Source organism: Rutidosis leptorrhynchoides, unplaced genomic scaffold (assembly GCF_046630445.1).
Source record: "Rutidosis leptorrhynchoides isolate AG116_Rl617_1_P2 unplaced genomic scaffold, CSIRO_AGI_Rlap_v1 contig436, whole genome shotgun sequence".
NCBI lineage: Eukaryota > Viridiplantae > Streptophyta > Magnoliopsida > Asterales > Asteraceae > Rutidosis > Rutidosis leptorrhynchoides.
Genome location: NW_027266668.1, coordinates 1 through 68,385, shown reverse-complemented (window position 1 = coordinate 68,385; position 68,385 = coordinate 1). Strand labels below are relative to the sequence as shown.

The following is a 68,385-nucleotide window of genomic DNA, read 5'->3' as shown; positions in this document are numbered from 1 at the left end:
CAATTCGGTTCGTCTAAAATTAAGTTAATTCATGATTCTTCTCCCCAAATTCGATCGATTCATCCTTCTTCAAATCATCATAAGGCGGAATCACCCCGACACGACAACCCTCATTTGTCCACCATTAAAACGAAGCGCGAAGGATGCTTCCAAACCTATCGAGACATTGCATGAAAATGTTCGTAACGAAGAAAGCTCTTCATACAAGAAAGGGGGCAAATGATAGGGAAGGGACTTTCGGAAAGATCGAGTCCGAGAGTGAGTCACACGGATCGGCATGGAGAGGCTCGTTTAATGATAGAGCCTGACCTTCCTGGTCGGCTTCGAGACCCTTAGACAGAGACCGATAGAGACACTGTCTCGGCACGGTCTATCGGCCTCCCTCTTTTGACCATCTCGACCTGCACTCGAGGGCAAAGTGGTAACTTCCGGATAAACCCTAGTGACTCCCTATAAATAGCCTGTGACATGACAGTTGTCACATCATCTGATTGTCCGCAACCCTAGCTCACTAGCTCGGTTCCGTACACTCTCTCTATCACTAAAGACACATTACACAAGTATACACCAATCGACTCCTCTCGGCTCCGAGACTAGTGTCCACGCCTAGAGACATAGCATAACTATCGGCCTCTAGGTGAGCCTTGCTGGCTTGGATAGGCGGTAGACGTTCAACCACTCTCTTCAGAATCCTCCTCCTTTTAAATCAAGAACAGCTACAACCATAAAAAACGCGTGCTCCTCACCACTCTCTATAATCCTTCCGTGGACGAATCAACTTGAATCCACATTGTATGCGACTCTAATAGGATTTGCTTGCAGGTCCCTCGTCCATCCACGACATTTTCTAAAATTTGAAAGCAAAGTTAATAATAATAAATGGACTCCTTTTTGATTTAGAAGCAATTTTTATCTTCTATATATAATTTTGTATTGACTTGGTGTAGGATCCACAAACTAAGGAATCTGTGAACAAAAATGTAGAAGATTATTCAATACATGTATAATTAAAATTTAAATATAAGAAGACTATGTACGGGATCCAATAGTAAAGCATATTCTCAATGTTTTATTAACATATACTCCACAAAACTTTAATTATTTATATTTCACATGATCCATATTGATTTGATTTTTAATTTACAAATAGAATTGAAATGTCATTTTCATTCGACATGAATCATAATTTTATATTAATTTAACATGAAGCGGTTCAATGAGTTCTGGCTCAAAATCGGCTCTGGTCTTTCAAGCTCTATATATAGCTCTATAGTTCCCTTTAATTCATTCAACAACCAATTCAAACACAATAGTCAAAGAACTTATTAACTTAAAAATGTCTACTTCTACTTCATTTCAAGAGTTCGATGTGAAAACATTCTCAAGGAAATTGCTACTACACCAAAATCCTCTTCTCAATCATGACCAGCCAGAAGCAGTTGCTCCGTCCCCCGGCCATAATCCCGATCAGCTACGGCGGCTTCGACCAGCATATTATAATGATCATGGCAGTCCTTTTGAGTGCAGTAATCTGCTCTATCACTTTCCATTTCGTCATAAAGTTTATATTAATCTGTTCGATGAGATTCGTAGCCTCCTCCGGGCCAACGCCTAATCAATCGGCAAGAAAATAGATACCGGAGTTGAGAAAAAGGCTTTGAAGAATTTCTTAATTGTAAAATACTCGGCGGAGCTAGAAGGAATGAGCTCAGCATGCTTATATGTATATCGGAATTCGTGGGCGGAGAGAAAATAAGGATTTTGCCTAAATGCAACCATGGATTTCATGTTAAGTGTATTGATAAGTGGCTTGGGTCTCATTCTTCATGCCCTACTTGTAGGCATAGTCTAATTAAGACTGATTCCAAAAAAGAAGTTGTAATTACTTGCCTTGCAAGTCCCTCGGCAGAATCTGAGCATGTGCCTTCAGACGCAAGTATTGTCAACGTTGAACCTGATGAAGATACGATACGGTAAAAGAAAAAGGATTTAGTACTTAAATCCAAATTCAGAGAGTTTAGATAAGTAGTAGCCTAGTAGGACTATACTTCCTCCAAACGTAGCTATAGCTAATAGTAAATTCTTATCAATTGTGGAAAGCTAATGTAACATTCTTTCATAGTATACGTTTTTACCTTGTAGTGATTATAATTTGGTAGTTCGATTCAAATTATGAAAGACGAAAACAATTCACAAAAAATTTCATCGAATTGTGCATGTAGACAGATCGATCTCGCACGAAAAGTAAAATGTTATTTTACAAAATGAAAATTATTTTATATGGGTGAATTGAATGCTAGTAAATTGGGGATCGGTTCGACAAAATAGGATTAAAATGACTAGAGTCGCCACTCACTCTATTAAGACGGAATGAGATCACCTGTACTTATCATAAATAAAGAATTAATCCCAAAATAAAATAAAACACTCAAAATAAAATAAAATATTAGAGTTCATAAGGTTAGTTATACGTAGGGAAGGTGCTACTATAATACCCGTCAAATATGACGGTGGCCAAATTCAAGTTGCTTTTTTTTGTAAAACGTTAACGAGGATTAAATTTAAACTGTATGTCTACTATACTATAAATGGAAGGAATAAACTACACATAAAATAACTAATCATCAGGAAATAAGACAAGCCCACTAAGCCCACTCTAAACTAAAGTCCGATAGAAAAGAAAATAAAGTAAAAAAACACCTAACTAAGCCGAAAAAAGAAAAATGAATCCGGCAGTCCTAAACTAACACATACACACCGCCACACTCTTCTTCCTTTTTCTCTTCACAGCTCTCTTTCATCGCCGATTCACCACCGCCATCGACGACGACGCCAAGATCTCTATCTCCGACTACCGTAGTCTCTCTGACCTCTCCTTTACTCGCTCCGACTATCGTTTCCCTCTCTCTCTTTTCAATTTTGGCTCTCGGCCTCTCATCTCTCTCTCGCCGGAGACCACGACTTCTCCACCTCCGACCACTACAAGCTCACCTCTCCTTCCTTCTTTTTCCGATCAAGACCCAGAACAGAGATTACCACACAAAATAAATGATTTCATTTATGTCTACTTTTTGCTATCAATTTCCATTCTAATTAACTAAAGATCTGAAGCTAATTTTTTATATATATATAAATAATTGCCGGTTAAACATGGTCATGTAGAAGCTAGGTCGACAGCCACACAATTACAAGGAGATCTACATTTTTTTTATATTTAATTCTGTTAATTAATTACTCTTTAATGGTATATCCTAAGATTATTCAACTTTACTTTTTTTCTTTCATAAATAATTAATATTTCTGAATTTACTATTAAAAGTGTAAGAGTGGGTGGGTCCAAACCATGAAGATATATACTTAACAATTAACAACCTGGCTGGGCGAGATTAAGCCAACAATTTCAAGATATGGATCCAACAACCAGCAAGTTTCAATTGCCCTCAATATATCTTACTGTCTCTGTCCCCCAAATTATCTGCATTATTATATTATGAGTGTTTGATTAATAAAAATTGGATTTCCAACTTTAGTGCATGGGACACCTTTTGCAAATTACTACTATGGCCGTCGTTAATTACTACTTATATTTTTAAGACAGACGGAGGTTGGTGGGATATTAATTAATATATATTTGCAAAACTTTTAGTCTTGTACTATTTTTATTTTATTTTTATTTTTGAGGCATAGCTTAATAATTAACGTATGTTTCCCACTCTATTTGAAGTTATATGTTTCCTTCTCAAAGGAGCAAAAATGCAAAATAGATATGTGAGTAACATCGTACAAAAAAACACTTTCAATGTAAATCAAACTAATAGAACATCTGATTTTACAACTAGAATCACATAATTATCAGATAACTACACCTAAAATTCAAAATAAATGTAAATTATTGAAGATAATTACGTTGTTTACAATTGAGCATTCGTCCTTCTCAAGTCCATTTTTCTCTTCATATGATGCAACCGATAACACAGCCTACCATGCGAGATTAGTTCGGCTTAATTACAGATGCTCCATTTAACATATGCTTTTGGCTGAAACACAAAAGTTTTCATTTGGCTACGATCACTGGAAAATATCATAAAGAAAACTCTAAATCTTGATCGAGATTTTACAATATTGGAAAAATATACCTCAAATGAAGATAATTAACCCTCTAATACAATTTTCCTTGTCACTAACCGGAGCATCACCTTTCAAGAACAATCATGGCGCGGCCATTCGTCTAATTGTAGATTAACCATACAACCCTACAACGAAATTAAAATACCAAAATAAGTAACATATATAAGAGTATAGACAAAGTTAAGAAAGGATGGAAATTAAGATGGTAAAAGGGGAACGATTTTAGATGTGTAATTTCTAGTAGAGATAGAAACACATGCATGTTTAATTAAATTTAACTTTTATAAAAGACAGCGGATAATCAGACATAATAATCTATACAGCCAATAAATATTTAACACTCCCTTAAATAGAAAAGGGTGGAAGATCCATTTAAAGGGTCCCAAGTAAAATTTTGCAAGATAAACGACCTTTAGAAAATGTGAAGATATTTCATCTAAAAAAGAAAATGTGAAGATAGATACCCCACAACTTTCTGCCACCATGAATCCAATTAACACTATCTAATAGGTTGGGGATACATATACCCTTTTCTTTGAAGCTTTTTATACCTTCAATGCACTAAGAAACCATCAAAAATTTGTAGGTGAAGCACACAGACAGAGATGTTAATTGAAGTCCTTGAGTTCATGTACCTGGTTCAAACCATTCCCATCAATAATTTTCATAGTGTAGTATATAATAAGTTCGATAAATAAACAAGAAAGCGTAATATGCGAAAGAGAGTATTCCTTCCGTCCCAAATTAAATGATAATCTAAAAGATTTTATACAAATTAAAAAAATATTTACATAAATTTATTTTCAGACATATTTTCAATCATAGAGATTAAAATATTCTTATAATTATAATTATTTATATTGAAAAATCAATTGAATAAATCTTTGCAAGCCAAACAAAGAGCAGCAGCTAGTTGTTGACCAATTATACCCTCATATACCATCAATGTGTAGACATAGAAATTTTGACAATTAATAAAGTGTTGTCACGTGGATCCAAACCCTAAGTGTTTAGGATTAGACATATGTATATATACAAGGACTCGTGTATCATATGGTTTACTTGCCATATAAACATATATCCTATGATACATGTATATCCCATGGTGCAATTGCTATAAGATGGATACGCAACTTGTAATAGCTCATATACTCCATGGTGTATTGCCTATAAATATGTGATGGGTCATATAGTGCACTGCCTTCAAAGGCATGATGGATCATATACCCATGGTGTATTCAACATATGTTGGATACGATGCATCGTTGAATGGCTCGGCCCATCCCAAAGTGAAAAGCCCATCATGGCATAGATCTATATGATAATCGACCTAAGGGTATGGATAGCATAAGGTATTTGAGTTAGGATAGGATAAAGTCTATCAAGAACAGGTGGAGACGTGCATGAAGATGAAGACATAAGAGTTTAAAGCTTGGTCACTAAGTCAAAGAGATATACCACATCCTATAGGACACTACCTCCAAGACTATATATAAGGGGGTAGGGGGTCTAAAGCAAAAAAACACACAACATATTGCTTATACGCAAACACACACAAACATCCCTACACCCAAGCTCGTATGCACACATGCCTACTTGCTACACATCCTTCATCATCGTGCTCATACCACCTGAGCTTCGAAGGTGATCACACCTACACCATCGTGCTCACACCACCTGAGCTTCGAAGGTAAACACACACGTCATCGTTCTTACACCGATATTTGCGGAAGGGTCAACGTTAATCAAGAGATCACTATTAGGGCTTGTAATCTACATACCTTTTGTTAAGATTAATAAATATTTATTAGTTTCTTTACATTATTTGTTGTTCCAATTTATTTGCTAACCCTAGCGTTGCAGCATCTAATTTCGCATTCTACAAATTGGCGACCACGGAGGGAGCCGTATACTCTTCATCTTTCGTTGATCTTACTATTGCTAATATGGAAAAGATCTATGACCTAAGAGCCAACACAAGGTGTGACCCAATCCCGATCGTCCCTGGCTCTACTACCCGAATTGCTCGACCATCGACCATACCTAAACCCGTAAAGGGAGTCCTTTCCAAAAAGGCAACGACAAAATAAATTTATGATAGGTCTAATGCCTATGACCCAACGCCTACGACTGCTAATAAGCCAAAGGCTAAGGAGATCAGTACACGATCCATTTTTGCCCCTCCTACCTTTAGTGGTCATAAAAGGAGGTACATTTCTCATTCTAAGAAAGACACCCTCAATAACTTATCACTCTCTAAACACGCATTTGAGGGCGAACCTAACACCCATGCTTCTCAATTAAGGGAGGTTTTAACATCCCTCTGATTATTCAAGGAAGGATGTGTTGTCAAACAATAATCAAAGCATGCCCACGCTAGCCCTTGTTAGCCAAGGCCAAAGCTTGCCCACACCAACCCTTGGCCAAAGTCAAGGCATGCCTATGCTATCCTTTGTTGGCCAAAGTCAAAGCTTGTCATGTAATGATGAGGATGGACCTATCGATCTTGATCTGCTACCACTTAATGATATATCATACTTCTCTAACATAGAGTCCATACAAAGTGCACCACCACGAATGTATACAAGCCCCCACCTAGGAGGGTACGTCGTTGTTGATGTGATGATGGCAGAGACTAACACCATGGAGGAACAGATGGCTACCATAGTCGCCTTCATGAAAACCATTGAAGACAGGCTTATAAGCCTAGAGCTAAAGCAAAACACCGAAAATACAGAAACTACAAGTAACACCACAGCAGTGGGTGCCAATGTTACAAATGCCTCACCGGGAGTTGCAAGTAACACCACAATAGTGGGTATAAATGTTACTAACGCCCCTACACCACCGGTTCAAGCCGATCCTATGGTAGGAATCACCACTCTCAATGATAATGATGATATGCTGAGAAAATTGGTGGATCAAATCATCCAAGAACGAGAGGGTCTAGCTTCTGGGACATCGATGGGTTATGTCAAGTTGTACACGGCAAGGATAGAATCTCTTCCATTCCCTCCAAACTACCAACCTCCAAAATTCAATCAATTTGATGGAAAAGGTAGGCCAGATCAACATGTTATCCACTTTGTTGAGACATTAACAACGCAGGGACTTGGGGGGACACCCTCGTAAAGCAATTTGTATGCTCTCTCAAGAGTAGTACTTTCAACTGGTATATAAAGCTCAAGCCCGGATCGATTGATTCATGGGAACAAATGCAATCAGCCTTCCTTGCAAAATTTAATGACTTCAAGAGGTCTATCTCTAAAGTTGAGCTTGCATCCACCTTTCAAAGGGATAATGAATCCGTTCAATCCTATGTGCAGAGGTAGAAAATCTTGAGCTTGGATTGTGATGAACAAATCTCAGACACAAGAAGCAATTGAAATGTGTAAGAAGGGGATGGTATGGAACCTTAAATATCTTCTACAAGTGATAAAGCTCTAATCCTTCCAAGAGCTAATCAACAAGGCTCATGAAATTGAAACATCTAAAGTAGAGGAGAATACTAGAAGGAAAGCAAGGGAAAACCAATCCTAAATGACCAAAAGCTATTCGTCCAAACTTGAGATGAAGCAGTCAATGCCCATCACGATTATGCCTTATCATCGTGCAAAGGAGAAAACGTTGGCTGATCAAATGGACAGACCTCGACCCAATGATGAAGACACACCTCGACCCACCTTTGAGGAAAGACAACAAAAGGAATACCCATTTGCCGAGAGCGATGTGGAGTTCATGCTACGAGGATGCTTACAAGGAGGGGTTATTACAGTCCCAAAATCCAAATGACCAGATTAGGCGGGGAATGATAAAGATCCCAAATATTGTATGTATTATCGCCTCCTCGGGCACCCCACGAGCAAATGCTTCGTCCTAGAGGATAAGCTTGAGGAACTTGTCAACAATAGGGATTTTAGGATTGATGACAATGAGTCGGAATCGATTAATTGTGCAATGGTGAAGGACATGTCAGACATGAATGACACCATAATCCTTCAATTTAGTACACATGGGCCTATCAAAGTTAGGCCATCATCCATTCATTTGCCATTTATTGTACTTCCTAAACGAGGCAGAGATGGACACGTTCCCCTTGAAGAACCTCTTGATGAGAGCAAATGGTCGTTGGTCCCATAAACGGTAGGTTCCGCAAAAGGTACTACCCTGGAAGCAATCACAACCTCCCAAATTGACATCCCTGACCCAAAAGTTAGGGACATTACGAACTACGTAAATGACTTGATTCCTTTTACACGAAGGATACTTAGGCAGCTCAAACCAAAATTTGAGTTCAGTCATACCAATACCTCTCATCATAAATTCTATCTATCACACCCGCCATGGCTTCATGAAGGTCCAAAAAATTAATCTTCATAAAAACCATTAAGCATCACCTCTGACCCAAAAATCAGGGGGTATCATGAACTATGCAAAGGACTTGATTCTCCCCAAAAGGAGGTACGTAGGTAGCTCAAACTCAAATTTGAGTTCAATCACTCCATACCCATACGATAATGGTGCTATATGTACAATATTATTAATATCATATTCAATTACATATTGCCACCATGCATATATTGGCAAAAGTTGTATATATATATGCATATATACATAATTTAAAATGCATAAAAACTAACTTCAAACCAACAGAAGACCATAAATAAAAATAATGATTGGCTAAGCTACAATATACATGTCTATAAGAAGGGTACCATATTTGCAAAGGATTATTACATATCCCATTTGCAAATCCAAAAATTGGTATAAACCTCCACATCTCGTATCCCCACATGTGTTGTACTCCCCTATGTCATACCCCCATGTGTTGATCATAAAACTCTCCATGATAAGATATCGATCAAGTACCATTATATGTCGAAACCTCCATATGTCAAACCCTCATTTGTTAAACCCCTTATGTGTTGAACCTTCCACTATGTCGTACTCTCTATGGGTCTTACCCTACATGTATTATGCCTACATGAATTGATCACATAAAAGGCCAAAGTATACCATGGGTTGACCATACAAAAGGTCAAAGTATATCATGGGTCGATGTATAAAAAAAGTCAAAGCATCCTAAGGATGGACATATAGAAGTCAAGGCATACTAAGGGTCGACATATAAAAAGTCGAAGCATACTATGATCGATATATAGAAGTCAAAGCTTATTATGGGTCGATTTAAAAAAAAGCCAAAGTATAATATGGGTCGAATGATCGATGGTATATATACACACTATGCCATGGACCGATCGATCAAGAGGACCGATGGTACATACACTACACCAATGATCGATGGTTCGAAGCATGCCATCGACGATGATACACAATATGCTATCTCCGATCATATGTGCCAAAGACAAATCGATATGAAGGATCGATGGGTTGAAAGGGTGATGGCATATAAAATATGCTATCGACCGTACATATGTGCCAATGATCGATCGATAAAAGGGTCAATGGGTTGAAATGGCGGTGGCATATAAAATATGCTATTGACCGACCATTTATGTGTCAATGATCGATCGATAAAAAGGTCGATGGGTTGAAAAGGTAGTAGCATATAAAATATGCCATCGACTGATCACATATTAACGGCGTGACATGGGTTCCAAAGAAGCAATGGTACATACACTATGTCAAGGATCGATCGGTCAAAGGGATCGACGGTATATAAAAACAAACTATCGATCGACCATATGTATGCCATGGGTCACAAATGATCGATCGATCATATATATATGCCATGAGTCACAAATGACCGGTCGGTCATATATATGCCATGGGTCACAAATGACCGATCGATCGATCATATATATTCCATGGATCACAAAGGACCGATCAATTAAAAGGGATCGATGGTATATAATAAAAAAAAATTGTCATCGATCGATCATATATATATCATGGGTCATAAAGGACCGATCGATCAAAAGGGTCGATGGTGTGTAAAAACATGCTATCGATCGATCATATATATATGTCATGGGTCACAAAGGACCGATCGATAAAAAAGATCGATGGTATATACACATTATAACAAGGATTTGATCGATTAAAGGACCGATGGGTCAAAACATGTCATCAACCGATCATATATATATGTGAAAGGGTTGGATTGACTATATAAAAGCAAAACTATGCTATAGATCGACCACTCATAAATCAATGCACGATGGATCGATCATATAAAAAGCCAAAACTATAGTATCGACCGGTCGACCATATAAAAAGGATAAAAATTCGAAACCCCTAAAGGATAGTCACGGTATCTTCGATCGAAGAGAAGACATATAAAGTGTCTAAAGCCCTAAGGGTTGCCATGATAAAAATTCGGTCCCTATGGGTTGTCACATAAAGTGTCCACAATGGTTAAAATTAGATCCCTATAGGTTGGCACATAAAGTGTTCAAATCCCAAGGGATGTTTGGTAAATGCTTAGTGTCCCAAGGAATGCATGCTAAATTCTTTGTGTCTTAAGGGACGACATGAAAAATTCTTAGTCCCAAGGGATGCAAGCTAAATTCTTAGTGTCCCAATGATGCATGCTAAATTATTTATGTCTCAAGGGACGACATGAAAAATTCTCAGTCCCAAGGGATGCATCCTAAAATCTTAGCGTCCCAAGGATGCATCCTAAAATCTTAGCGTCCCAAGGGATGCATCCTAAAATCTTAAAGTCTCAAGGGATGCATCCTAAAATCTTAACGTTCTAAGGGATGCATCTTAAAAACTTAAAGTCCCAAAGGATGCATGCTAAAATCTTAGCATGCGAAGGGACGCATCCTAAAACTAAACGTCCCAAGGGATGCATCCTAAAATCTTAACGTTATAAGGGATGCATCCTAAAAAATTAAAGTCCCAAGGGAAGAATCCTAAAATCTTAACGTCCTAAGAGATGCATGATAAATTAGCAACCCTCGAGAGACGACATATAAAATATCCATGAATCTCAAGGAACGGGATATGAATTTGATAAAACCCCCAAGAGACACCATGTGAGGAAAAAACATATAACCCTAAAAAATTGGCATAGGTAAAGAAAAAAGGTCGAAACCTCAAGGATTGAAATATGTAATTATATATATATATATATTCAAAGCCCTCGAAGGTTGGCATTCAAATATCTAACCCAAAATGGATCGATCAATAAATAAATATATACATATATATTTGATCAAATATAATTATACACACAAAAAAACAATGGATCACTCGTTAAAATAGATATCTCCATACTCCGCGGTAAGAGTTAAAACTACATGGACGATATAATAATATAAAAGCGTCAACACCCTCCTAACATTGAGATAGTGAAATTGCTAAATAGAGACTCATGTTCATATCCTATCAAGGATTTAGGCAAAATAAATTCCTCCTAAGCATTGAGAATTAAAACTGTTGTAACCTTTTATGCCTAATAACATAAATCATACGTACATAAAAAAAATAGAGCAAAATAAATAAGGTAGATTATATATATATATCAACCTTTGCTACAAACACAATGGTCAAGTTATTCACCGAGAAGCTATGCTCATTCTGATGGAAAAAAAAAACACCACGAAGGTCTCTCAAAGCTTCTTCATGGAAATCCTAACAAGTCAAATTGAAATTCCATCTAAGGTTCCGAAGAAATAAACAAGTTTCGAGACTTCGCCGCTACGGCACATCATCGACTTATGCCCGCGACAAAATCTCGGAAGGGGGCATTTGTAGACATATAAATTTTGACAACTAATAAAACGTTTCCACGTGGATCCAAACCCTAAGTGTTTAGGATTAGACATATGTATATGCACAAGGGCTCGTATACCATATGGTTTACTTGCCATATATACATATATCCTATGATACATGTATATCCCATGGTGCAATTGCTATAGGATGGGTACACAACTTATAATAGCTCATATACCCCATGGTGCATTGTCTATAAATGTATAATGGGTCATATACCTCATGGTGCACTGCCTATAAAGGCATGATGGATCATATACTCATGGTGTGTTCAACATATGTTGGATACGATGCATTGTTGAATGGCTCGGCCCATCCCAAAGTGAAAAGCCCATCATGGCATAGGTCTATATGATAACCGACCTAATGGTATGGATAGCATAAGGTACTTGAGTTAGGATAAGATAGAGTCTATCAAGAACAGGTGGAGACGTGCATGAAGATGAAGACATAAGAGTTTAAAGCTTGGCCACTAAGTCAAAGGAATATACCACATCCTATAGGACACTACCTCCAAGACTATATATAGGGGGTAGGGGGTCTGAAGCAAAAAAACACACAACATATTGCTCATACGCAAACACCCACAAACACCTTTATACCCAAGCTCGTACGCACACACGCCTACTTGCTACACATCCTTCATCATCGTGTTCATACCACCTGAGCTTCGAAGGTGATCACTATTAGGACTTGTAATCAACATACTTTTTGTTGAGAATAATAAATATTTATTAGTTTCTTTATATTATTTGTTGTTTCGATTTATTTGCTAACCCTAACATTACGACATCTAATTTCGCATTCTACAGTATGTATTTAAATATTTACTCCATACGTGCATGAATAATCGACACAAGTGATTAACTCTTTACGTCCATGACCAAAAAATCCTATGGGTTTTCAAGAGGCTGACAGTATTAACTAACTATCATCTTTCGAGTTAACACCTATTTGCCTATGGTTTGAGAATGCGTTATAAGTGGAAATTTGTTAGGGGAGAAAAATCTTGAGGGTAATTATATCTATCTGTTCAGAGATGTTTTGATAGGAATTTTTTAACAGATCATCATTTAAATATGCGTATTTTTAATTGATATGTATACATTTTTTATAAATTGACCATTCATTAGAAAAGGAGAATTTTAACCTTACACACGTGATAACTAAATATGATATATATGTCTAAAGTTCCCACGAATAATTTTTCATTATCTCTAACTATTTACAACAGTACTTCCCTTTAAAAGTAGTTGGGAAGCACTTTATGTTTATATCACCAAGAAAGGAAAAATAATTGAAGCAACAAAACCGACAGGACAATATTAATCCTATTACAAATAAAGTACTTGCTTACAAACTGGAAATGGAGGGATAAATAAAACAGAACTCTTAAAAATTTGTTATTATAATAGACGATTAGTTAAATGAATCATTTTCTCTACTTTCCAATTCATTAAGACGGTTAATATGGGAAACAAAGGAGACAAAACAAATGCAATGTTCCGCAACTAGCTAGAAGACGATTATTGTATTGCGAAATATTCTTAGCATCGTTCTTCATTTCGACTAGAAGGATGGATATAAGTTTATGACTAGTCTTGAATTTAAAATTTAGGCCCCTCCTCGTAAGTCAAGTTTAAGTGATCGATTATTATCATGAAAACTTTTACAACAAGCACAGAAAGTACATGTATAGTTAATAAGAAGTACTACCTACCGTATTTTGGGATGGAGGGAGTATATTATAAGGGAGTATATTATAAATTCTTTTACGGACTTGGAAAACGACCATATCAATACAATACCTTTTGAGTGTGATAATCTTTGATCAAATCTATCCATGATCGTACAAAGGGTCCTACAAACCAAAAGTTACCAACCAGGTCCCAGCACACATCTATTTGCAGACTAGCTAGTATAAACAAAACTAAAGGCCGCCCCTTTTAGCCTAGCCAATCCTGAATTCACTTTTTATCATGGGCAACTCACAAAATCTATATATATAGGAAATCAATCCTTTTATATATGAAGACATATAGAAATATGGTATTGAAGGTACGGTCTTTCTAGAGCTAGACTAATAATACCAACTTTTCTTAACTTATCACCACAATCAATTACCATCAATTTGACTATTTTATAATTAAACCCGAGATTCGCTACCAATCCGATAATGAATCTTACTTCCCATTGCTAGCCACAAAGAAGCTAATTAATTAGACTAAAATTAGATTAAGATCAGATTACTTGGACAAATATGGAGGTTCAGATAACAATACATGCGAAATCTAATCCAATCATCTAGCTTTTGATGGGGAGGGCGCCAACTGTTAACTGTACTGAATATAGGACAAACAATATTATAGGTAGATGAGATTAAATTGAAAAGTACGTTCTACATATGTACTATACTTAGTGATGATTACCCTTTTCCTAGAATATCTTTTCATTGGTGCTCTTCCAGGAAAACATAGATGTAACAGGCTGAGATTACCATGTGAATTGTATAGAGTACCCTCAAAGTGACAGTGAAATGAAAATATCAGTTAGTGAGTGCAAGCTTTTGGTGAGCAAGAAAATGAAATTTTGAATCTTGATTGAGCATGGCAACTTAACAATACCATATACCAACTGAAGGTCAAATGTTACTGCAAATAAAAAGAAAGTAAAAAAACATTCTCATTATTTATCCTGGGTAAAACTTATTCTGTCCGTCTCCTAATACATGTTCTTTTAGCTTTTTTACATACATTCAAAATGAGATGTATATTTACTCAATATTAATGAATATCTACATTTTTTTTTTGAATGTATTTAAAAAAACTAAAAAAGCAAATATTAGCTGACGGAGAGAGTATAAGCGAAAGCGAGCATAATTCATAAATTTATACACCATGGAAAATAGCACAAGTGTCAGATTAATACTGCTAATTTTTATCGCACCAAAGTATCATAATTAAGTTCATTTAAGTATATATGATTAGAGGTGCTTAAGGACAGACCCTACATCTGGGTGTGCTGAATAAGGTTTACTCAACCATATTGAACTTAGGTTGAGTCTGACTCAAAAAATGTTTGGAACTTATGCCAGTTTAATTAGTACCTCAAAACAAAACTAGACTAATAACATTAAAATAGGCTATCATGTCAACCAAAAAGCTCACTTAAATAATATCAAGAAACAGTGAAACACAACTACAAATTAAACTCCCTTGGAGTTTCCTTCGAGGTGGTTCATGGTTGGTGGGTTCCATGGAGCAACTTGGAGACATGGCTCATGAAAATCAATCGCCACGTTTTACTTGATCACTTTCTGTGCTGCGAAAAAGTGGGAAGGCCCCATTGGAAAGCTTAAGTTGAAGCTACAGGAACCTCCTCAGTGGGGGAAGCATACTGCATATATATAAAAAATATATATATATATATATATATTTACAAAGATTAGCCTCAATATAGGCAGCTAAAACTAAAACCCTCCGAATATTCTCAACTATGATTATATATATATATATATATATATATACTCAATGTAACAATAATAGTAGTACAAGTAGTGACATTACTTTAATACTCAAAAGGTAAATTGACCTCTATATGTCTTTACCTATATATATAATTTCCATGTGCGGCCTCCTCCAAGAAATTCTATCTATCTATAAGTCCAAAAATCTCTCTCAAAAAATGTCTACTGCTATTCCCACATCAACTGAAACACTTGTAGATATTCTTGGACACTTCTATTCAAGAAAATTGTTAACTAATTACCAATCTCCAACAACAACAACAATATCCCCTCCAAGTAGTACTCATGATTCATCAGAATACAATCCAGGTGACAACACCTTTGATGCAAATGTCGTTATGGTCCTCTCTGTTCTCCTCTGTGCACTAATTTTCTCCCTTGGATTGAATTCTATCATAAGATGTGCACTTGGGTGCTCAAGATTTATATCCTCGTCAGATTCAAATAGCAACAACAGCAACAACAACAACAACTCGGTTCGCTTAGCAAATACTGGTGTCCAGAAAAAAGCCTTGAAAACATTTCCGATAGTAAACTATTCACCTGAGCTTCCAGGATTGGACACAGAGTGTGTCATATGTCTGTCGGAGTTCTCACTCGGTGAACGAGTACGGCTCCTTCCAAAATGTCACCATGGATTCCATATACGATGTATAGATAAGTGGCTGAGCACACACTCCTCTTGTCCTACGTGTAGGCACTGCCTAATTGAGACCTGTTATAAGATTGTGGGAAGCTCATCATCAGAAGTAACTCCTCCACCAACTGTACAAGAAACCATTGTAAATATTATAGCACCACTAGAACCAGAAGGTTTAATTCGTGTTTATAGGAGTTAGTACTGTTTACATAATAGTCAAGAATTTGTATATATAGTTGGGAATTATGATTAATTTATAAACATCAAGTTTGAAATTTTATTTTATATAATTTGACTGCTCCAGAATAGATGCTTAGTTAGTAGGATTCAGTATTCACCAGAAGTTGAGCTGACTAATCGAAGAAAGATGTATCTAGTCAAAGACTCATAATGGCCAACTCAAATTGGACAAACCACTATAAGAAATTAATTAAGTATAGTTTAATGAGAAAAACAATAAGATTAGTCAACTAAAAAAATAAGTGTTCATTTAGTGCAAGTACCATAGAACCAGAGCAATGCTTTTTAATTTCAAATGAATTTGGACATTATAATACTCGATTATTATGAGCACTAATAATACTACTACAGTTAAACACGATATTGTTTCATATGATGTTATTAAAAGAAAGAAAGAAATCAAATCAAATCAAATTAAAGTGTTGTCTCTATTTCTCCACCACCCAGCTTTGACAAAAACCACAGAAATTCACACTTAACTACACAAGATCACCACCATTGCCAGAAGAATTGAAACTAGTTACAAAGGCAGTGTAAAAGAAATACTAATAAAACACTTTCTGTGAAGCCAAATAAATAAACGTCTGTTAAAACAGTCAAGTGCTCTCTCAACTGGGAAAAAAAAAAGCAATGAAATTTGAGTTGCAAGGAACAAAATTATGTCCATCCAGTGCATATAATAAAAGCAGTTGTTGGAAGCTGAGAGTGAAACCACTTGGTGCATCCAAATAAAATGAAATTGTACTAAAAGGGAAAATTTGTATGGGAGCAGTCAGTCGTGAAATTAAGTCTCATACAATGTGCTAAGTAACAGCACTAACACACCAGCCAAAATCTGATTAATTGCAATAATGCAAACAAGAGTTGAGCGCACTGAAGTTCAACAGATAAAAGAAGTTGACAAAAATAAATAAATAAATGCAATTAGTTTTAAAGAAAATCAAATTGTTATCAGGTCAAACTAAAGATTTCGTCCTTGATCTTGGAGTTTCTTTTTGGTTGTTATTACACCTTAGTTGATTCTTAAGCTATGCCTTAATTATATTGCCACCATGTCCCAAGAGACTGCAGACCGAAAACTGGGGAAACAAATCCTCAAAAATTGACACGAGAATAACTACTACTGTGTCCATGAGAAGGTCCTCTATATTTCTGCACCAATGATCCATAAATTCTCTGCAAAGTATAAATAAGTCCTAGTAAATAAGATGGTTATCATAATAAGTTTCATATAATAATGCTAATTGTAGAAAAAAGTACCTGGGTTTTCTGTGGTACGGTAGCCCATAACTCTAAGTTTGGAATAATCTAGAACAAGAAGAAGAAGAAAGCGAGACAAGAGCCGATTAGATAGTCAAAACACCAAATTTGTAAAAGACTTTACTGTATTCCAAATCATCTTGCACGGATAAAATCAGGTGAAACACAGACATAATTTCACAAACTAAAGTTTCCCATAGAAAAATAAGTAAGAATAAATGATATGGGTTCAGATGATAACATACATCTATACCACGAATTCCAAGGACAAAAAAACCGGTAAACAGTTCCAATCAGCAAATAGCCTCCAAAGCCGCATAAAATGCTGAAACACACAGTGTAATTATAAGTGAGCTGCGGATCTTTAAAACTCATACACCAACACAGTGCAATAAGTAAGTCATTGGTAACTAAATACAACAACAATATATCGCAATCCATACATGGTTATGAAGGTACCAAACCATCCCCATACTCTGCCATGAACTGATATGATTGTGGCACAACCAGAAGGATGCCATAGCTCTGTAGCCTGTAAGAAAAATAGCTAGGTGATCAGATCATCAGATAAAATAATTGCATGCTACACATTAGAAATGCGCACTCATAACCAATGAAATAGCATTTTAAATCCCTCCTTTTTCTCCTCCAAATTTTGAGCAAGTTAATGGCATTTTGAGCCAAGACTCGAAACCCAGAACTTTATATATAAAGGAAAACTAGGTAATTAACAAGATCCAAGTGTCATGCTATAGGAGAAAAAAATAAATTAAGGTATTATGAGTAACAGAAACACTGACATAATCACATTTTCCCAGTTGCTCCAATGTTTGTGGTGCCTGTTCATACAGTTATAAATGAAGATCAAATGTATTTCTCTTTACTTAAAGAAGTCATGAACCAAACAAGGATCAGGAACTTTCCAAAGAAAAACTTACCCGAACTCCATTTGAATCACACAGGACAGACACAGAGATGGAACAGTTAAGCTTTGGGCTATTATTTGACATCTTAATAGTGACGCCTTTGTGAGGATTTTTTTTATCTGCAATGTTCATCGAGAAAAAACATTAATAGTCTTAAATTAGCGCGTGAAGAATGTAGAACCTGCTATCATCTTCAGTGATGCCATCAACAAGAGGTAAACACTATAGTCTATACTATATGGTCTCAACCTAATTCATATAATTGCTCTACAAGTAGTACCATGTGTTCTACAAATACGAAGGTTGGTCCAAAACATACTAAATATGAACTTACCAAGGACGTTAACATCTGTGTACGAAAGATACCCTAGAGTAGTGCAGACCGGGTAACCTGAAAATAACACAACCAATTAAAAGCATAATTCATCACCTAAAGAAGCATTATGTGCCTGATCCATTCCCTTCAATGCAGACATAAAGAAAGCACGCCAGTAAGCGATCTCAACGCCTTTACCAATTTGATTATCACATGTTGAAACTACAATGAAAAATCTATTTAATTACCCACCTCCAACATTCTTAGCCACGAGTGCACTACATTCCATCCCACAATGTAATGGACCTCCACAATCCTTTAAGAACAATCAACACAATGATTTACGTTAAATGAATACATGGTTTCTTCTTTTGCTTATAAGCAGCTCATAACAGAATGCAGCCTCAAATAATTTGAAACACTCACCGAGCAACCCACACATTCAGGGGGGTCATGATTAAAAATCATTCCATCACAAAGCTGCCAAAAAATGTCAAAGAGCAGCATTCAATATCTAGCCAAGTTAAACACTATAATAAGGTACTGTAAAGAAATGCAGATCAAACATGCTTGAACATCTCCCCGCCAATCTTCTTTCAAATCAACGAAATGCCCTAAATTCTGAAATCTACAAACCAGCTTATTGCTTAAGCCACTTGTGAGTGAGTCTGGTGTGTTAATGTCTGTTTTTGTTCACTTAGAAGTTACAACAATAGTGGTTAAGCAGAAAAGCATAAGTACTAATAGATTTCAACTGGGAAAAAAAAAATCAAAATTTAGTAAACAAAGAAGTAACCTGGTGAGCCAACCTGAAACCAAAGCACAGTCTCATTCACTGCCACCTTATAAAACCTGCAGTTGAAAAAGCACCATCAGAGATATTTGTAAACTGAATGATGATTTTAACTGAAAATCCAACTAATTATAGTGTAACATCTAGAGCAATGGTTGACAGCATTCTTGTAAGCTGCACATTTGATTTCAGTTAATGAAGCTCAATGGGTTCATTAACATTGAAAATCTGAAACTGCAATACAGAACAATCGAGAAGGAAGGGAGACTCCCCTCCCAATATGTTAACACCAATGAAATGCTTAAATAACAGTAATTCCTATTTGATCGATTCATACAAAGTTGCAGGATCAAAAGAAACAGGACAAGTCAACCTAGCGTTAATCTCAAGCTTGCGGTTGTCAACTAAATGAAATTTTTCTCTTCTAGCTGCTGTAAAGAGCTACATAGATAGATTAACTTAAAAGTACCAAGCCAAGCAAAATCTAACAAGAGTAAGCACAAAATCTCCACTAAACTAAAAATTTTAATGAACAAAATGAACATTTCAAGATATCAATACAAACAAAGTCAGAAGACTCAAAATATCCGAAATGGAGAAAGATAAATGCCAGAGAGAGTACCCGTCTTCGCTGAGGATGCCATGAGGGAACTTGGGGAGGGGAGAAGCCAAGCTGAAATTGTAGAGCTTGTTGCGTTCAATGAAGCTGAGTTGGCAGACGGCAGAAATCGAGTTAACTCGGAGCAAAAACGTAGTTATAAAGAGATGAATCGCATGCACAGGCCTCAATTTCAAGGACGAATCGCCAATTCCTCCGCCTGTAATTGACATTGCTCGCTCAATTTTTTGGTCATAAACTGAGCTTCATGATTTAATTGTTCGGATTTTAATTAAAAAAAAAAATGAAACGTGAATGGAAGGACGGATCTTAACGGACTGGAGCAAAACTTGTGTAATTGAACCTAACGGAGCAAACTGTGCTTTAACGGAGTGCAATCCCTAATTTCAAATGCAATTACCAGCGACTTCAATCTTCATCTTCTCCTCTTCGATTCACAGTGACCTTCGGCGTCGCTGTTTGTGGTCGAAAGTGGAAAATGAGATGGTCAGGAAGCTTGGTGGTTCATCGGCGGAGGGAGGTGACGGGCTGAGCAACAAGAGAGCGGCGGAGCTTGGTGATGGTGGTTCAATTTGATGGCAGAGAGAGAGAAGGTCGGTGAAGGTGGAAGAGGGATGTAGATCAGAAGTGGTGGAGGCCTGCGAGCCGAGGAGCGTCGATCTGTGGTGGTGGCGCGCGACGAGACTTCGGCGACGGGAGGAGAGGAGATGGCAGAGATGACTCGACGACTGGCCGAGAGGGGACGGGATCTGGTGTGGTGTTGAGGTGGCACAGATCGGGAATATACGAGAGAGGTGGCGGAGGTTGTGGTTGACGAGCCTGGTGGTGGCGGATGATCTGGTGGAGGCCTTCGCCGGCACGTTTTTTTAATATTGGGATTTGACTTTTGAGTTGATTTAATGTTGATTGGAAATAATAATTCTATTCTGGAATAATTATAATTCCACTGTTGATTGGAAATAGTAAGAACTAGTGTTGGGGTTCGGATACACGGATGATATAAATTTCATGTTAACATACTATTATATTATTTTTTTTATTTAAATATATAACATTTTTATTTTTTTAATTTAATTATAAAATTAATATATTTAATCATTATTATTATTTAAATATATTAAATTTGTAATGAATTTAAAAATGGTAAGTGTCGATTATTTATATACCTAGAAGGTATAATAGAAGGTATAATATAAATTATTGAAATTTAATGGAAAAATTATTGATATAATAAAATAAAATATATAAATTTTGATAGTAAAGAATTGATTTTTTCCTCCAATAAATATTAAATTATTTGAATATTTATAGTTTTGAACTTTAAATTTAATATCATAATAATATACGATATCTCCTTCATATTAATTACAAAAAAAATCTTTTTATTTATTAAGATGTCATAATTAATCAATTTAGTTAAATCTTTACGTTCCTAAATTTCAAATCAAAATCACCAGCCACCGCGCTCCACCATCACTCGTTATCATTATTTATCACCGTCACTTGCCACCAATTACACCACAACCAATCACCACCATCTATCCGTCATCATCTTGACTATCAATAGCCACCAACACTACCATCCTAATTATGTCATCACCACGGATCCCCATCACTAATATCGCCGCTCACATCACCACCACAGGCCATTATCGTTATAAAAGATATTTTATAATCAAAAGATATTTTTTTTAATTTTAATTAAATTTTTTAAAATTAATTATGTATATTATGATAAAAAAGAGAACATGTTTAATTAGTTGATGAAAATTCCTCTCACATGTAGGTTTTTTTTTGCCTATGCAAAAAGTATGGGGGAGTCGGTAAATTCACGCCAATTTTTAGCCTATTCACGCTAGTTTCAAATTGTTTATTTATGAGGACAGTTTTATCCTTTCAATTTTTCATTATGTTATTAACCTGTCCTTAATTTCAATCTATAATTTAAAATAATCTTCACAATAAATACCCAGCCGCTCATTACCATCAACCCCCTTGCCATTGTCAGACAATCACCTTGTTGCCGCCGCTGCATCAGACGAATGTAAAGCCAACGGCTGCTGCAAAATGCCCAAAATTTGAGTAGAAAATATGAAAATACCCGGATTCCTTAAATTTTAATATCAAAACTAAAGCTCTTTCAATCATGCTATTCATGGAAAATCCAAACTTTCATGAGCACACAAAATTCATAGAGCACATAAATAATTAAGGTTGATGAAAAAATCATGTTAACCCAATAAAATTAAAATCAGACCGAATTCAAGATCAAATTTTTATGGGTCAACTTCACTTTTCACACTAAATTCAATTTTGCCCTTTTGTTGTCTTGTTGGGTTTGATTCCTGTTGAATTGTACTTTCTTATTGAATTTTGTAATTGAGAATTTTGATGTGATGAATTAAAATTTGAAAGCAGAGTATCTCAAAATTGTGGTGGCGATGTGTTTGAGCAAAGAAGATTTCAACTTTCAAGTAATCTAGGAGAAGATGCTTGTTTATTCTAATCTTATGGACATGACGTTTAATTTATTTATCTTTCTTACGAATCTCCAAACTATTTATTGTTGGAGAAGAAAAACACAGAGATACTTGGTTATGTTTCTCTCATCGCTTCTTTTCTTCGAAATCTAAGAAGTATCAGGAACCGAAAAAGTTTTAGAGAGGAAGAAAAAACGGTTGTGTAGAATATTATTTATAAAAGGGTAAAACTGTCCACATAACCACATAGTTTGCAACTAGCGTGAATTGACTAAAAACCGGTGAATTTACTGCCACTCAAAGTATGGGTGTTATAAATATAATATACATAATTTTATTTGTAGAGCATCTCGCGACCCTGTCTTAAAAAGAATTAATAGAGTCATGTCTTGATTTTGGACTCCTTAATTTGTTAACGTAATATAACAGAATCTGATACTTTTCAAACTCATTATATTTTGGGTCAATCTAATCGACTCAATCAATTTGACAACGTTAGATTTAATAATAAAATATCAATATAAATTATATTTTTTTTAACTATCAGAATAGAATAAATATCACTAATATAATAAATTATTATTTCGTTGATCATTACAATGAATATAATAAGTATTAATAGGGATGTGCATGGTCTGGTTTGGTTCGATTTGAGTATCAAATCAAACTGAACCATATTGAAAACGGTTTGAGATTTTTCAAGCCAAATTGAACTGTTTTTTCTTTTCCAAATCAAACCAAACCAAACTAATATAAAACGGTTTAGTTCAGTTTGGTTCGGTTCAAACTAAATTTTAAAATATAAAATCTAATAATCTGTATTTATTAAATAAAGTTAACAAAATAAGCTATTAATGCACAGTTAACATCCATACATTTATATAATGAAAGTGAAACTAACATCAAAATAAATAAATAGTTTAGAAAAAAACCTATTATACAATCTTTACAACAAGAGCTAAAATCAATAAAGCATAATAAAATATTTTGGATACACAACATAAGAAAATGGTCTTTTAGTACTGTTTGAATAATAAAAATGATATGAATTAATTAATAAGCCTAATAAATTAATGGACTAGAAATTTTGATTGTTTATTCTAGTCTTATTCGGTTTTAATCGGTTTGAACTAAACCAAAACATTTGAAACCAAACTAAACTATTATTAAAACGGTTCGGTTCAGTTAAACCGAAATACAAATTTTTTTTCTTTGAAACCAAACTAAACCGGACCAGACCGTTCGGTTTGGTTTGGATTTTGGGTTTGAACTATATAATGCACACCCCTAGATATTAAGTTTAGACCCCTTAATTTTTTTATCCAATCCAACCTATAATTATCAGACCTATTATAATTTGGGGCGACCAAATCCAATCCACTCAATTCCACGACATCTATTTTTTAATACGAAAAATCAATATAAAATTATATTCTTTTTTAACTACGCTGGTTAATGCAACCATTGTCGCATATACAATAGTGTTAATCTGTTGACCATTACTAACACATCTGAGCCTTCATTTTAGATCGTTAAGATTTATTTTACCCGATCCAACCCATTTTATTCAAACTCATTACCAACCTAATTTATCCAATTCAACTTTCGATACGAAAATATCTTCTTCTTTTTTTAGATTTCGATATGAAAATATCATTATAAATTATATTTTTTGTTAACTCATAGTTAATATATTAGTAGAACCGACATTACTTCGATAATGAATCATGTGTCCATTAACCATCACTAATGGATCAAAATTTTAATATTTTTAACCCAGTAATAATATAACCATCTTCTCGAACTATATTGAGCATCTCAGCAGTAAAAATTTAATTAAAGCATATCTAATGTTCAGACTCAAAGTTCTCGTGCTTAAACCATGCAGGGTTATTCTTGAATCATATGAACCGGTAAGTTCTCGTGCTTAAACCATGTATTGACTGCATTGCATGATTTACTGAATCATATGAGCCGGTAAATACCGAATAATTTTCATAAAAACTACGATAAGATTATTAGTCTTTTAAAATTACGTTAAGAATATGGTAACACAATAAAATTTTTACTTACGGGGTGCATAACCACACTTTATTTTTCTATTCAATCATTTTGAAAAGTTATTATCATAAATAGATATTTTATTCCATTAATTAAAAAAATTTAACGGGGTTGATCTTTTTGGGTTGTAATTATCATAAATAAAGAATTTTTCGAACTATAATTTGGGTGTTTTGAACGGGGTTGACCTTAAATATACATCATGTAATCTTTTATGGAAGGGCAAATTATGAATAATTTGGAAAGTCGATTTCTTAGCTGTAACTTTTTTTCTCACAATATTAAATAATATTGACCAATATTTAGTGATACGTAAACTATATATATTTACTTTATGCATAATTTCCATATCGAGATCCTTTCGATCAAAATATACTTTTCCTTGATTGGGATTAATTTTTTTTTAAAATGATATATATCTTGATAAAAAAGATATTACAAACACGTTGTCAAAGAAAGAATTACCCCAAATTTACAAGAATGTAATTAGAATGTACATATTAGAGAATTGAGATATAAACGTCATTATAATCTGCCCTTACTTATCGCATAATAACACTTAATTTTTCTATTCAATATGATTTTGGTGACTAATTATCATAAATATATAATTTTTTCGATTAATTTTTCTGTTTGAACGGGATTGACCTTCTTAAGGTGCAATTAATGTCATGTCACATGGCGTTCAAAGGGGCTGCCACTTATCACTATTGCATAGAGCTTTGGTAGACTATCGTATTTTAATATATATGAAGATGAAGATTATTATTTACGATATTTTGTTTGTTTAGAATTTGTTTAGAATATTACTTGTGGATTGGAATGTATGTTTTTTTTCCTAAATTGTGTCATGTACTAATTGATTAAGACGCGGCACTTAAAAATTCAAAGAAAATAATCTTTAAAGTTATGTAATATGTCAACAATCTAAAACTTAAGATAATATTAATTCAAAAAAAAATCTTAAGATAATATGTTTCTCCAAAACAAAAGGATCTAAAGCATAATTCTAAGAAAATAACAATCATAATTGTGAAAGTATCTTAATACTTGCTAATATGGATTAGCTTACACTCGCTATTAATCTCAAAAAAATAAAAAACCACTATTTCGCGATTGATGGAAAGGGCATTGATGGAAATTCGGATAAACTTTTTTTCTCTTTTTTAATATTTTTTCTATTATTGTAAGGGTATAATTCTTCACTTCATCGTCCGTTATCATCAGCATATCTGAAATAGTAAAAAAGGTATAAGAAATATGAAATATTAAAAAGGTATAAACAAATGTGAAATATTAAAAATTTTGATAAAATGAAGATTAAAAAAAATTAGAGTTAGTTATGTTTGGTAATACCTTCCCTATCAAATGAATATTTTTTCGCTTCATGAGCAACATCATGACCCAAATAGTACCATGTTTGGTTCCGTATTTCGGCTTTTCAGATATGTTATGGATCAATAAATATGCAAAAAAATCTCTCAAGGACTCGAGTTTCATCCGGAGATAAAATTCTTTTATTATTTTATCTACATACTATTGATCATAGTGCATCTCCATGAGACAAATTCATAAAGTAAAAAATTTAAATCAATTATATGGATTCAAATTGAAATACGTATTACTTAAAAAAATAAAAAAATTATACCTTACTCTGGAGTCCGTTAAAAGGTGAAAGTTTTTTTAAGAGAATGTTATTTATATATTATTATAAATTGAATGATAAAAATGAAAACAGATATAATCTTGTAATTATAGCTCGAAGAAAGGCTAACACATGCATGCATGTAGGCAATTATATTACAATAAAACACACATATGTATAGTATAAAATAATCTTACTTAATATGATATGTGTGGTACTAAAATAATCTTAAGTAAATGTAGTGTGAAAAGTTATTTTGAACTTTTTGTTGGTGGTGTAGATTTTATGTCAATCAATAAAAAATATTCGGACACCATATACAGAAAATCACTCACAATTATAGGTATTTAAAATAATATATATAATATAAAATTCTTTAGAATGTCTATGAAGGTTTGATAGTGCAGTAAAATATAAATGCTAATCGGTATTCATTTCGAACTTGTGTACTGTAGTATTATTTTTTTAAAAGTTATAATGCAGTATATGATCATATGTTTTAGATACTATAGTGCTAATTGCTAAGTATCTGATAATACATTTTAGATAAGAATACCGGTTAATTTTAAATAAATTAATAACATTCTTATACATATAACTCATCTGCAACATAATATTGACCATAATCATCATCATCATGATGGGCAATATTTTTTTTTAGAATATTATCTGTGAGTTGGAATGGTTGTTTTCCCTCCGGACTAAGAAAGAAAGCTTATATAGTTATTAGTCACACCAGAAAGAGTTTTTCGAATGTAAAATATATAGTTATATATATAAACGAGGGTCCAACTCTAAGAGTCAATTTGACATATTAACTCCTAATCTTCATTTTTCATTTTTATTAAATTAATGGCTGAGATTCACTCATAATAAATCATTTGAATTCAAGTGTTTACTCTCGACTAAAAGTATAAAGTTGATATTGACACTCAAAACTTGATATTGCCATCTTATTTCCTTCTTCTCTGCAAATCGACAGTCTTGAGAGAGAGACGAGCATACCAATACGATGTAGGGACTGATTTTCCATGATGTCGGTGATTTACATGAAATTGACGGAAACAAACAAATGTAAAAAATCCCTAACTCGAAAGAATTAGGGATTTTGTTCCAAAAAAGGAATTGATGGACTTCAAACTTAAAGAACTGATAAATCGAAAGTAATTGACGGTTCTAATTGAGGACCTTCAATAGCAATAAGATATCCAACGCTCCTATCCTATGTCCTCGATTTGATATTTTCTTCTTATCTGAATTGATCGTCATTTGGATTCCTAGGTTGTTAGAATTTGGGGTTAATTTAGTAGTTCATTCGCTGCTGAATTAGGTTTGAATTATGTTTTGATTAGTGTTAGATAGGTCGAATAGTGTTAGAAATTTAGTGTGATGTATCGTTCTTGTGATACTTACTTTTGATCAAATGAAATTAGGCTCGTAGATTAGCTGTAGGAAGTTACATTTTATGAAACTTCTGCATATTTTAGATATTATTTGAGCTCATAATTTTTCAATAGATGATAGCAGATATCAAATCTCAAGATAATAGACTCAAGTTTCAAGTTAGCTTAGCACAACAACTGTTCGACAAAATGCTTTCTCGAAGCTAGTTGATCCTGGAATTCCATCATCAGAGGAGGACGCGACTTGGAAGAGCCGGATTTTTATTGAAGGGAAGAGACTAAGATCGAGCTGTAATTTTTTTTTTGTTAGGTTAGAGTGACATGAAGCAAAAAGAGAAGAGGAGGGAAAGAAGTCACGTAAGAAAAATACGTGAAGAGAAGAAGAGAAGAGTCACGTGAGATTTTTATTGAGTTCAAGTGATTTATTATGTGTTAATCTCAGCCATTAATTTAATAAAAATGAAGAGTGGAGATTAGGAGTTAATATGTCAAATTGACTTTTAGAGTCAATGAATTCCTCCTCATATATATATATATATATTATACATATATATTAGTTTTTAATGTAAAAGATTTCACAAACCCGTTAACAGACTATTTTTAATGTAGAAATTAATGATAATACTCTCATTGATAGAAACAACATCAAGAATATTTTATTTTAATATATCATTAATGATATTCCACATGTCTAACAAAGAGGCTACTATGTGTCATGTCACGTGTCACTATGACAATGAGCTTTGTTCAGTATCCTGTTTTAATATATATAAATACTAGATTTATTAAGAAATGCACGGATTGTTTGAACTTTGCATATACAGTGTAAATTCTATTTCAAGAACATGTGTCAAAATTTTAAGCAGCTTTCAATTATGTATTCACCATTAATAGATTAGTATAGATGGATTGTATCCAACTATATCCAAATCTACTCCAAATTAATTGGATTTGGTTGAGTTGGGTTGTCTCTACATATAGGTTGGAATGAGAAAACCTATACTTTTGTCTCTCACGTTTTACTTGTAACACTTTTTCAGCCATTTATATTTTTTTACTAGTCTAAAAAACTTCACGTTTTTCGCTAGCGATAAAAAATACTCCTCTGCCATTAACTTTGCATATGTGTACCTAGTGGTGCCTAGTCAGCTAACAGACCAATATATTTTGTGACACGTGTCATTTGGCTCATCAAAAAATTTGACACGTCATAAAAAAAATCCACATTTTCTTGGCAAAGAATTTGTGATGTGGCAAAAAAAGTGATGTGTCACTGACACATGTAGCAATTATACGAGTCCGTTAGCTGACTAGGCATGAGTTGGCGCCACGGAGCGCCACTTAGGGGCCACATAGGTGAAGTTAACGGCGGAGTGGTAGTTTTGGTTGCTAGCGGGAAACGTGAGGCTTTTTAGACTAACGACAAAACGTGAGGGATTGAAAAAGTGTTATAGATGAAACGTGAGGGACGAAACTATACGTTTTCTCGGGTTGGATAGAATGGATATGATATGATTGTTATTTTTTGTACATGACATGAGCGAAGATAAACACAACAAAAATACTAAATTACAATATGCCTTGCAAGAAATTCAAACACAATTCAAAGAAGCAAAGTTAACACCATCAAAGAACGTGAGTCTGTCTCAGTCTCTTCGAATGAAAATAATTATGTTATCAGTTCCCTACCATTTCATGCGCCGACAGTTGGAACGAGAGATTAGTCTCCTGAATATCGACTATAAGGATATCCCAAAAAACCTAAAAGAAAAAGAGCATGAGTCCCTCAAATTGTTTGCAAAAAAAGGATGTTGTATAGGAAAGTTTAGTTGTTAGTTGTTGATTTCACATTACTAGAGAAGAGGAGAAATGTACATTTATATTGTTCTATTTATACAATAATCCAGTTTCTTAGCAAATTAATAGTTATTAATAAGGTATTTTTTTGCGAAACCAGACTTTTATAAACATGAGACTAAAACTTATTCGATATAATCATACATATCGAATAATTGTGAACCATTAAAAGAAAAATTGACATGTAACAATATGTTATACTATATTCGTTCCTAATTAAGTGTCACATTTCATATGCATTTTACATAGGAAATGTGACACTTAAATTAGGGACGAAGGGAGTTCATTCAATTTTTTCATACTTTCTGCAAATAAGTTGGTTCGAAACACCAATAATAAATTGTTATTACTTAAATTTAAGATTGTGTTTCGTTTCGTTTTTACAATATCATGAGATAATAATGAGACATTACATATCACTACTTTCAAACGTTCATTTCAAACACTTTGCTCACACTCTATATCGTCATAGATGGAGTTTCATTTCAAACGTTCATTTCATATCGAGCCACTTCACCCTAATTTTAGATACTGTGGCTGGAAATAAATTATAATTTTTCACAAATTTTCCATCCGAATGGTTTTTTGGGTGTAACTTTTAATTTTATTGATATAACGAAATATGTAAAGTATATTAGTCCATGGGGGCTCTCTCTCTGAAAACTTTGCTTTGAACATATCCTCGACAGAAATATATTTGTGGTGAGTGATGATCGATCCGAAACCATAACTTTGTTTCCATGGATAGGTGATACCAACCTAACTTCACGAAAAGGGCTTAGGGCCTCACTTTTAGCCTAAAAAGTCTTATCTGCCAATCAGATGAAGAATGTCACACACTTTAACTAGAGACAGACAAACAATAATTAATGGGCTTTGGTTTCATCCTTGACAAAACAGAGATGGATGGGCATCAACAAACCATCTCTCTTTCTCACCCTACATTTGATTTTGACATTTTGTAATCTAAAATGGACTACGATTAATTTTTAACGTCTTCTCGATGCACCCGATGCATCGGTCACAGCTCTCCGCCTATGAATTGTTAGGAAACTAGTCGCATAATTTTTCCATGACTACAAATAAATAATACATGTGGATTTATATTAATCGTTTTTTACCTCAAATCTAATTGATTGAAACTAATAATAAGCAATTCCCTCTCAGGCACCTGAACGTATTATATATATTGAAGGAATATTTTTTTAATCAAACTAATTGTATGGAAAATGTGCAAGTGGTGCTATAGATGTATGTAATCAGTACAATAATTAATTAAGAGTTTGAAAAGTCTAATTCAAATTAACAAGGCACGTATTCCACGAACTCGTCATCCCTCTTTAATTGTGAAAGCTCTGGTCTCAAACTAACCGAAGCAAACGACAAATCAACACGTCTGTCTATACTAACATTAATAATCTGTGCCACATTAATTTATAATTAACATTTTAACATATATACTAATATAATCCATTTAAGAAATCAAGAGAGTTTAAAGATCGATATAGTCCAAGCTTTTCAGTTGTGTATATATATATTGTCCAATATGTGCCAAATGCTAACAACTTTTTTCAAAGTTAAAATTAAATCAACTAATCATTTTCCATAATTCTTATTCTGAAGCACCAAAAATAAATAAATTAAATCAACTAATTAATTGAATCACCAAAAATTTATATCAACTTAAATGTGATTTTAACGGTACGTTTTATTTCACTTTAGAGCCGGGTCTAATCACTAATTAAACACACTTTTGAAATAAGGTTCAAACACTGAGGACTTAGGTGAAGAAAAAAAGTCATCAACTCTCACTATATATGTGTATGAAACAAACTCGCATTTACTAAATGCCAACTTAAAAAAACACTATATTTGCCCGCTATTATTTCCGTCTCAAAATACATAAATTTTTTTTATGTATTTTGAGACGGACGGAGTAGTATAATAGCTGGTTTAGTAAGAAAAGAAAATGGTTCTTGAAACATACTCTAAGCGATATAAGACCTACTCACACGACACGAAAATGAACAATGGGTAGACAATTTGACAAAAGAAGAATGTATATGTATATATTACATTACATATATATGCATGGTTTTATCCCCAGGCAATATAATAGGAATCGGTGGTGTGGTGTGGTGAGTGACAACAACAGCCACAATTTTATGAGACGTAAATACCACAAATGTGTGTGTAATTATTTAATCTTTGCTTTCAATTCACTTTTTTATTTGCCGTAAGTAATTCCTTGTTTTACACCATTAATTAATACTACGTATCTACATTTTAATTATCATCTAATATTTATGTCATTCGTTCTTAACATCATTTTTGGCAGGTACATTCAGCATATGAAGTCTAGAAGAAACGAAAAGGAAAATAAAAAAGATTCGATTATTTGTATAATAATGTAATAATATTAATATTTTTTGAAGTTAGTAATAATATTAATATTAATGTAGTTATGGGGTGGCACTAAATAAAAGAGTGGGGAGCTAGCTAGATTCATACGAGTACTAATTATCATTTAAGGTATGCCAACCAAGGCTAGCTAGCCGCTTTGCTTTCCAAACACATCGATCGGTATATATATATAAGATATACTTTTTTGGACTCAAATTAGATATTAATATAACCAATTTCACACAAATTAAAAAATAAATATTTTTTTAAGTTATTTTTTAATATAATTATGATTGTATAGAGTAAAAAACTTTCATGTAGGACATATGGTAAAGTTGGTGATAGATAATGTATGGGATACATGAGGGTGGAGATTAGTGAAGGTAGTGAGGATATAATGGAAAAACATAATTATTGTTCCTTAAACTTGTCAAAATTTTACGTATAATTTAAAAACAAAAAATTATGTTTATATTAACATTTAATTTGAAACGAAAGAAATATATGTATATATAGTTGTAGTTAGCACGTGTGAGCACATGCACAGTCTTTGCTTATTACAACAAGTTCATCAACGCCCCCATTATCCATTAACAAATTACAACATGCTATACTTAGTAGTATTTAATTCATAATCATAGGATGAAATATTGAGGGGCCGTGGAAGGGGTTGTCTCATGTATGAAGAAAACGTTAACTTAAGTTTGTAATTTTCATAGGATGCCCCTAAAAATAAAATAAAAAATTCATAGGATGATCATCTATCTCAAAGAACGACTATTGCAATTATTTAAATTTCTGAAATAAACAACAATACCGTTAATGGAAATGAATAAATTTGACTGTTACACGATCAAAGTTGATTTGCTTAAGAAAAATAAAATGCCATTAGTAATATTAATTTCTCATTTGAATTCAAACATACGGCGAACGATATTAGCAAATGCTCCAACACAATATCCTGGTATTTGAATTTGAAATTATTTTCTTTTCACGACCCCACAAATCCAACAGAAAACCCAAGCCATACCATCAGCTAACAAACTACTATTCCAATATCAACTATCTAGTCCCTACAGTTTGACTAGCTTAAATTCTCATTTTAATCTTGCCAATTTAGGTTTAAGAGGTCCTAAAGAACAATCATCAATGCAATTAATAGCAATGATATTTGCTTTCTGTCTTGTAAGGCTATAATTTATGAGATTAAATTATTATCTCATCATTTTAGTTCATGCTCTTTTGTTTATACAAGCCGAAGAAATAATTGACTAGCTCATTTCATCGCTAATTTTAAAGTGAATGAGCGAGGTCGATTGCCACCTTCATTGTATCACATTGTCAATTTGGAGTAAGCTAATGAAATCCCTTCCTCTCATCGAAAAAATCACCGGTGAATTGGATGTCAATGTCTGAGCATCTCGAATGTTGTCTCTTATATCCATATTATAACATTAAAAGAATTTACCATTAGAGCAAAGAGTATCAAGTCTCTTAATCAGTATGATTCAACATTAGACGAAATATGCCATGCACTTGGCAATTGAGGATTTATTGAGCGAAATAGTAAATGTTAGGGGGGAAAGTATGGTTTTATACAAAAATATTTCAGCCAAGCCTGGCCGGTTAAGCGGCTAAATAAAATAAATGGAGAGAGAATGAAAAAAGTCTGTCATTACAGGTCACCCTATCTTTTCCTTTCTCGTGGTGGAAATGATTCTCTCTCTCTCCCCCCACATTTTTAATTAAATTTAAAAATAAAAATAAAATTTTGGTGGAAATTTCATTTGCATTTATCAGTCTCAGCTATATATTTCAGCTTCCTTTCACACTTCTCTTCCATTTCAAAACCCGAACCAGAGTCAGATAGATAGAGAGAGAGAGACGACGAACGTAAAAGCGGAAAAGGAGAATTTGATTGAACTTGCGCTCAAATTTTTGCTTCAACTCTTAATCCTCTCTCTAGCTTTCTACAACAAGGTAAATGCTCTCATACAGATCTGATTTAGACTTTTTTGCATTTTAAGCTTCTGAGTAGCTATGTATCGACAAGAATTTCGTTTGATTCCTTGATTTTTAGCTTCTTTTGATTCGGTTAGTGTTTTATTGTCGATATGGAGGCTGTATTGACGCCGATCTAGCTGTCATCGCTATTTGTTTTTTTTGGCGGCTGTGTTGAGATCTATGAATGAATCTATGTTTGACGGATTTGTTTAAGCTTTGATATCGTTTTTTGTGAATGAAATGAAATGTTGGTGATCTTACTTATTGTACCAGAGATGAGCTAATTTCACTATCCTGATCTGTCTGGAAATGCCTAGATCTATGACATTTTAGCCCATCCAAATCTTCTACCTGAACAATTGATGACTGCCTGTTCTTTCATTTGATTTTTGAGCTCTACTGTCTTTGTGATTTTCGGTGTGTGGCTGTAGTTGTTTATCTCTTAGGAAGTTTTCTGTGGAATTGATCATCTAACATCAACTTGAATTCTGTTTAGCTCATTTTGAATGTCTAGCATGGTTTGGAGATGAACAAAAGTAGTTGTGTTATGCTAAATGTATTGTATCATCTAGATGCATTTGGTTCAGTGTTACTGACTATATGGGACATTTTTTTTTTGGCAGTTCTGTAAAAAATGGCGGATGGAGAGGATATTCAGCCCCTTGTTTGCGACAATGGAACAGGAATGGTGAAGGTAAGCTGATGACATTTTCAACTTTTCGAGCTCACCCGATCCGGGTCTTATTTTACAGTCAGTTTACTAATCTTTTCATTCTGTGATTAATACCTGTTGCAGGCTGGGTTTGCTGGTGATGATGCTCCCAGGGCAGTGTTTCCCAGTATTGTTGGTAGACCCCGACACACCGGTGTCATGGTTGGGATGGGACAGAAAGATGCCTATGTTGGTGACGAGGCCCAATCCAAAAGAGGTATCCTTACCTTGAAGTACCCAATTGAACATGGTATTGTCAGCAACTGGGATGATATGGAGAAGATCTGGCATCATACCTTCTACAACGAGCTTCGTGTTGCTCCTGAGGAGCATCCCGTGCTTCTTACTGAAGCTCCTCTGAATCCCAAGGCTAACAGAGAGAAAATGACCCAGATCATGTTTGAAACGTTCAATGTACCAGCCATGTATGTTGCCATCCAAGCTGTCTTGTCCCTTTATGCCAGTGGTCGTACCACAGGTCCGTTTTAAATTGAATAGATTTTTCTTTTGCTGGAATCTCTCTGGGAAGAAATTCTGAATTAGCTTGTAACTTCAACAGGTATTGTGCTCGACTCCGGAGATGGTGTGTCTCACACTGTGCCAATCTACGAAGGGTATGCCCTCCCACACGCCATCCTCCGTCTCGATCTTGCCGGTCGCGATCTTACAGATGCTTTGATGAAGATCCTCACAGAGAGAGGTTACATGTTCACCACCACAGCCGAACGGGAAATTGTCCGTGACATGAAGGAGAAACTTGCTTATGTTGCTCTTGACTACGAACAGGAACTTGAGACCGCAAAGAGCAGCTCCTCAGTCGAGAAGAACTACGAGTTGCCTGATGGGCAGGTTATTACCATTGGCGCCGAGAGATTCCGTTGCCCTGAAGTCCTCTTCCAGCCATCACTCATCGGTATGGAAGCTGCTGGAATCCACGAGACTACCTACAACTCTATCATGAAGTGTGATGTGGATATCAGAAAGGATCTGTACGGTAACATTGTGCTCAGTGGTGGTTCCACTATGTTCCCCGGTATTGCCGACAGGATGAGCAAGGAAATCACCGCCCTCGCTCCAAGCAGTATGAAGATTAAGGTTGTCGCACCACCGGAAAGAAAGTACAGTGTGTGGATCGGAGGATCAATTCTTGCTTCTCTCAGCACCTTCCAGCAGGTGAACTTTTTTGCCCTGCTTATTCGATATTTATGAGGACTAAATTTGAACCTTCTAAAGCAAAAGAACCAATATCATATTTTTGCTGAAATGAAAGGACTAACATTGATCTGTTTGTTGTATCAGATGTGGATATCAAAGGGAGAGTACGATGAGTCTGGTCCATCAATTGTCCACAGGAAATGCTTCTAAACTCTTCTCAAAGTGCGTGGGTTTCCTTTTATTATCATTTAGTTGGCTGTTTTTCTTGTCATGTGAATGCAAGTTGGGGCTGAAGTGTTGGAAGTACAAAGGTGGGGGATAGTTGCTTATTTATCACCGACAATGAGACAGTCTTCTTAAGTATGTACTCTGGTCTATGTATGGTTGGACAATTTGGCACTCAAGCCTGATTTCCTTTGCTTGTTATCTGTAATTCGACATTGTCTTCTATTTTATTAGGATGTTATCTAGCTGGAGAGTGATTTGTGGTTGATGCATTTTGAGCTTTTAATTTTCTTTTTCTTATGAAAGATAATTTTTTTTTTTTAAATTCCTTTGAAACATTCAATATGTCAATAGCTATTATATTTGAATTTTTTATATTAGTGGCCTGTTTGATAAGAGGTTGTCATAAACTCTCGAAAAATATATTCAATTAATATGATATCGATTTTTGTACTTTCTGTGTTCGCCGTTCTTGGATTTCCTCAACGGACCAGATTGTATAGAGTTGTGATTTCTAGAATACGCTTGACCAATTTGGAGGATTTACACGAAAAAAGCTGCAGCGAGAGTTCGAAATTATATCCTCCGTCTCAAAATAAATATAAAATTTTATTTTCCGTTCTAATTGCTATTAATGTCGATACAATTGAATACTTGAACATCCGAGTTTAAACACGCACAAATAAAATAGTGGTCGCAATTGTGATCTGCGCCACTTCAACAAATATTGCAACGACACACCAATGATAGGTTCAAGTGTTTTGTTCTTGACTTGCAATGATAATGTATGCTCTCAAATTACCAGTTGCAGGTCCTGTAATATCGCCTTTTTACTAATAAAAAAAATAAAGTTACGAATAACAATCTTATTTCAAACGAATTCTCAAGTCAGAAGATCGACAAGACATTGAAAGATGATTCATAGACGAGAAGTCAAAAAACTAACAAACTTCAGATGCAAAGCAAAGGACAAAACCAACACATCGTTACTTATTACGATCCATACAAAAATAAGTATAAATTACAATACAATGTTACTTACTATGACCAAATGATGAAGTAAATTGTCAATTACATTAGAGATCTAACAAAAAACTGTCAGGTCAAGCGACCTCACTGCTCTCCTGTACTGGCTCAAGCCAGTGTTATATTCGATCAAGCCTTGTTTTTGACAGACTCCATCAGCTCTACGAATTCCTTGAAAGCTGTGATGAAATTAATCATTACTCATATGAAGAAATGTTCATGCGATATACAATGCAACCTCTCAAGGAGAAAAAAAGGAATTTACTAACCAGAATCAGAGTCGTGGGGTCCAGGGGATGCTTCAGGATGGTATTGCAAAGACATGATATTCAATTTTGGGTAAGCAAGACCTGCACAACTTCCGTCGTTAAGATTGATATGGGTCACCTCGACACCCTCAGGAAGTGATGCTGGATCCACAGCATAATTGTGATTCTGAAATCAGCAAATGAGATTTAGTAGATACAAGTTTCGGAACACAAACAAAATGCTCTTGGATAGAACTTTTGTATAAACTCGAGGACTCAATACAATCTTATCCCTAAGCTATTCCCAACCCACAGAATTCACAGAGCGGATAGAAGTCGACAAAAACTTAAGAGAGAGACAAACCTGAGAACTGATATCAACACGGCCACTACGAAGATCACGAACAGGATGATTTCCTCCATGGTGACCAAACTTCATTTTAAACGTTTTACCACCCAAAGCCTGGCCTAGCAACTGATGACCCATGCAAATTCCAAAGACTGGAACTTTTCCCAATATTTCCTTCACTGATTCAACAGCATATGGAACTGCCGATGGGTCGCCTGGGCCGTTGCTGAAGAGGACACCGTCTGGATTCATTTTCAACACTTCAGAAGCTGGCCATGTTGATGGCACGACAGTAATTTTACAGCCATTTGATGCTAGGCGCCTCAATATATTATGCTTTATCCCAAAATCATAGGCGACAACCTTTCAATGAGAAAAATCAAGAGTGAGATAAAAAAATTTATATGTCATGAATGCAATGACTTGGACAGAAATATTAAAACAAGATACTAACATGGAAAGGTTCTTGATGTCTCCCATTGGAAATAAATTCCCAGTCTGAATTTGTTTTAGCAACCCATTCATAAGGTGTTTTGCATGAAACGCCACTTATTAAATCCACACCTGTGACATTAAACAAACATTACCAAGCACTTTGAGAACCTTAAAAATGTTAAATCTAAATGACCTATTAAATTCTTAGAGAATCATGTACTTCCTACCTACGATGTCCCACGAACGAGACATCTTCAGAAGCTCCTCATCAGTTTTGGTTGCTTCCGTGCTCAATACGCCAATAAGGCTTCCATCTTGCCTTAATCTGCGAGTGATTGCACGTGTATCAACATCATCTGCCATAAGATGAAGCCGCCATCAAAACAAAGGGGAGATATCATTAACGTGGAACATTCAAAGTCTTAAATTCAAGCAAAAAGAAAGAAGAAACACGGAAACTCACATATTCCCATGATGTTCCTGTCTGCTAAATATTTTCCAAGTGTTTCAGCGCATCTCCAATTTGAAGTGCTGAAGCAAATTCAGTGAAATTAATACATTGAAGCAATCAATGAAATCGCCATGCATACAAGCACGCAAGAGAAATGGTTAAAGAGGAAGCTTACCTAATACTTAAACTTCTAATCACCAAACCACCAAGGAAGCAATCCACAGACTCTTGATCATCTGTTGGTAGGAAACAAAATTATCACAAAGCTTTCAATATGAAAGATTTTGCAAAGTAATGCTCTAAACTTGACCCACCGAAATTTACACCAGTGTTGCCTATGTGTGGATTTGTCATGAGGACAAACTGGCCAGCATAACTAGGGTCTGTAAGAATCTCCTGATACCTGTGGAAAGCATGAGACATACATTAAATAGAATTTCACAGCTTTATGTTCCATTACACTCCAGTTCCTATGAAAAGAATGAGGAAGAGGGCGATTGAATTAGAATGACTACTACAGAAGGAAAGTTACACGACCATTGAATTAGAATTATGCAAGAAATTATGTTTTGTCTTAAACTTTTGACACTATAATCACTCATTTCCGGAACATAAACTGAATCGAAGGCTGAGAATGTGGATTTAACCGTACTTTTGTTGGCCAAATGTTACTACTTTTACTTTATTGAACCAAGCAATTACACATAGAATTGCAATGGCAAGCTTCAAAACAGTAGATATAAGCTGCCAATAAGGAGGAATCGGAAACAAACCCAGTAAGAGATGTATTGAAAACGACTTCACCGACTTGCGTCCCAGAAGCACCAAAAGACTTAGCCTTCCAGATGGAACCATCTTCAAGCACAAGCCTCGCATCTGAGGTTTTCCATGGCCTATCCAGCAATCCTAACAACATTGCACACCGTTAAAATGAATTATCCCATTCATATGAGCTCAACACAAATAAGATAAAACGAAATTTTTACCAGTGGCGGCTCCGTCGGCGGAGAGAGGAGCCGAATAGCATCTGACGGCGAAGACCCTTGATTTTCTGGAGTTGGTTGAGTTTGAGACAAAGAAGGTTGATGGGTTGGTGTTTGTTAGCAGCAAGTCCATAGCTTTCATGGCCATTCTCCCTCTAGAGTTAGCTGAGCTAGGTGTGCTTTTTTGTACAGTTTCTTCCAAGTGTTTAGTTGATGGAATGAGAATGCTTAGGTCAGTCTTTTGTTACAGAACTTTAATGATTTAATGGGCCGGGCCCATTAACATAAACATATTTTCTGTAATAATTTCTAGGGTTCATATATATATTAAAAAAGTAAATTTCCCTAATTTCCGAAGACCGATTGCGGTGCTAATAATCGATTATGTTGTATTTATTAAGCTTGAAAAAGTTAGTCGGTGCATGATGTGTAGTGTCAAGTTTATAGAGCTCCACAAAACATGAGTCCTTAGCGGTGTGGTTTTGGAATTTTATGTCACTGAGTATAGTTAAACTTCACGTTCTCTTAAATCATAGATAGAACATTTACTTATTGAAACCCAAAATAATTATCACATATATTATAATTTAATTTTTTTCTAACACGTAATCGTTTAAAAATTTAAATAAAAAAAATTATTCGTAAAAATTTAATCATTTGTGACTTAATTTATATTCTAATAAATCTCTTTATATAATTTCGTTTTTTGGATAAATATATTGATTTTATTAACAAAATAAGATTAAAGATTTTTTTTTAGGATAAGATTAAAGATCTGAAAATATAAGAAATATGCCATTTTATATTATGTAGATTACAATTTTTCTTAACTAGAATTATTACGTGAATGATATATATTTCAAATTTGATATTACCAAATGGAAATATTGTCCAATCACACGCTGCCTGTCTATATACAATTTCACAAGACTAGTAAACTCTCGTGTTTATGTATCATTGATATTCCAAGCTCAAAAAATTTAAATGTTTACTTGAAATTTGTCAAGTTTGATTCTCCGATCAGGGAATAATTATACATGTTTCGTGTACCTTATTTTTGTAACACCATATATATCACTTATATAATATGATTATTATTATAATTATTATTATTATTAATAATTATTATATAATGTGATTATAGTAAACTCTCGTTTTATGTACGTAGTGTATCTGGTATATTCATAAAAACCGGTATAAATCCATTATGATCGTTGTGAAGGGTGTTGAATAATTTGTACAAAATTGAAAAATAATTCGACATGATTCAAGATGAATACGAAAAAATTTCACTTAAAAAAAATATCACGATAAATTATGTGACTATAAGAATAATTATCACGACAGCTACTTGTTATCATAACAGTTACTATTCTAATGCCCTTAGAATAATAATTCAATCATGACAATTGATAACTATTATGACAGTTCTTCTACTAGATTATAAAGTAAAGAAATTCCAAATGACTTAAACAACAACATCAACACATGCATAAACAATTAAAACGAGATCATAAAACTTTAAGGATAGAGAAGAGCAAACAGTGGAGGCACGATCGGATCACTTTTTTTAAAACGTAATACGTTCCGTACTGTACTTCGGTTAAGATGGCGGAGAGCTTCCCATGATACAACCACAATGAACACGATAATAAGTACAATATTTAATCGTGATCATGCGAGACTTACGATAGCTAAACTCTCCGACGACTCGAGGAAGAAGACAAAAAGACGGTGGGTTGTAAGCCGACCTATTTGCTAGTAGGGTGTTCTTAGTGTCCTATAGGTTATTTTTAAACCTACAAACTATCAAGGTATTTATAGGCTTTAGGGTCGGTTGAGGAGAGGAAGAGATTGACTTGGAGTGCACGTCAAGACTCTTAATCCTAGACGACGTATGACACTACACTCTGATCCGTTTCAAACAGATTGTCAATCCTCTTCTCGGATTTTGTGCATTCAAAAATCAAATCATAATGGGGAGATAAAATCCGTGTACAATTAGGAGATGATATCCCACTAATTACGGAAATAACATTAGGAGAAAATCTCACTAATTAAACAAACAAAAAGTCAAATCAGGTTCATCTTATAAAGGAAGCGAACCGAACCGTTTGTGATCCGTGAAGCGGATCAATTGACAAATCTGAACCGGGCCGGCCGTGGCGTGCGTAGTGGTGGTATTTCTCCAATGTGGGACTTTGAACATCTTTGCACAAATCACTCACATTAGCACTACCATTTCTCATTCACCCTCGACAGAAAATGTCAAATAAATGATTCAATCCTCAACTATGTAAAATAGATAAATCATACAAACTAGTTTTGATTTAATCCGAGACCCGGATTCACCTACACACGTGGTCAAACTTCCATTGATCATGCATTTGTCATTTTTGTCCAACAAAAGGCGGATCTAGAATCGTATGTCGGGATCGATCGAATCAGAATTGTTATAAAACAAGCTATGGAAGTGCATTAAGCATCACCAATGCAAGTTTCTTAATAGAGTTTCTTTACGGTTCTCTCTCCGTCACATTGACGATAATTAAGCGAAGTGAAAAAGAATTAAGAAACTCATCGACTAAAAAACCCATATACTCCAATGCATGAAAACTCAATAAGATTTCTTATATACTTTTAACCATAAAAAAAAGTAAAAGATAAATAAATAATAATAGAAGAGATAATGTATGGACCAATAATATAAGAGAGATGTGAGTTTTTAATATAAAAAACTCATTTGAAAATAAGAAACTCTCCCAACTTACTTCAATACACACTAAGAGTCTGATTATTTTCGTTTCGTTTTGACTCATCTCGACTCGATTGTACTTGATTGTGATTTTGGATGATTGAGTGTGATTTTGGTTGATTGGATGAGTTAGTGGATGACTGAGGTATGACTAAATATATATATTATAATAATATGAAAAAGTGTAGATTAGGTAGGTAGTGGATGTTGATGTATGGTTGAATATATATTATAATATATTTTAAATATATAGTGATAATTAATGATATAAAATATAATATATTTAAATATGATTAATTGATACGAATTAAATTATATTTTGAGTCGAAATGAATTAAATAAATCAAAACGAGTTAAAATGAATCGAGTCGAGACGAGTAAAAAAAAAGGAAAAAAATTACAGATCCTAAAATTTCTTATTGTATTATATATCATCCAAAAAACTTACAAACATTTGCATTCGAGATGGTGTTAGTCGGTTTCTCAAAAAAGTGTATCAATTGTTGATTAATAGGACAGTCTTAAATTAAATATTTTTAGATAAAATAAGTGTAGGACCATTATTACTTATGAAGATTAAACAACATAAAACTCTACATAGATCATTGATTATCTAAAATAATTGCAATAAAGTCTAATTCTATCGAGAATCAATCTTCAAACCCCCAAAGTGTAGCCAACACTCAACCCACTCAGCAAACTCATTCTTTTTATATTTACAGCATACCACAATTTTTATATATAGTTTTTTTTTTTAAAAAAAACATCGGATGGTTCCTCCCAACAACCATCTCTGAACCAATATAAATCAAAATATATGTTATTTTTAATTTTTACATTCATTAATTAATCCACATATCTATATATTATAAATTGATTATATATATATTAAAAAATAAATCAAACCAACTAGCCTCAATTCCATCGCATGGAGTCCGCTATTTGAATCATCATATTTAAATCTAAAAATAATATGTAGGTCACATATCATATCATAAATCATATAATATAATATCGTGTATAAAATACGATAATAAAATAAATATAATAAATCATGCTATATAATATAAATACATACTACCTATTTCTATAAATAGTTTTTTTTATCCCTAATAGAACAATGATATATCTTATTTATAGTTTTTTTATCCTATACAACTATTTATAAAAAATTATCTACGTGGTATTACGACGCCACTCTCTTCTCTCTCTCGACTATTAAATCTTCTGTAATAAATTTAAAAATAAAAATATCATATATTTTGATACGGAGGGTGTATAACATTAATCCGCTCCCGTCGTTGGATATAATCGCTACATCTTTAAGAAATAGAATAATTGCAGTCGGAGCCAAATTATTATAGAAGTCTTTTTCTTTTTCTTTTTCTCTTTTTTTTAAGTTAATTGCAAAATTTCATTCCGTATCGATAAATAACCTTTCTCATTTTGTTTAAGTTTCGTTAACGAATGAGCGGAGTCTATTTCCTTTATTCCTAACAAAAGAAAAAATACAATTTGCAAAAAGAGAAGCATTTTCTCTAAGGGAATATATCCAAGCATGAGAAGGTGGGAGGCGAGAGTTTGATCGTGGATGGGGTCGACTAGAGATTTAGAGTCAGTTTCAAATATAGCATGTTGCACTCCACGTTCTAGCACCAGCTGAATGCCCAAGAACATTGTCATGGCTTCAGTCATAAGAACATCCAAACAACCATCAATGAAAATAGATTGACAGCATGATATCTCCAGAAAAATCACGGATAACAGTCTCTAATCCAATTTTGTGCAGATTGGTAAGAACCACCCCATCACAATTATTTTTGAGACATCCAACCGGTGGTTTTCCCCATTTAACATGGAGAAATTTAGATAGATAGATAGATAGGTTTTTCTTTCTTTCTCATACTAACTTTTGGGTCCTAAAAGGTCCAAGAATTCCTAGAATGTAATTTGGATTTTCTTCTATGTTACGGTTATCATCATGATTATTCATTGCTAGATAACATGAAATTAGGAAAAAAAGAAAAGAAAGGAGAAACTCAGTTTTTATGGATAATTTTATGATAATTTTATTCCTTCCATCTTTCAATACATATTTTTTAAGATAGTGGTATAAAGAACGAGGTCAACAAAATAAATAAGGTAAAATATAATATATTTTGAACTAAATTATGTATGCAAATCATTATTTTTGAAATAAAATAAAAAATTTTTAAAAAATATATATTGAAAGATGAAAATAGTAGCATTTAGCACATAAATTAAGGATGAAATTTTGCGAATGATTCACGGAGATGATGCTGATAAGAAGATAACACATGCACGAGTCACAAAAAACAGAAAAAGAAGTTGCATATGTAGCATAACAATCCCAACCATTCCAAAAGTATCCATTCTAATTCAATTACTATATCTATTTCAAAATACATGATGTTTTCATTTTCGTGGCAATATTTTGATTTTGTAGCAATTTACCATAAGAATTAAAACATCATGTATTTTAAGACGGGGGAATACATGTTTAAAGCCATTGAAGACCGCATCGAACAAAACTGTCCCTTCCATTCCAACAGCAACCAACCTTCAATTTTGTACAATTTGTCAATCCTAATATATATCCTTGAAGCAGTACCTAACATTTTATATTACTTGGCTTGACTTGCAACAACCCGAATTTCCTCCTCCTATCATCTCCTCGCGTAACGAAAGAAGGAATCAACTTTCCGCCAGTTCCAAGCCGAATATATGAAATTGTGCATATATTAGAAGACACGAAAGATGAAAACCTCCATTAGTTTACTCATTTGGCTGAGATTGAATGACAAGTAAGTTTATGGACTAGAACTAAAAGTTTCTAAGATTTCAACAAGAGATTCAAGACTGATAATTCACTCTGATTGATTTTTCGGGCAGCTCATATTTCTTGTTGGTTCGGTCAAAATTGATCAGTTTTATAATCGAACAGGCCATGACGTAATTGGTTTAATTTGATCGAATTTCTTCATAAAAAGTTAAGATTTGATCAATACAGCTCGATCGGTTCACACCTTGGATCTTAGCTTCCGTTGCATCGAAGCTAAGGGAAACAGGTTGAACCAAACTAGGTAATATAACCATTATGCATAATCAAACACCAAAGCTTATAATGGATGTTCAAAATACTGATATTGGCGTCTATTATTATTTCGTGAAAGTAAAAAATGTAGTACTATGTATCAAGCAAGTAGCACTTCCAGATAGATGTCTACATAATTCCTATCCCGATCTTGTCTTTTAAGCAGTAGCATTACTACCAACTTTGTCTTTGTCAGCATCTTGCTGCTGCTGCTGCTGTTGTTGTTTCCATTGGTCAGGGGTTAAGGATTTCTTGATGGAGAGAGCGTGGATTTCCTTCATCTCCTCTTCCAATGCAGCATTCACAAGACGGTGTCGTTCCAGTAGCCTCTTCCCTTCAAATTGTTCCGACACTATCTCTACCACAAAACTAGCACCACACCTGAGAAATCAAAAGTTTCTCACTCAAATTCAAAACAAAATCAGATAACCAACTAGACCACATTTGGACGTAACATAAAACTTACCCTCCAGATGTATCGATCACATCCTGAAAAATAAAATAAAAATAAATGTAGATGTATCAGCCCATAATTCATACTCCCTCCGTATCAAAATACATGATTATTGAAGATTATTGACTGAATATGAATGAACCGGTCTGAGAAAAAAATCAAAGCAAGCACTTGTGAATTTGACTTCCTAAGACCATTCTCTGTGTACGATCAAAGGGCATAGATAAACTAAATTGTCTCCGACCATTGACCAACCAAAAGCTGATGTCTTTTTATCACTACATAAGGAATCTGATTTTCCTGCGAATTTTGATTCTATCCAGTCTACATAAACAATTTGTTTTTTTTCGGAAAATAGAATGCATAAACTGATCAAACCCCATAGCAGTAGTCATTGAACAAAAGACCCCAAAAAATCTAGAAAACTAATTTGCACAGTAAACCAATTATCACAGACGATTGCTCGAGTAACCCAATTTGTTTGGTGTACAGCTGCTATGCTACTAAATGAAAAAGAAGAGCTTTAAAACAAAATCAAAACTTACGAGATAAGAAGGATTCAACTTTGAGTTCAACGTAGATTCAACTTGTTCTTTGGTTACCCCCATCTCTCTCTGAGTTGATTCTTCGAAACTGTCGAGTGAGGGATTGATTCTTCAAGGAGAGAGATAATAAAAGAGACTTCATATTCGATTTGGGTGGACTACATGAAAAGGCCCACTCCAAATGGAATCAATCTAGAAGCCCAACCGAAAGCATAATTGATTTTTTCTTTTGAGATATATTATTCAATTATAAATTGTGAATTTCTTTTACTTATTTTGATGTAAAATCTGATTGAAAGGGTTAATTTATTTTTTTTTGAAAAATAAATATAAAAGTTACTAGCTCTCATTCAAAATTTATCAAATTATAACCGTCAAACGTGGTCTAATGATTAGATATTATAGATTTGATTTCGAGAAAAGTGAATTCATTTTTTTTTTCTTTTGATAATCGGCATTACCATACATTCATTCCAATAAAATGTCGGATCGGACAATATTCGCTACACTTAGCGGCAGCTCACAAAAGGAAAACAAACAGAATGCTAGGAGGAAAGTGAATTCTGAGAGAGTTTGTATCGGGAATTTATTAAATTTTTAGACAGCTCTCATTGAAAGCCAGGCCTTGTAAATTTGCAATTCTAATACTGCTAGTAAGAAAGAAGCATTTCCAACTTATACACAGTGTAAACTTTACAAGCCCCAAAAACAATTCTGTATTACATGAAAAAAAAAAAAAAAAAAAGCTTCCATATTCTAATCTCTCTCACAACACATTTATTCAACAAATGATGACTCCATGACCATGCACATACATAGTCATGCCATCCCATCAGATAATCAAATAGTGTCAAAACTAAGAACTCCAAAAAGGATTATGACTTTTGACTCATCTAATCTTAGAAGTTCTCCGAAATGTCTCCTCACTCCATGAATGCCATTGACGATGGATTATTCACCACAACATGAAAATGATCATCCATATGTTTATCTTCTCCATCTTGATCAGACTCTTCGCTTTCACCATCTTCCGTCAGTGATTCTGGAAGTCGTTGCCCTTCTTGAGCATTCATCATATGCATCAAAAGCTCTTCAGGTTTGAACTCAGCACTGGAATTTCTAGAGTTATCCACTTTTGTTGCGGACTGCTTCTCCTTATACAGAGCATCGAGATGGGTGAAATACGCACACGTCTTCGAATCTTCCGGTCTTTTCTTGTTTTTGTCTTTGACCTTCCTGAAGTACTTGTTCATGTTCTCCCATTTCTCTTTACATCTCTTTGCATTCCTATCGTAACCAAGAATCTTCATTCCTGCCGATATCTCCTCCCATAGCGATCCTTTCAGCCCGCTTTCTTCATACTGCAAATTAAGGTTTGTTCTTAATCTAATCAAGGTCTCCATTTCTTCTTTAGGCCATCTAGAGCTGCTCATTGGCATCAAACTCTCTCCGTTACTCCTCTCTTGTCGCTCCGGCCTCTCATTTCTCTCCACCACCTTACTGTCAGGAACTATGATGGGGTCTTCCGGAAATTGTGAGCCAGAAAACTTCTGCAAGAAAGCAAGTACGGCCGCATCCTTAGCCGCGGAGATTGATCTTTCTTGAACTAAAAGTTGACGTTCTCTCTCGATCCTAGCCATTTCTTGCAACTTCCATGCCTCCTCTCTTGAAATTCTTTCTTGTTCGCACTTCTCCAGTGCCTCGATAAACTTCCTCTGCAAATCCTCTTGCTTTTCGACTACTTCTTTCATCAATTTATCGAAAAAGCCAACCAATTTCCTCTTCTTGTTTCTAGTTCTCTCAGATTCCTTACTTGAAGTAGAAGCCGTGTCGGTAGATGTGTCGAGGGAAGTGGATATGTATTTTTGAATAGAATATGGGAAGGTACCTGGGACGACGCTTAATGGGTTTACAGCCATTGGCATGGTAGTGGCGTGAGAGGATGGCGAAAGTGGTGCCGACGACTGTTTATGTTGGCAGTCTATAGCTTCTAATTGCTCGAAAAATCGATACATTTTACCATTGGACTTGGCTGTTCGGAATTGCTTGGTCCTTTTGTGGTACTTAAATAAGTTTTCAAATTTCTCCTTGCATTTCTTCGCATTCCGATTATAACCGAGCTCAGACATTTTCCTAACACAAAAGAAAATACCATATCCAAATTCATTATTGCCCAAAACAACAATATCTCATCAACTTTAATAGGATCAACAGTAATCAATTACAGTTTCTACGAGGCTTAAACAAACAATAAATGCACAATTGAATCCAAAGAAGAACCAAATCAATCCTTATCCAATTATAAGAGAAGCACTATATAATATACGTGGGATTTTAATGAAGTCAACCCAATGCTTGATTCAAACAGGGGTATAATTTAGCTCATGCAACTTTGAATTTTCTCGAGAAAATCTGAAAACAAGCAAGAAAGTGAACTGACCTGGAAACTTGCTCCCATAAAGGGCCCTTAATCCCAGATCCTCTAAAGGCAGCATCCATATCAGACCTTATCTGCAGCAAAGCCAAAGTCTCTTGCTGTGGCCACCGGTTACCGGGAAACAATCGGTCACCCTCTTCCCTGACCTCCTCATTACTACCAAAATTTCCCGGTAAAGCCGATGAAAGTTCCATCATTCACAAATTAAATTACCACTCACTCACAGTCACTGTATTAGCTAAAAAGGTGAAACCTTTGAGGGTTGTGGTTAAATTTAAAAAATGGGTTTTTAAGTTTTCAACTTGGCAACTACCACCGCCATTTTAATTGGGTTATAATTAATAAAGTAATTACACAATGATAGGAGTGAAAAGGATAGGAATTAGGGTTTCGTAGAGAAAAGATAAGAAGCTGAGAGGTTTGATCGGTTGTGGCCTTATTCCCATTTCCAGAATGGTAATGACGTGGCATGACTTGGTTGGTGCACCGTCTTCTTGTCTTTGACTTTGCAGAGGTGGTTTGACATATTTGGTCAATATGTGTGGGCTTGGAGTACAAAACGGCATGCTAAACATTTACAAGTGGGCTTTAAAATATCCCTTTTGAGCTGTCAAACAGTAATTCTGGAAATGAAAAGTGTAAAGAATAGTACTCCAAATATCAAAACACATAATATTTTTACACATGCTATAAAAATTAAAATAAAATAAAAAAATGACAAAATTTAATAAAATAAAATAAAAAATTACATATATATATTTATATATTTAAATTTAAAATATTGAGCAATATATCTATTGAATTATTTTATATATATATGGGTCGTGATAAGCAACCGAAAGAATTCGGCCCAATATAGTCGAAACAAGGAGTATTGTGTAATTAACTCGCTATTCATCACAGGAATTTTCCATTATACTCATCTTTAGTTTTAATCTCTCTCCTGCTCGTGAGTCGTGAATGTTTCTATCTCTCATTATTAATTTTTTTTCTTTTTTTTATTATTAACTTTTTTTTCAGATGGGTCCTATAACTTTTATGTAGCACTCCTTGTCATAAAACCGCAAGATACTAAAAAAAAAATCATAAAATCGCTCGAAATTACATCAATAAAAAATCAACTATCAAAATTAATCAAATCATTTAATTTTAAATCAAAACATATCAAATTAGGTTCATAAAAATAATACGGAGTATTAAATTGATATAGTTCGAACTAAACCCAATAATAAACCTTCACAATTGTTATCTAAGACCGAAATTAGAAAAAAAATTAAATCAAATCTCAATAAATCAAATCAAACTAAGTAAATAGAAAAAATACTAATAAAATTCAAAAACATCTGAACCAGTCTTCAAAATTATTAAATAAGAAAATGAAAATTGTTCAAACCAACATATCAAACCAATTGAGCCTAAGAATTATTAATAAATAAATAACTCAATTGAAAAAATTCTTAATAATTTGAAATTGAACATGAAATAAGTCTTTAAAATTATTGAATTTGAGAATTAAAATTAGCCATATCAATAAATTAAGGGATAATAATATTTTTAGTACCTCAACAGTTGAAAAAATAACAATTTACTAGCGATTTTTTGCTAATATTTTGGTATCATTCTGTTAATTTTACTAACAAAATCATACTTTTCGTAAAATATTGTGTATGTGGCATCAAAGTTCCGTCAAATATCCACAGCCATCGTCAAACAAGCAACACCTCACGTGCTGACTCGGCCAAAATGACACGTAAGCATCATCAACCTTCCTAAAAAAATTTCTAGAATCCGGCGACACCACCACGACGTTCCTCTCGTCGAAACGAGTCCGGCTATGTCAAAGTTTTCAAATTCCAAGACCATAGACGGCGGCGCCGCCTCCAAGGGCTGCCGGACCACCGTCGAATTCCGGCAACTTTATAATGACCGAACTTGTTTCGACGAGATGAACGTCGTGGCGGTGTCAGATTTTTCAAATTTAGAACTGTTTGGTGTAGATATAATCTTAAAGGTGCGGTGAACGAACCGTTAATTTTAGATCTACATCGAACCGTTAAGCTTAGATCATTAAACATAAAAACTAAAAAGTAGTCAAATCAAATAAACCAAAGCCTTACTAGTGAAACAAGACTAAATTAAACCGATTCTTAATAATCCAAAACCACACCATTTTACTATAAGCGTTCAAAATTATTGCACATGACAACTAAAATGAGCAATACTGATTAATCAAAACCTAAGAATTATTGATAAAATAGAAATTAAATTGCACCGATCCTTACTAATTCGAACTGAATTAAGTAATTAGTCAATATTATTAAACATGAGAATTAAAATTAGCAAAATCGATAAATAAATCCTAGTGGACTTAAGAAAAATAATAGTCAAACCAAAATAAAATTATACCGATCCTTATGAATTTAAATCGAGCCAAGTAATAAATTTTCAAAAAATAAAAATAAAAATTATGAGAACTAAAATTAGTCGGACCAACAATTCAAACAAATTTTGGTGTATTTATAGTTTGATCAAAATTTTATTTTCTAAACTAATCATATTTTGTACGATTGATTAGAATTTATGATAAATATCAATTAATTATTTGATTTTTATAAGCCAACAAATTTTAATTTGTACTTTTATAAACCGAACTTTTATTGTCCATTTATCTCTTTTTCCAAACCATAGATCGTTTCTATTAATAATAACTAGTCCAAGAACAGATGGACCAAATCAAACAAGTTATTTGTATGATTTCTAAATCGATCGAATTTTATGTGACAATTTTATTCTGAAATCAATCATTTGTTGTGATATATAAATGTTGCTGCTATCTAATATGAATTAAAACTCGTAATGAATATGTGAATGATTTTAATGCAATTAATTTTTTATAGGAAAGCAATAATTTAGACTAGTAAATGTGTATTGATTATTGTGATTTATTTATGAGAATCAGTATATAACATATAAGGTTAGAATGGTCTTTATATTTGTATTAAATGCCGTTCGTCCATGTTTGGGCGAGCCTCTTCGATCGGTAATTTTTAGTTGACTACTCGTCGTACTCGAACCTTCAATTTGAGTTGGGCCGGTCTAATAGTAATTGTAATTTCTAGTTTCACTTAGAAACTTTTAGAAAATCAAGCTGAGAAATATTTCATTGAAGAAACAAAACAATAGAAGATGTTTGGTTATGAAGTTTGCACGTAAGAATCGAAGCTAAATAAGAAACTGAAACTATATACGTAGTAAAAAATCTGTTGTTTTCATCTGTCCTCCTAGAACAAGAACTTCAAGAACCTAATACTGGACCGGTTCGATTCTTAGAAGAGACGAAAAAAGCAACCGTCTAGGATTTCAATAAAAATGCACTATAATATATACGGAATAATGTCCTAAAAAACATTACATCATTTTGTAATGCTTAAAAATTTTATTTTACTTTTTATGAAAAATAAGGCCTATAAAATTTATTTTATAAAAGATTAAGCCCTAAAAATATCTTAAATCAAGCCACATAAATAATGATCAATTTTTTTATATTCTTTTTAATGAAAGAGTAAGGCATATATATAATTTTTACGGAAAACTAAGGTAAAAAAATATAATTTTCTAGAATAGTACAAGTATCCACAAATTATTTATTTCTTCTACTCACTCATGAACTTTTCTTTTTTAAACATAGATAATAATTTTTTAATGTTAAAATCATTTATAAATAGTGAGTATGAACTTTTCTTTTTTAAACATAGATAATAATTTTTTAATGTTAAAATCATTTATAAATACGTCGGAAAAATTATGTTACAACAAAAAAATCTAAAATACACTAATAATATAATTCAAAAATCATCAAAAATATGCCCTATAGAAAAAGACAATTGGATGAAAGTGTTAACTTATGATATTTGAAAATTTCTTAAAATATCTTTAGAAGATATCATTTGGTAAGAAAGTTTCTTAACTATTTTCAGTTTTTAACGAGAAATATGCTTTAAATATAGGTGAATATAATATGAATTTTTTCGCTTATAATTTTCATGTGATACGATTCTTTCATCAATTTATATCCTGATTGAATTTAGAATGTAGTCGAAATTTTATGAGTTCAATAACTATGTATCTATTATAGCACATAAGTTTAGGTCATTAGAAAACTTATTTTCTAATTTTCACATTACTTTGACCAAGAATTTTAAGTCATGGCTAATATGAAAACATAAGACATCATTATGTTTCGATAATTGACGAATCATTTGTTGATACACACCAATCTTCATATATAACAAATCATGCCGAAGTCACGCCCTTCAGTGATGCTATGATCAGGATAGTGGTTACAAACATAACTTGTCATATATAAGATTATCGTGGTATCTCAAGTCTAAGGATTAATAACACACCATCGTACATAACTTCGCATACATGATATTGCCAGGCAATAGCTGAGGAATATGATTTTTTTCCATCTTCTTTCTCTTCTGGGATTTGTAGGAAAAATTTCTTAGAAAGAGAAGTCCCACAAGTCATGGAAAGAAAATATTTTTTAGAATTTTTCCATACAAAACCTCCTCAGAATTTTGTTTATGTATAAGGATTGGGATAAATCAAGCATCTTCTTAGATTTATCTCTATAGATTTTAACTTCAAGTATATAAGTTGTCTCTCCTAAATTTTTCATGGAGAAATGATTAGACAACCAAACTTTTGTAGATTGTAACATACCTACATCATTCCCAATGAGTAGTATGTCATCAACATGAAGCTCTGAAAATGTAATTGCAATTTCATTTACCTTCTTATATACATATGGTTCACTCACATTTTTGATAAAGTTAAACTCTTTAACTGTCTCATTAAACGAGCGTTCCAACTTGGGATGCTTGCTTTAGACCATAAATAGACTTTTGAAATTTGCAAAATTTTTGCTCACTCTCACTAAATGTGAAGCTTTCTCGTTGATCCATATAGATCTCTTTCTTAATGTCTCCATTAAGAAAAGTAGTTTTCACATCCATTTGCCATATCTCATAATCATGATATGCAGCTATGGCAAGCAAGATCCAAATGGATTTGAACATCACAACTGGTGAAAAGGCTTCTTCATAATCAATGCTTTCTTTTTGGGATAAGCCTTTGCTACCAATCTAGCTTTGAAGGTCTCTACCTTATCGTCCATTCCACGTTTTCTCTTATAGATCAATTTGCATCCAATAAATTTAACACAATTGGTGGGTCTACCAAAATCCATACTTTGTTGGAATACATGGAATCCATTTCAAATTTCATGACTTCTTGCCATTTTCCCGAATCGATGTCTGACATCCCTTTTTGAAAAGTATGTGGATCGATATCCTCAAATGCCAATTCAGACGCACCCTCAATGACAAAACTAGTTTTAGTCATAAATCTTATAACCCTCCTAGGAATGGGTTCGAGTGATTTTTCAAAAATTTGTTTAGGAATTTCCTCTTTCACTTGGAGAGGTGTAGTTAGTGTTTCTCGATTTTTTCTAACTTCTACAATATTGCCATTATTTTTATCCGATAAAAATTCATTCTCTAAAAAAAAGACATTCCTAGAAATAAAGACAATTTATTTTATAGGATTCTAGAAGTAATCTCCATTATAATCTTTTGGATATCTCATAAAATTATATTTAATGGATCTACTATCTAGTTTGTTTTTCATTGATTGCTCAATATAAGCCTGACATCATGTTCTCAAATTATTTATCTTATTTGTCCAACTTTTACAGCCGTGTTGATGATGATTCTTCTCACCAACCACGACTAATGATGTCACCGTATAGTAATCTCGAAAAATATATTTAATACTAATCCTTTTTTATTGAACGTTGGTTATGTGCCAACTTGCAAACGCAGAAAATAAAATTTTCCCTATTATTAAATGGACTCCATCCAACGGGCCGTTTGATAATTAGTATATATTAAATTTTGAACGAACCAATACTTTGCGAGAGAAATAAATGACATGATTTATTTAAGGATAAAACTTGATTCCTAGGCTACTGCAAGAGGAGAGATACCCACTGCATCAACTCACAAATTGATGTGTTATAGATAAATATACGTGATTTTTTTCTCTACGGAGCTGTTTGACATAAAAAAAACCTACTCTCTCTGTCTCAAAATAATAGATACAATTTTTTCAATATAAATTATATGTAAAAATTTGTATTTGAGACGAAGATAATATTATATAGTATATAAAAATTAATATAAATATAATTATTAAATTAAATTTTATTAGTTGATTTTTTATTATATGTTATATATATATTTTGATATGGTCTAACGGGATTCGAGCCTTCAACCTCAAGGAAGAAGACAGATGTCTTAATCATTCGATCATGTCGTGGTTAGTTTAAATTAATTGGTAGCCCAATTATAATTAAAAAATTTTGAAGAAAAAGAAATTGTCAAACAGGAAAAATTATATATATTTATTATGAACATATGTCAATTTATGAGTGGTGTATTATACATTTATACTCTTTCTGTTTTAAAATACATGATATTTTGATTATTATAACATGATGTAATTAAATAAATATAATGAGGATATTTTTATCTTGTTCAAATTAGAAAAATTTAAGTAATAAAAATATCTTCATTATCCTATATTAGTTATATTATATCACATTTATCAAAATGTTATGGGAGTTGCGTAGGATATCTTTTCCTCCTGCAATATGAAGCGGGTTTTTCCTTTAATTAATGCTAAGTGGACGGGAGGTGAACTATACAGGAGAGAAGGTTTTTCCTATGTAAGGTGTATAAATGATGTACTAACTCTAGCTTGTAATTAGCAACAAAACATATCCTTCAAGTAGTTTTCAACGACGTTTATCATCGATCATGAGCTCTGTTGAATCTGAGAAATTAACATGCCGTGGTCGGCTGGCCATCTCCCGACCATGTGGGATCCAGAACACATTATGTCCTTTACCTCTCTATACAATGTAAGCGTCAGTACTAATTGTTTATCAATCCATAATCGGGGAGTACGTATATAGTTACTATAATACTCTCTTTTGAGGTCGGAGAAGATTTTTTTATTTATTTATTTACATACTTGATGATCAGCATCCATTTGACTTCTCACTAACTAAACTAAGCAACTGTAATATATAAACATATATATTTTCTACCGTCTAACTTTTACTACCTCCATTTTAGAATATTTGATGTTTGGAGTTTTAATGACATGATGTAATTAATTGAGTGCATTAAGATCATCTCTCTGCCATTCTCCCTCCCGATCAAGCCAGGAGCATTCTAAAAATTCCTGTATCTCCGAAAAAGCTGGATTTCCTTTCCTGGACATGGACTAAAGATAGAGCGTTCCCAGTTCGTAGTGCCTACTATGTGGCGCTGGAAATCATTCGAGACAGAACTCGCAATGTAAGATTTCGGCATCCTCCTTTTGGCCTTTATTATGGAATCTTAACACTCTCCCCAAAATTCGTTTGTTTTTGTGGAGAATTGGTAATGAGAGCCTTGCTACTAGAGATAATTTAGGAAGGAGAGGTATCAATGCACCTTTAACTTGTCCGGTTTGTGGTGTGGCTCCTGAAAATCTGGTTCATATGATGATTTTGTGTCCTTGGTCGGTAAAATTATGGAAGTTGTTTATGCCCCATTTAAACATTACAGCTTGGGGGAATGAGAATTTTTTTTCATTATACTCAAGATTGCACAATCTGTTTAATGTTGAAGAATGGCAACTCTTTATTCTACTCCGTTGGTTCGTATGGAAGAATCGTAACCGTTGTTGGGCAGAATCATCTTGCGGCACACCACTGGCATTCCTCATCCAGGCCAAGACTTCGTTAGCTGATTTGAATGTAGCCTCTTATAGCCCTAGACCCATCAGAGAGGGAGCGTAAATTTCAACTCCAGTCTGGAACCCTCCTCCGGGATTATTGAAAATTAATTCTGATGCTGCAGTATTCTCAGAAGTGGAAAAATGGGGTCTTGGTGCGTTAGTCAGGGATGACCGAGGCCAAGTGATCATCTGCCAGTCTTCCTTTGTTGATGGCTTTTCAGATATTTATCTAGCAGAAGCTTCTGCCATTCTCCTTGGAATCTCTTTGGCTCTCTCTATCGGAGCATCCAGTATCGTCATCGAATCAGACGTGCTATTGCTGATTAAAGCCTTGAACTCTTCTGGTAGTTGTTTTTTGTCTTGCAGGGAATTGTTAAACTCTATTAAAACTCTTGCTGCAAATTTCGTTTATTGTGAATTTGTATACACTACCAGAGGTAACAATCGGCTTGCACATTTGATCGCTCAATCAAAATCTAATGTGCGAGGACGACTATCATCCTCTTTGTACCACTTTGCCGAGTTCGGCTAGTAACGTAATTCCGAGTATTAACTTCAAAAAAAAACTTTCCACCCCAAATTATATCACATGAGTGACAAATAAGTAGGAGGAGAAAAAAGTTGATATTCATAAAAAATTGGGTTCATTTGTAACACCAAATTATTAAATCCGAACTTAAATGAGTTATGAAAAGAGTGATTGTGATTGGTGATAATTAATGACAAAAAAAGAAAAAATAAAAGTGAGATGTCCCTGGAAAGAGAGTAGAAAGAGAAAAAAATGAGATTTCACCAGGCATGTCAGCAACCCAATTTTTTTTCCATTGCAAGTTGGGATTTAAATTTGAACCCAAAAGACGCTTAAGCTCTTCAGTGGAGATGATCTTGTAGAAAATAATAGGATCATAGTATGATAACTAGAACACCGAATCAACACATGTTTTAAAGTAACATACCTTTGTCGTTGCCATATCTCCGATCTTCTGTAGTCCACGTTAAACGCCCATTTAGAGCTACTAAATCATTCTCCCCAATGACACTACGACGGTGATGAGTCTGTCCAGCTATTGACCTAAAGTCATAGCTAATATATATATAGTGCTTGGGGATGGGACCTAGCAGAATCCTGCAACCTTAGTCATGTCTCACTCATCACGGGTCATGCCAGGTTAAAAGCCTACAGTTATATTTACTACCAAATCCACCACTATTCAATGTTTAGGTATACATGGCCCACCAATTAAGGATCTTTGCGTAGGTCCGTGTTACACTATTAGATCACATCCAGCCCGTTTTACAAACACAAAAGCCCACATTTGATTGTAGCTCATAATAAGTTCCAACATACTCCTACTTGGGCAAAATCAAATGTGTCATAATTTTGTAAAATATTTTATATGTAAAAGTTTGGAAACGACTCTCAAGCTGATGAAAAAGTTTAAATATGCTAGCATTTTTAGAAAACATGATCCAAGAGGTAAACCTCTCAAGTAAACCAGTCTAATGAAACAATTAATACCGAAAAATAGAAATCATTAAACCATTAATGCGATTTAAGACCTACTATAAACACAAATATCATACAAGTTTCATTAACTATAGTGTGGAAGTGTAGTAATGAAAATAATTATCCCGACGATCCACAACCGTAACTATCTTTCATTATCAGCCCCGTTTCTCTTATCTGCCTAAAGCAAGAGAAACCCATAATTATCGTACAACCTTTCGTGTGGGGATCGATAATACAATAATATGCAAAATCGGCCATCTCTTATCCGCCTAAAAGGAAGAAATGACAACCATCTTAATTAAATCATGCAACTTATCCGATCTTCTCCTGTATGCTTAAAGCAACAAGAGAAATCAAGAACACATAATTAAGATAACATCTCAATTACACATGTCTTTTTCGTCTTTCTCTATTCGGCTCGACAACCGTACATCAACGCCATATATGCTTAAGAAGTCTCACTATGGTGATAACTTTTCTAGAGCTACGATGCTAGTGTGAATGCTACATCTATGGACCGTAATACTATGGTGCCCTCCAGAGAAAACATACATTGTAATTAGTTAAGACCATCCCAAAATACCTTTAAGGTCAACTTTGGACGCACACATAACAATGACTCCCACTGAGTCCAGTTTCCAACAATCACATATGCACTTCACAACAACATTCAACATCATATCTAATATATACAACTACCAAGTATATATAAAAAGCTCAATTAAACAAGTGCATTTAGGAAACTCAGTTCATCCAAACAAGAAAGTCATAACAGAATCATCCATATACAAAATAAATATCTAGCTCCCACTGATTCAAGACATCATAAAACAAGATCATTCTATAAGATATTTATGCCCATATGTTCAACTGTTATGTCAATTTTCTACACAAAATCTATGACAATTAACTACTTCAATTCCATATACTTAAACCTCTCAAAATCTTAATGTTCGTAAACAAGAATGCACAATAAGATATCAACATATAAAATATATATCACAAAATTATGCCACAAGATTCTACCAGCCTATAGCAATTTTATAGGAGCATTTAGAACAATATATTCATCAACAAATGCCCATGCTCATAAGTTAATCTCAAGTTACCATAAGTAAAATATCATCAATCATCAAGCAAAGATATTTAATTACTCCCACTCACCTTGAGATCTATCTGCTGGTCGCCTCCAATATTTTCACAGTCTACCTGAAAACTTTATGCTACAATAAAATTCAGATTAGTAGTAAAAATATTAACAAGATAGAGTAACAAACCTTATCAAACCTTCAATGGACTTTTCCACTTACAAACAAAACATGTACTCCCACTCTTTTAGAAAATCTTACCGAGGTTAATGCACAAGAAAACCTCTCATATCCTTCTAACAAAATGCCAAGTCAACTACCATTTCCATTTTTTGTCCAACATTATTACGAGATCTCTCCTTTAAACAATACCACCTTCTCAAGAACTATACAATCCAATATCCACTTTTGATGGAAATCTACAATAATATACTCATTCTCCCACTTGGATAAACATCAAAAGTAGTATAATACTTATCAACATGGTCAATTTTCATAACTCCATCTTTTTTCATCACCGAAATAAAAATTTTGATATTCTAAAAATACTAACTCCTTTCCTTTAAGATAGTCTCACTATCACAAGTGAAGTTAACACAATATTTGGTTCAATTTTATTTATTTAATAACTCGATTCAATAGAAGCAATAGATATATAAAAGTATAAAATCAAGAACATCATAATCAACATGCTCAACAAATAATCCAACCAAATAAAACATACTTCCATTAATAAATGAATATCGAAAAACATACTTGTCCGAACAAAAAAATAAAGAAAGAAATCCAATCTAAACGAAAAGGATATGGAAAAAGTTTTCTAAAAGAAATTTAAAATACTAGAACTCATAAAACTAGTGAAACGATTCCTACGGGTCAATTTCTACTAGAAGATCACTTCCTTCCTCCAGTTTGATTGCCCTTGAAATTCCCTTGCTACTTGTTTTTAGCCGCTTCATCTCCATTTTCCAACAAGGACTTGAATTTAGGACAATCCCTCTTCTTGTGACCTGTCTTCCTGCAGTGAAAATATTTTCCTTCTATCGCAGATTTGAACTTAGGACAATCTCTCTTCCTATGTCCCATCTCATGACAGTGGTAACACTTGATGTTCTGAGTCTGACCATGCTTCTTAAAACTTTTTGATCTATCGGGATACTTATTCTTATAGTTCTTATCAAAATGAGACTTAGCAAACGATGATAGATGAGCTACTTCAGTTTTCTCCTTATTCTTCTCTTTTTCAGCAACACACTTTGCAATTAGATCGTCAATGCTCCAAGTTTCATTTGCGATATTATAAGCAGTTTTAATTTGAGAGAATTCAATAGGGAGAAATTCAGAACATGACTCACAATGAATGCATCATCCAGATCAATCTTGAAGTTTCCCAGCTTTGTCTTCAACGAAACTGCCTTTAAGATGAAATCTCCAACTCCACCAATATTTTCATATTTCTTGGCTGTGAATTCCTGCATCATGCTTCCAGCTTGTGCATTCTTTAGATACTTGAAACCTCTTACCAATTGCCTTCATCGACTCTCTCGCACTCTCAACTTTCGACAAACCACTTAGCATATATTCAGGAACAAATCTCTTGATAGCCATCATACTCAAACGGTTAGATCTTTCCCACTTTTGAAGAAGTTGACGCTCATCTCGAGTATTCTCCTCCGACAGAACATGCTTCGGCTCATGAAATGCTAAATCTAGATCAGATAATCCTAAAGCAAACTCAATGTCGTCCTTCCATTGCTCGAAATTTGTTCCAGACAAGATTTTGAACATCAACGGATGAATTTTGAAAGTTGATCGAAACTGTATAATACACAACGCAATGCTAAAGTAAGTTCATAGGGTTAAAACAATCGGCATTTATAAAGAAACTATGTCACATAATTATACGCTCCCTTATGGGTAGAGCTAATATAGCTAGCAAGCATAATCATCCCTATACATCCAACAATTTCTCCCTTATCCGTCGATTCTTATTCGTCCATTAGAATAGAACGTCCCATTGTGGTGGTAACATTCTTCCTAACAACAAGAATCACAAAAGGTAGACAAATACAATTCACATCGTTGCCAAAAACATCCCTTATCCGTTCAATATTTCCTCAGCCCGTTAGACAAACAAGAACCCAATTATCGGCGATCATGTTCAATCTAATAATAAGAATTATTAACAAGGAAAAATATAATCCACAACATGAACATCCCACTCTTAGCATAATTTAACAAATCCATTTAACATGTTTGTACAGATCGAGAATGTCGGAGAGAGTACTTAAATAAAAAATAATCCATGAGAGAGAGAGAGAGCAATTTATCAAGTATCCAACCAATAAATATTTTCCATAAATTAAAAGAGAATCAGAGACTAAATTATACTCGGAATAATTTATCATTGCAGTGGAATATTTAACAAATTTATGGAAAATTATTTCTGAGAAGGACTGAAACAATTAGGATAAAAGTTTAGGGACTAAACTATTCAAAATCAGAAATTGGAGTGGAAAAACATCACTGTAATGGCTGAATCGAACGAAAACAGAAGACAGGGACTAAAATGACAGGAGCGTCAAACCTATGTACCAGAATAGACGCGGAAGGACTAAAACAACACAGTACAAACGTTTTGGACTAACAAGTTAACAAAACAAACGTTAGGGAGACGCAGACAACAAGAACAAACGGTAGGGACCAAAACATAATAACATCATCTTCAACCTCCAGCCAAACCTGTTTTTCTCCCCGACCCGACCCGGTCCGACGCTAAACGGGTCCGTCAACGTTCCGGCAGCAAAAAAACCATCGATCCCGACCAAAAAACATAGGGGTTTTCATGGTTTTCAACCGATAATCACAATTCTAAGCTCTAATTAGGATTTAAAACAATAAATTACGAATCCCCAATTCGAAACTACGAAGAACCCTAATTCGGCCATTTTTGAAAAACGAGCTGCAATCGACATCTAATCTTACTCGATAATTAACAAAAAACTCATCAACAAACATCACCAATGATTTTAATATCAATTTTCGACATGATAAAACGAAAAAATAATTTTCGAAAAAATTCGACACATCCTCTTCGATAACAGTAAGCAGAAAAACACATGAAGAAGAACGAAATACTTTTACAAACAAGAATCAATCACGATCATTCCACAATTTCGATTAATAAAAGAATCCCAGTTAACAAACCAAAACAATTTTCATGTTCTGTCCACCAGTTAACCAATTAATTAATCCAGATTCAATATTAACAAACAAAAAAAACGATTCCATCGGCTAATCATGATCATCAAGTTTCGTCAGATAATCTCAGGCATATGAATTGAAATAATAATAAAAAAAGAAAACACGTGTCATCTTTGTTACTTCAATCCAAAACGATTTCATCGTTAAAAATATAATAAACTTTCAATTAAGTCATACTCGGCCAAAGAACTTGATTTTTTCGCGTACATACAAAATTCATCTGGTTCTAAATCAATACCCAGACTCTAAATATCACAGGTAGAAAATAATAGAATATCATACGATAATTAGAATATCGAATCAACACATATATTAAAGTAACATATTTTTATCGTTTGCCATATATCCGGTCTTCTGTAGTCCACGTTAAACGTCTAGTTAGAACTATTAAATCTTTCTCCCCAATGATATTACGTTAGTAATGAGTCTGTTCCAGCTACTGATCTAAAGTCATAGCTAATATGTGTAGTGTTTGGGGAAGGAACTTAGCTGAATCCTGCAACCCTAGTCATGTCCCACCCATCACAGGTCAGATTAAGTTAAAAGCATTTATATTTACTGACTAGCCCACCACTATTCAATGCTTAAGGTTACACGCATAAATAAAAAAGGATGAAATGAAGAGTACATAACTAAATTAGATATTTTTGAAATAAGATAGAGTATGTATTTCTTAGAAGCTAAAAATAAGGAAAATAGTTACACCAATAAATTAATGATAAAATAATTTTTTAATTCAATGAAAATAATTGATATAATAGACGATATATATGAGAAAAAAATACTCTATACCATATTAAACTCTCTCTTTTGGAATATGACGGATTAATATTAGTAGTATTCGAGCCCAAACCTCCATCTCGTCTATCCGCTGCCCCCACCAAGTTTGTATCTTGTACGACAAATCATCCCATCCGGTAATCATTGTAAAGGTTTATATAATGATTAAGTCTGATGGACATTAGAACTAACAAAAAAATAAGTGTTAAAAGTAAGAAAAAGAGCAATATAGTCCTATCAATAAACAATCATACTCAAGAACTCCAAACAGAAGTTATCGTATTTTTATTTTGTAATAACATATGCGATATGAAGTTGAATGTATATAGCTACAATATATGATATTTTGAAAAGAAATAAAGCTTCCATAGCTACAAACAATCATAGAGCTTTCGGAAAAGAAAAAATATAATAATAAAGTACACCATCAAATCATGTCATGAACAAATTTCTAAAATTCATGTTTGCTTCTACAATCTACATGAACTCAAATATCTTCTCATACACTCTTTGGATCCAATCTCTTCTCACTCACCCATTCATAAACAAAATATCAGGAACAAAATATTCATCAATTTCTTTAGTAAGAATCTTCTTGTTGTTCATGTGATTACCGCGATTTCCTTTGTACCCCCTTCTCTTGACTTTTCTAGCTTGAATTTTTATGAAGAGTGTTAGAGTTCCTTCATTTGTTGATTTGTTCATGGTTTGAGAATGATTTCTTCCTCCTTGATTTCTTCTTTCTTTCTTTATGTTATCATACCTTACTTGTTTCTCCACGAGATCCATGTGTCCTGACTGAGTAGTAGTAACTCTTCTGAACACTGTCTTCTTTCCTAATTCGTTTTTCATGTCGGTACTTTCTTTCTCATCCCCATATTCTCAAAAAAAATATTGTGTATTATAATTCTGTTAGAAATAATTTTTTGAATAATAAATAGGAAAAAATCCATGTGTCAAAATTTAAATATAGCGGATTTTTATTAAGAATATAGTTTAATAAAAAATTGAAAAAAGAATATATAATATAATTTGATTTGATTAAGAATAATTTTTTAAATAATATGCCTGTTTGAATAGGATAAGAGAAGATGTGTCCGTCTTAATAAGGAATATGAAAAAAATATAATGAACTTTAACTAGGAAAAAATATTTAATAAGAAAATTAGAAAAAAAAGTGTATTATAATTAAATTAGGAATAATTTTATGAATAATTGATAGGAAAAAAATTATGTGTCAAAATTTAATTCCCTAATAAGAAACTATGTGTCGAAATTAATTCGGCAATAAAATTATTATATTAGGAAAAAATAAATTGTGAAATTTTATTAGGAATCGTTATGCTCTTATTGTGTTTTGGTTCTAACTAGAAAAGGAACAAAAATAATATCACTTGCTTATAATTGTAACTTGATTCATAATTAAACTCAAAGTTTTAAGATATATGTGTCAGATTTTTATTCATCAATAAAGCGTCATATGTTAAATTTTGATTTGGAAATAAAGTTTGCAATTGGAACAAACAAATCGGTAGGTCCGTCGGTTGGACGGGAAGTTAATATCTTTAAAAATATTGTAAATAAATTTTATAAATAATCATATTATAATAATCTGTGTTAAAATTTGTATTTGAAGAATTAGACTAAAAAGAGAAGAAAAAATGGTAATATTGGTAGACTTTATTTATGAACATATAATATACTAAGAATAATTTTTTTTTGACTTATTTTAATAATTATAATCTTACAAAATTTAACTCTTAAATAATATATGATGTATATATAAATATGGTTGTTTTAATTTAGAAGAATGTGAATAGAAAAGAAAAAGACATGATGATATTTTGATTAGGGATAAAAGTTTAATTAGGAAGTTGAAAAAAACATAATGTATTATAATTTGATTAGGAATAATTTTTTAAATGATAAATAGGAAAAAAATACATATGCCAAACTTTAATTCACCGATAAAAAATATGTGTTGCATTTCGATTTGATAATAAATCTGCAATTAGAACAAATCCATATGCACGCTTTAGTTGGGAAGAATGAGAATAAAAAAATAAAATGTAGTGATATTTTGATTAGAATTAAGAATTTAATTAGGAAATTGGAAAAAAAAATATTGTGGTTTGTAATTTGATTAGGAATAAATTTTTAAATAATAAATAAAAAATATCTGTGTCAAATTTAAATTCGTTAATAAAATCTACAGTCGAGAAAACTCAATTGATATTTATTAAGATTAAAACATAGATCTATTTATTTAGTCAAGGGGTCGTACGTCGTATGTGAATGTGTACTTTTTAAAATTTATTTAAATAGATATTTTTTAAGAAAAGTTAAATAGAAACTATATATAATTATTTTATTATATTTATATTTAAGAAAATTATACTTGTTAGAAAGTTTTTTTAATCACATTAAATAAAATATAATTAATATTAATATCAATAAAAATTAAAAGAGTTTAACATTAGAATTTTATTTTTAGATTAGGATGTGACCATTGTATTTGTGTATACTCGTTTAAGTTAAGAATATTATGAATAGAAAAGTATAATGTAGATGGATTTTTATTAGGAATAAGAGTTTAAATAAGAAATTGGTTTTTGATTAGGAGTAAGAATTAAAATAGGAAGTTGGAAAAAAAGATTGTGTAGTGTAATTTGATTAGAAATGATTTTTCAAATAATAAATAGATATGGTTCAAATTTTTAATTCGTCAATAAAAAAAATGCACGTGTCGGATTTCAATTCGACAATAAAATCTGCAGTTCCTATAGTCTCTAAAATGTCTTAAGATAAGATATTTTTTAATAATTTGTTTCTTATTGTATTAAGTTAAAGTAATTGGGTATAATCTTATTAGGAGTTATTGTGTTCCCATTGTTCCTTTGTAATATTACTTTGATCTACTTGCGTAAATGATTGAGGTGCTTAGGATTAGTATAAATAGAGACCCTCTTCAATTGTTAATGGAATCCAAAAATTAATAAGAGTAAAAAAGGCTTACACATACACTGTTATTATAATATTACTTTTATCTCACGTTATCACCACAACCTCGCTCAGATTGAAAGCACGACTTCGTTCCGATCGAATATTTATACACGATCTGATTTCGATCCGACTTGAACATTATATGAACTTGATCCGGTTTAATATTTGGAGTATGATTATATATCTCTAATCTATCTCGATTAATGATGTATTAAACTATAAACCGCTCACGTGAGTGTTGAATACTATAATTAGCCGGAAGTTAATATTGTCTGATATCATTATTTTGTCCTTGAAGTGACCTTGATATTATATCGGTGAAGAATAATGACTCTTATCGAGAAGCCAAAGTTTCATAAACTTGAAGTCAGTGGAACAAATAATATGTCGTGGTATTTAGATGTCGAGATGCATTTGCATTCTTGGTAACTTATGAGATAATGAATGATGACTATGAGCCTCAATCTATTACTGAATATCGTCAAAGGCAAGATTGGCCTATATGGCTAGAAGCAATTAAGGCTGAATTAGCTTCACTTGCTAAGCGAGAAGTTTTCCGGTCTATAGCTCGAACTCTTGATGATGTAAACCCCATTGGATATAAATGGGTATTTGTTGGAAAACGAAATGAGAAAAACGAGGTTGTTAGATATAAAGCTCGACTCATAGCCCGAAAATTCTCGCAAAACCTGACAATGATTTTGATGAAACATATTCACATGTGATGGATATGATTACATTTCGTTATCTTATTAGTCTTGCAATTTCAGAAAATTGGAAATACGTCTAATGGATGTTTTGACGGCATATCTATAAGACTTATTGGATTCTAATACGCATATATATATATATATATGAAAGTTCATGTGGAATATAAAATGCCCGAAACATACATTCCCCGCGACTTATTCCCAATAAAATTGCAAAGATCTTTATGCGAGTTAAAGCAATCCGGTTGCATGTGGTACCAAAGATTAAGTGAGTACGTAATCAAAGAAGGTTATGATAATGATCCTATTTGTCCATGCATTTTTATAAAGAAATCAAATATCATATTTGCTATTGTGGCAGTTTATGTCGACGATATGAATTTGATTGAAACTCCAGACGAGTTAATTTGGAGTTATCTAAAACTGTCGAATATCTGAAAAAGGAGTTAGAGGTTAAAAATTTGGGTAAAATCAAACTTTGTCTTGGTCTTGAGTTACAGTATAACGAAAGTGGAATAATTGCCCATCAATTGGGATATACTGCAAATTTACTTAAACGATTTGATATGGATAAATCTCATCCATTGAGCACTCCCATGGTTGTAAGGTCTTTAGACCCCCAAAAAGACTCGTTTCGTCCTAATGAATTAGATGAATAGATATTTGGTCCTGAATTACCATATCTAAAATATGCAAATGAGGCTCTTATGTATTTGGCACAATTTATGAGACCGAATATTGTTTTTTCAGCAAACTTATTGGCCCGATTTAGTTTTGAGCCAACGCGAATGGAATGGGATTAAACATATCTTCAGATATCTTCGAGGAATTGTGGATTTGGGATTACATCATTCCCAAGATTCGACTAACTCTGGTTTAGTTGGATATGCTGATGTAGGATATCAATATGATCCACATAAAGCTCGCTCTCAAACCGTTTAGTTACATTATTTTGTTATAATGGAACCGCCAATTCTTGGCAATCCACGAAAAAAAACGCTAGCAGCGACATCATCCAACCACTCCGAGATAATTTCTCTATATGAAAGTGGAAAATGGTGTGTTTGGTTAAGATCCATTATAACCCATATTCGGAACTCATGGTTTCCGAAATCGGTTGAATTACCTCCCAGTATAATTTATGAAAATAATACTTGCTTGTGCTGTACAAGTTAGGGAGGGTATATTAAAGGTGATAGGACCAATCATATCTCGCCAAAATTCTTCTATACTCATGAA

At 33.5% G+C, this 68,385-nt stretch overlaps 5 protein-coding genes and 1 pseudogene across 5 annotated transcripts; 2 read left to right on the top strand and 4 right to left on the bottom strand.

Moving 5' to 3' along the window:
* Window positions 1-15,558: 15,558 nt before the first annotated feature.
* On the top strand, window positions 15,559-16,239 carry LOC139883692 (RING-H2 finger protein ATL78). The gene has a single exon (XM_071867833.1). It carries the CDS (start codon window positions 15,559-15,561, stop codon window positions 16,237-16,239), a length of 681 nt encoding a protein of 226 aa, XP_071723934.1.
* Window positions 16,240-17,064: 825 nt separating this feature from the next.
* LOC139883689 (uncharacterized) lies at window positions 17,065-20,406 on the bottom strand (annotated as a pseudogene).
* Window positions 20,407-34,675: 14,269 nt separating this feature from the next.
* Window positions 34,676-36,124, top strand: LOC139883690 (actin-7-like). Its single transcript, XM_071867830.1, has 4 exons — window positions 34,676-34,741; window positions 34,844-35,237; window positions 35,319-35,932; window positions 36,059-36,124. The coding sequence occupies exons 1-4, from the start codon at window positions 34,682-34,684 to the stop codon at window positions 36,122-36,124; spliced, it is 1,134 nt and encodes a 377-aa protein (XP_071723931.1). The 5' UTR covers window positions 34,676-34,681.
* A 1,170-nt stretch (window positions 36,125-37,294) lies between these two features.
* LOC139883691 (carbamoyl phosphate synthase small chain, chloroplastic-like) lies at window positions 37,295-39,779 on the bottom strand. Its single transcript, XM_071867831.1, has 10 exons — window positions 39,635-39,779; window positions 39,422-39,554; window positions 38,963-39,051; window positions 38,824-38,884; window positions 38,661-38,728; window positions 38,425-38,553; window positions 38,217-38,326; window positions 37,778-38,125; window positions 37,435-37,600; window positions 37,295-37,344 (listed from the first exon to the last, which is right to left on the bottom strand). Exons 1-10 carry the CDS (start codon window positions 39,777-39,779, stop codon window positions 37,295-37,297), a joined length of 1,299 nt encoding a protein of 432 aa, XP_071723932.1.
* Window positions 39,780-45,659: 5,880 nt separating this feature from the next.
* On the bottom strand, window positions 45,660-46,563 carry LOC139883688 (protein BOLA2-like). Its single transcript, XM_071867829.1, has 3 exons — window positions 46,501-46,563; window positions 45,968-45,990; window positions 45,660-45,882 (listed from the first exon to the last, which is right to left on the bottom strand). The coding sequence occupies exons 1-3, from the start codon at window positions 46,561-46,563 to the stop codon at window positions 45,660-45,662; spliced, it is 309 nt and encodes a 102-aa protein (XP_071723930.1).
* Window positions 46,564-47,150: 587 nt separating this feature from the next.
* LOC139883687 (trihelix transcription factor DF1-like) lies at window positions 47,151-49,131 on the bottom strand. The gene is made up of 3 exons (XM_071867828.1): window positions 48,941-49,131; window positions 47,428-48,633; window positions 47,151-47,214 (listed from the first exon to the last, which is right to left on the bottom strand). Exons 1-3 carry the CDS (start codon window positions 49,129-49,131, stop codon window positions 47,151-47,153), a joined length of 1,461 nt encoding a protein of 486 aa, XP_071723929.1.
* Between the last annotated feature and the right edge of the window lie 19,254 nt (window positions 49,132-68,385).

Coding starts and splice junctions, on each gene's coding strand:
- LOC139883691 (XM_071867831.1), bottom strand. CDS start 39,779: ATGGCCATGAAAGCTATGGACTTGCTGCTAACAAACACCAACCCATCA. Junction 38,729..38,823: donor ATTAGAAGTTTAAGTATTAG/GTAAGCTTCCTC, acceptor AATTTGCTTCAG/CACTTCAAATTGGAGATGCG. Junction 38,327..38,424: donor TCGTTCGTGGGACATCGTAG/GTAGGAAGTACA, acceptor TTAATGTCACAG/GTGTGGATTTAATAAGTGGC.
- LOC139883690 (XM_071867830.1), top strand. CDS start 34,682: ATGGCGGATGGAGAGGATATTCAGCCCCTTGTTTGCGACAATGGAACA. Junction 34,742..34,843: donor ATGGAACAGGAATGGTGAAG/GTAAGCTGATGA, acceptor TACCTGTTGCAG/GCTGGGTTTGCTGGTGATGA. Junction 35,933..36,058: donor CTCTCAGCACCTTCCAGCAG/GTGAACTTTTTT, acceptor TTGTTGTATCAG/ATGTGGATATCAAAGGGAGA.
- LOC139883688 (XM_071867829.1), bottom strand. CDS start 46,563: ATGGGGGTAACCAAAGAACAAGTTGAATCTACGTTGAACTCAAAGTTG. Junction 45,991..46,500: donor AGTTGAATCCTTCTTATCTC/GTAAGTTTTGAT, acceptor TTTATTTTTCAG/GATGTGATCGATACATCTGG. Junction 45,883..45,967: donor GTGATCGATACATCTGGAGG/GTAAGTTTTATG, acceptor TTGATTTCTCAG/GTGTGGTGCTAGTTTTGTGG.
- LOC139883687 (XM_071867828.1), bottom strand. CDS start 49,131: ATGGAACTTTCATCGGCTTTACCGGGAAATTTTGGTAGTAATGAGGAG. Junction 48,634..48,940: donor TTATGGGAGCAAGTTTCCAG/GTCAGTTCACTT, acceptor CTTTTGTGTTAG/GAAAATGTCTGAGCTCGGTT. Junction 47,215..47,427: donor TCGTCAATGGCATTCATGGA/GTGAGGAGACAT, acceptor CATGTAATACAG/AATTGTTTTTGGGGCTTGTA.
- LOC139883692 (XM_071867833.1), top strand. CDS start 15,559: ATGTCTACTGCTATTCCCACATCAACTGAAACACTTGTAGATATTCTT.